The following is a 72,089-nucleotide window of genomic DNA, read 5'->3' on the forward strand; positions in this document are numbered from 1 at the left end:
ATCCAGAATTTGCACAGCATTAGAGGGGATCCAGGATTTACACAGCATTAGAGGGGTGTCCAGGATTTACACAGCAGTAGAGAGGATCCAGGATTTACACAGCATTAGAGGGGGATCCAGGACTTATACAGCATTAGAGAGGATCCAGGATTTACACAGCAGTAGAGAGGATCCAGGATTTACACAGCATTAGTGAGGATCCAGGATTTACACAGCATTAGATTGGATCCAGGAATTACACAGCAGTAGAGAGGATCCAGGATTTACACAGCATTAGAGAGGATCCAGGATTTACACAGCAGCAGAGATGATCCAGAATTTGCACAGCATTAGAGGGGATCCAGGATTTACACAGCATTAGAGGGGTGTCCAGGATTTACACAGCAGTAGAGAGGATCCAGGATTTACACAGCATTAGAGGGGTGTCCAGGATTTACACAGCAGCAGAGATGATCCAGAATTTGCACAGCATTAGAGGGGATCCAGGATTTACACAGCATTAGAGGGGTGTCCAGGATTTACACAGCAGTAGAGAGGATCCAGGATTTACACAGCATTAGAGGGGGATCCAGGACTTATACAGCATTAGAGAGGATCCAGGATTTACACAGCATTAGATTGGATCCAGGAATTACACAGCAGTAGAGAGGATCCAGGATTTACACAGCATTAGAGAGGATCCAGGATTTACACAGCAGCAGAGATGATCCAGAATTTGCACAGCATTAGAGGGGATCCAGGATTTACACAGCATTAGAGGGGTGTCCAGGATTTACACAGCAGTAGAGAGGATCCAGGATTTACACAGCATTAGAGGGGTGTCCAGGATTTACACAGCAGTAGAGAGGATCCAGGATTTACACAGCATTAGAGAGGATCCAGGATTTACACAGCATTTGAGAGGATCCAGGATTTACACAGCATTGGAGGGGGGTCCTGGATTTACACAGCAGTAGAGAGGATCCAGGATTTACACAGCATTAGAGAGGATCCAGGATTTACACAGCATTAGAGGGGGGTCCAGGATTTACACAGCATTAGAGAGGATCCAGGATTTACACAGCATTAGAGGGGTGTCCAGGATTTACACAGCATTAGAGGGGTGTCCAGGATTTACACAGCAGTAGAGAGGATCCAGGATTTACACAGCATTAGAGAGGATCCAGGATTTACACAGCATTAGAGGGGTGTCCAGGATTTACACAGCATTAGAGGGGATCCAGGATTTACACAGCATTAGAGAGGATCCAGGATTTACACAGCATTAGAGGGGTGTCCAGGATTTACACAGCATTAGAGAGGATCCAGGATTTAGCATTAGAGGGGGGTCCAGGATTTACACAGCATTAGAGAGGATCCAGGATTTACACAGCATTAGAGGGGGTCCAGGATTTACACAGCATTAGAGAGGATCCAGGATTTAGCATTAGAGGGGGGTCCAGGATTTACACAGCATTAGAGAGGATCCAGGATTTACACAGCATTAGAGGGGGTCCAGGATTTACACTGCAGTAGAGAGGATCCAGGATTTACACAGCATTATAGCGGATACAGGATTTACAGAGCATTAGAGGGGTGTCCAGGATTTACACAGCAGTACAGAGGATTCAGGATTTACACAGCATCAGAGAGGATCCAGGATTTACACAGCATTAGAGAGGATCCAGGATTTACAGAGCATTAGAGGGGTGTCCAGGATTTACACAGCAGCAGAGAGGGTCCAGGATTTGCACAGCATTAGAGAGGATCCAGGATTTACACAGCATTAGAGAGGATCCAGGATTTACACAGCATTAGAGAGGATCCAGGATTTACACAGCAGTAGAGAGGATCCAGGATTTACACAGCATTAGAGAGGATCCAGGATTTACACAGCATTAGAGTGGGGTCCAGGATTTACAGAGCATTAGAGAGGATCCAGGATTTACACAGCATTAGAGGGGTGTCCAGGATTTACACAGCATTAGAGGGGTGTCCAGGATTTACACAGCAGTAGAGAGGATCCAGAATTTATACAGCATTAGAGGGGATCCAGGATTTACACAGCATTAGAGAGGATCCAGGATTTACACAGCATTGGAGCGGGGTCCAGGATTTACAGAGCATTAGAGAGGATCCAGGATTTACACAGCATTAGAGGGGGGTCCAGGATTTACACAGCATTAGAGAGGATCCAGGATTTACACAGTATTAGAGAGGATCCAGGATTTACACAGCATTAGAGCGGGGTCCAGGATTTACAGAGCATTAGGGAGGATCCAGGATTTACACAGCATTAGAGGGGTGTCCAGGATTTACACAGCATTAAAGGGGTGTCCAGGATTTACACAGCATTAGTGAGGATCCAGGATTTACACAGCAGGAGAGCAGATCCAGGATTTACACAGCATTAGAGGGGATCCAGGATTTACACAGCATTACAGAGGATCCAGGATTTACACAGCATTGGAGAGGATCCAGGATTTACACAGCATTAGAGGGGATCCAGGATTTACACAGCATTCGAGAGGATCCAGGATTTACACAGCATTAGAGGGGTGTCCAGGATTTACACAGCAGCAGAGATGATCCAGAATTTGCACAGCATTAGAGGGGATCCAGGATTTACACAGCATTAGAGGGGTGTCCAGGATTTACACAGCAGTAGAGAGGATCCAGGATTTACACAGCATTAGAGGGGGATCCAGGACTTATACAGCATTAGAGAGGATCCAGGATTTACACAGCATTAGATTGGATCCAGGAATTACACAGCAGTAGAGAGGATCCAGGATTTACACAGCATTAGAGAGGATCCAGGATTTACACAGCATTTGAGAGGATCCAGGATTTACACAGCATTGGAGGGGGGTCCTGGATTTACACAGCAGTAGAGAGGATCCAGGATTTACACAGCATTAGAGAGGATCCAGGATTTACACAGCATTAGAGGGGGGTCCAGGATTTACACAGCATTAGAGAGGATCCAGGATTTACACAGCATTAGAGGGGTGTCCAGGATTTACACAGCATTAGAGGGGTGTCCAGGATTTACACAGCAGTAGAGAGGATCCAGGATTTACACAGCATTAGAGAGGATCCAGGATTTACACAGCATTAGAGGGGTGTCCAGGATTTACACAGCATTAGAGGGGATCCAGGATTTACACAGCATTAGAGAGGATCCAGGATTTACACAGCATTAGAGGGGTGTCCAGGATTTACACAGCATTAGAGAGGATCCAGGATTTAGCATTAGAGGGGGGTCCAGGATTTACACAGCATTAGAGAGGATCCAGGATTTACACAGCATTAGAGGGGGTCCAGGATTTACACAGCATTAGAGAGGATCCAGGATTTAGCATTAGAGGGGGGTCCAGGATTTACACAGCATTAGAGAGGATCCAGGATTTACACAGCATTAGAGGGGGTCCAGGATTTACACTGCAGTAGAGAGGATCCAGGATTTACACAGCATTATAGCGGATACAGGATTTACAGAGCATTAGAGGGGTGTCCAGGATTTACACAGCAGTACAGAGGATTCAGGATTTACACAGCATCAGAGAGGATCCAGGATTTACACAGCATTAGAGAGGATCCAGGATTTACAGAGCATTAGAGGGGTGTCCAGGATTTACACAGCAGCAGAGAGGGTCCAGGATTTGCACAGCATTAGAGAGGATCCAGGATTTACACAGCATTAGAGAGGATCCAGGATTTACACAGCATTAGAGAGGATCCAGGATTTACACAGCAGTAGAGAGGATCCAGGATTTACACAGCATTAGAGAGGATCCAGGATTTACACAGCATTAGAGTGGGGTCCAGGATTTACAGAGCATTAGAGAGGATCCAGGATTTACACAGCATTAGAGGGGTGTCCAGGATTTACACAGCATTAGAGGGGTGTCCAGGATTTACACAGCAGTAGAGAGGATCCAGAATTTATACAGCATTAGAGGGGATCCAGGATTTACACAGCATTAGAGAGGATCCAGGATTTACACAGCATTGGAGCGGGGTCCAGGATTTACAGAGCATTAGAGAGGATCCAGGATTTACACAGCATTAGAGGGGGGTCCAGGATTTACACAGCATTAGAGAGGATCCAGGATTTACACAGTATTAGAGAGGATCCAGGATTTACACAGCATTAGAGCGGGGTCCAGGATTTACAGAGCATTAGGGAGGATCCAGGATTTACACAGCATTAGAGGGGTGTCCAGGATTTACACAGCATTAAAGGGGTGTCCAGGATTTACACAGCATTAGTGAGGATCCAGGATTTACACAGCAGGAGAGCAGATCCAGGATTTACACAGCATTAGAGGGGATCCAGGATTTACACAGCATTACAGAGGATCCAGGATTTACACAGCATTGGAGAGGATCCAGGATTTACACAGCATTAGAGGGGATCCAGGATTTACACAGCATTCGAGAGGATCCAGGATTTACACAGCATTAGAGGGGTGTCCAGGATTTACACAGCAGCAGAGATGATCCAGAATTTGCACAGCATTAGAGGGGATCCAGGATTTACACAGCATTAGAGGGGTGTCCAGGATTTACACAGCAGTAGAGAGGATCCAGGATTTACACAGCATTAGAGGGGGATCCAGGACTTATACAGCATTAGAGAGGATCCAGGATTTACACAGCATTAGATTGGATCCAGGAATTACACAGCAGTAGAGAGGATCCAGGATTTACACAGCATTAGAGAGGATCCAGGATTTACACAGCAGCAGAGATGATCCAGAATTTGCACAGCATTAGAGGGGATCCAGGATTTACACAGCATTAGAGGGGTGTCCAGGATTTACACAGCAGTAGAGAGGATCCAGGATTTACACAGCATTAGAGGGGTGTCCAGGATTTACACAGCATTTGAGAGGATCCAGGATTTACACAGCATTGGAGGGGGGTCCTGGATTTACACAGCAGTAGAGAGGATCCAGGATTTACACAGCATTAGAGAGGATCCAGGATTTACACAGCATTAGAGGGGGGTCCAGGATTTACACAGCATTAGAGAGGATCCAGGATTTACACAGCATTAGAGGGGTGTCCAGGATTTACACAGCATTAGAGGGGTGTCCAGGATTTACACAGCAGTAGAGAGGATCCAGGATTTACACAGCATTAGAGAGGATCCAGGATTTACACAGCATTAGAGGGGTGTCCACGATTTACACAGCATTAGAGGGGATCCAGGATTTACACAGCATTAGAGAGGATCCAGGATTTACACAGCATTAGAGGGGTGTCCAGGATTTACACAGCATTAGAGAGGATCCAGGATTTAGCATTAGAGGGGGGTCCAGGATTTACACAGCATTAGAGAGGATCCAGGATTTACACAGCATTAGAGGGGGTCCAGGATTTACACTGCAGTAGAGAGGATCCAGGATTTACACAGCATTATAGCGGATACAGGATTTACAGAGCATTAGAGGGGTGTCCAGGATTTACACAGCAGTACAGAGGATTCAGGATTTACACAGCATCAGAGAGGATCCAGGATTTACACAGCATTAGAGAGGATCCAGGATTTACAGAGCATTAGAGGGGTGTCCAGGATTTACACAGCAGCAGAGAGGGTCCAGGATTTGCACAGCATTAGAGAGGATCCAGGATTTACACAGCATTAGAGAGGATCCAGGATTTACACAGCATTAGAGAGGATCCAGGATTTACACAGCAGTAGAGAGGATCCAGGATTTACACAGCATTAGAGAGGATCCAGGATTTACACAGCATTAGAGTGGGGTCCAGGATTTACAGAGCATTAGAGAGGATCCAGGATTTACACAGCATTAGAGGGGTGTCCAGGATTTACACAGCATTAGAGGGGTGTCCAGGATTTACACAGCAGTAGAGAGGATCCAGAATTTATACAGCATTAGAGGGGATCCAGGATTTACACAGCATTAGAGAGGATCCAGGATTTACACAGCATTGGAGCGGGGTCCAGGATTTACAGAGCATTAGAGAGGATCCAGGATTTACACAGCATTAGAGGGGGGTCCAGGATTTACACAGCATTAGAGAGGATCCAGGATTTACACAGTATTAGAGAGGATCCAGGATTTACACAGCATTAGAGCGGGGTCCAGGATTTACAGAGCATTAGGGAGGATCCAGGATTTACACAGCATTAGAGGGGTGTCCAGGATTTACACAGCATTAAAGGGGTGTCCAGGATTTACACAGCATTAGTGAGGATCCAGGATTTACACAGCAGGAGAGCAGATCCAGGATTTACACAGCATTAGAGGGGATCCAGGATTTACACAGCATTACAGAGGATCCAGGATTTACACAGCATTGGAGAGGATCCAGGATTTACACAGCATTAGAGGGGATCCAGGATTTACACAGCATTCGAGAGGATCCAGGATTTACAGCATTAGAGGGGATCCAGGACTTATACAGCATTAGAGATGATCCAGGATTTACACAGCATTAGATTGGATCCAGGAATTACACAGCAGTAGAGAGGATCCAGGATTTACACAGCATTAGAGAGGATCCAGGATTTACACAGCAGTAGAGATGATCCAGAATTTGCACAGCATTAGAGGATCCAGGATTTACACAGCAGGAGAGAGGATCCAGGATTTACACAGCATTGGAGACGATCCAGGATTTACACAGCAGTAGAGAGGATCCAGGATTTACTCAGCATTAGAGGGGTGTCCAGGATTTACACAGCATTAGAGGGGATCCAGGATTTACACAGCATTAGAGGGGTGTCCAGGATTTACACAGCATTAGAGAGGATCCAGGATTTACACAGCATTAGAGGGGTGTCCAGGATTTACACAGCATTAGAGGGGTTTCCAGGATTTACACAGCAGTAGAGAGGATCCAGGATTTACACAGCATTAGAGAGGATCCAGGATTTACACAGCATTAGATGGGTGTCCACGATTTACAAAGCATTAGAGGGGATCCAGGATTTACACAGCATTAGAGAGGATCCAGGATTTACACAGCATTAGAGGGGTGTCCAGGATTTACAAAGCATTAGAGAGGATCCAGGATTCAGAATTAGAGGGGGGGCCAGGATATACACAGCATTTGAGAGGATCCAGGATTTACACAGCATTAGAGGGGGGTCCAGGATTTACACAGCATTAGAGGGGTGTCCAGGATTTACACAGCATTAGAGGGGTGTCCAGGATTTACACAGCATTAGAGGGGTGTCCAGGATTTACACAGCATTAGAGGGGTGTCCAGGATTTACACAGCAGTAGAGAGGATCCAGGATTTACACAGCATTAGAGAGGATCCAGGATTTACACAGCATTGGAGGGGTGTCCACGATTTACACAGCATTAGAGGGGATCCAGGATTTACACAGCATTAGAGAGGATCCAGGATTTACACAGCATTAGAGGGGTGTCCAGGATTTACACAGCATTAGAGAGGATCCAGGATTTAGCATTAGAGGGGGGTCCAGGATTTACACAGCATTAGAGAGGATCCAGGATTTACACAGCATTAGAGGGGGGGTCCAGGATTTACACAGCATTAGAGAGGATCCAGGATTTACACAGCAGTACAGAGGATTCAGGATTTACACAGCATCAGTGAGGATCCAGGATTTACACAGCATTAGAGAGGATCCAGGATTTACAGAGCATTAGAGGGGTGTCCAGGATTTACACAGCAGCAGAGAGGGTCCAGGATTTGCACAGCATTAGAGAGGATCCAGGATTTACACAGCATTAGAGAGGATCCAGGATTTACACAGCATTAGAGAGGATCCAGGATTTACACAGCAGTAGAGAGGATCCAGGATTTACACAGCATTAGAAAGGATCCAGGATTTACTCAGCATTAGAGTGGATCCAGGATTTACACAGCATTAGAGGGGTGTCCAGGATTTACACAGCATTGGAGAGCATCCAGGATTTACACAGCAGTAGAGAGGATCCAGAATTTATACAGCATTAGAGGGGATCCAGGATTTACACAGCATTAGAGAGGATCCAGGATTTACACAGCATTGGAGAGCATCCAGGATTTACACAGCATTACAGAGGATCCAGGATTTACACAGCATTAGAGCGGGGTCCAGGATTTACACAGTATTAGAGAGGATCCAGGATTTACACAGTATTAGAGAGGATCCAGGATTTACACAGCATTAGAGCGGGGTCCAGGATTTACAGAGCATTAGGGAGGATCCAGGATTTACACAGCATTAGAGGGGGGTCCAGGATTTACACAGCATTAGAGAGGATCCAGGATTTACACAGTATTAGAGAGGATCCAGGATTTACACAGCATTAGAGCGGGGTCCAGGATTTACAGAGCATTAGGGAGGATCCAGGATTTACACAGCATTAGAGGGGTGTCCAGGATTTACACAGCATTAAAGGGGTGTCCAGGATTTACACAGCAGTAGAGAGGATCCAGGATTTACACAGCATTAGTGAGGATCCAGGATTTACACAGCAGGAGAGCAGATCCAGGATTTACACAGCATTAGAGGGGATCCAGGATTTACACAGCATTACAGAGGATCCAGGATTTACACAGCATTGGAGAGGATCCAGGATTTACACAGCATTAGAGGGGATCCAGGATTTACACAGCATTCGAGAGGATCCAGGATTTACAGCATTAGAGGGGATCCAGGACTTATACAGCATTAGAGAGGATCCAGGATTTACACAGCATTAGATTGGATCCAGGATTTACACAGCAGTAGAGAGGATCCAGTATTTACACAGCATTAGAGAGGATCCAGGATTTACACAGCAGTAGAGATGATCCAGAATTTGCACAGCATTAGAGGATCCAGGATTTACACAGCAGGAGAGAGGATCCAGGATTTACACAGCATTGGAGAGGATCCAGGATTTACACAGCAGTAGAGAGGATCCAGGATTTACACAGCATTAGAGGGGTGTCCAGGATTTACACAGCAGTAGAGGGGGTTCCAGGATTTACTCAGCATTAGAGGGGTGTCCAGGATTTACACAGCATTAGAGAGGATCCAGGATTTACACAGTATTAGAGGGGATCCAGGATTTACACAGCATTAGAGGGGTGTCCAGGATTTACACAGCATTAGAGAGGATCCAGGATTTACACAGCATTAGAGGGGTGTCCAGGATTTACACAGCATTAGAGGGGTTTCCAGGATTTACACAGCAGTAGAGAGGATCCAGGATTTACACAGCATTAGAGAGGATCCAGGATTTACACAGCATTAGATGGGTGTCCACGATTTACAAAGCATTAGAGGGGATCCAGGATTTACACAGCATTAGAGAGGATCCAGGATTTACACAGCATTAGAGGGGTGTCCAGGATTTACACAGCATTAGAGAGGATCCAGGATTCAGCATTAGAGGGGGGGCCAGGATATACACAGCATTTGAGAGGATCCAGGATTTACACAGCATTAGAGGGGGGTCCAGGATTTACAGTGCAGTAGAGAGGATCCAGGATTTACACAGCATTAGAGAGGATCCAGGATTTACACAGCATTAGAGAGGGTCCTGGATTTACACGGCATTAGAGGGGATACAGGATTTACAGAGCATTAGAGGGGTGTCCAGGATTTACACAGCAGTAGAGAGGATTCAGGATTTACACAGCATCAGAGAGGATCCAGGATTTACACTACATTAGAGAGGATCCAGGATTTATGCAGCAATAGAGGGGTGTCCAGGATTTACACAGCAGCAGAGAGGGTCCAGGATTTTCACAGCATTAGAGAGGATCCAGGATTTACACAGCATTAGAGAGGATCCAGGATTTACACAGCATTAGAGAGGATCCAGGATTTACACAGCAGTAGAGAGGATCCAGGATTTACACAGCATTAGAGAGGATCCAGGATTTACACAGCATTAGAGTGGGGTCCAGGATTTACAGAGCATTAGAGGGGGGTCCAGGATTTACAGAGCATTAGAGAGGATCCAGGAGTTACACAGCAGTCGAGAGGGGGGTCCAGGATTTACAGAGCATTAGAGAGGATCCAGGATTTACACAGCATAAGAGAGGATCCAGGATTTACACAGCATTAGAGCGGGGTCCAGGATTTACAGAGCATTAGGGAGGATCCAGGATTTACACAGCATTCGAGGGGTGTCCAGGATTTACACAGCATTCGAGGGGTGTCCAGGATTTACACAGCATTAGAGGGGTGTCCAGGATTTACACAGCATTAGAGAGGATCCAGGATTTACACAGCATTAGAGTGGGGTCCAGGATTTACAGAGCATTAGAGGGGTGTCCAGGATTTACACAGCATTAGAGGGGATCCAGGATTTACACAGCATTACAGAGGATCCAGGATTTACACAGCATTAGAGGGGATCCAGGATTTACACAGCATTCGAGAGGATCCAGGATTTACAGCATTAGAGGGGATCCAGGACTTATACAGCATTAGAGAGGATCCAGGATTTGCACAGCATTAGATTGGATCCAGGATTTACACAGCAGTAGAGAGGATCCAGGATTTACACAGCATTAGAGAGGATCCAGGATTTACACAGCAGTAGAGATGATCCAGAATTTACACAGCAGTAGAGAGGATCCAGGATTTACACAGCATTAGAGAGGATCCAGGATTTACACAGCATTGGACAGGATCCAGGAATTACACAGCATTAGAGGATCCAGGATTTACACAGCAGTAGAGAGGATCCAGGATTTACACAGCATTGGAGAGGATCCAGGATTTGCACCGCAGTAGAGAGGATCCAGAATTTACACAGCATTAGAGAGGATCCAGGATTTACACAGCATTAGAGGATCCAGGATTTACACAGCAGTAGAAAGGATCCAGGATTTACACAGCATTAGAGAGGATCCAGGATTTACACAGCAGTAGAGAGGATCCAGAATTTACACCGCATTAGAGAGGATCCAGGATTTACACAGCATTGGAGGGATGTCCAGGATGTACACCGCATTAGAGGGGTGTCCAGGATTTACACAGCAGTAGAGGGGGGTCCAGGATTTACTCAGCATTAGAGGGGTGTCCAGGATTTACACAGCATTGGAGAGGATCCAGGATTTACACAGCATTAGAGGGGTGTCCAGGCTTCACACAGCAGTCGAGAGGATCCAGGATTTACACAGCATTAGAGGTGATCCAGGATTTACACAGCATTAGAGGGGTGTCCAGGATTTACACAGCAGTAGAGAGGATCCAGGATTTACACAGCATTACAGGGGTGTCCAGGATTTACACAACAGTAGAGAGGATCCAGGATTTCCACAGCATTAGAGAGGATCCAGGATTTACACAGCATTAGAGAGGATCCAGGATTTACGCAGCATTAGAGAGGATCCAGGATTTACACAGCATTCGAGGGGATCCAGGATTTACACAGCATTAGAGGGGTGTCCAGGATTTACACAGCATTGGAGAGGATCCAGGATTTAGCATTAGAGGGGGGTCCAGGATTTACACAGCATTAGAGAGGATCCAGGATTTACACAGCATTAGAGGGGGGTCCAGGATTTACACAGCAGTAGAGTGGTGTCCTGGATTTACACAGCAGTAGTGAGGATCCAGGATTTACACAGCATTAGAGAGGATCCAGGATTTACACAGCATTAGAGAGGGTGCAGGATTGACACAGCATTAGAGAGGATCCAGGATTTACACAGCATTAGAGAGGATCCAGGATTTACACAGCATTAGAGAGGATGCAGGATTTACACAGCATTAGAGAGGATCCAGGACTTACACAGCATTAGAGGGGGGTCCAGGATTTACACAGCAGGAGAGGGGTGACCAGGATTTACACAGCAGTCATGAGGATCCAGGATTTACACAGCATTAGAGAGGATCCAGGATTTACACAGCATTAGTGTGGATGCAGGATTTGCACAGCATTGGAGAGGAGCCAGGATTTACACAGCATTAGTGAGGATCCAGGATTTACACAGCATTAGAGGGGTGTCCAGGATTTACACAGCAGTGGTGAGGATCCAGGATTTACACAGCAGTAGAGAGGATCCAGGATTTGCACAGCATTGGAGAGGATGCAGGATTTCCACAGCATTAGAGAGGATCCAGGATTTACACAGCATTAGAGAGGATGCAGGATTTACACAGCATTAGAGAGGATCCAGGATTTACACAGCATTATAGAGGATCCAGGATTTGCACAGCATTAGAGGGGGGTCCAGGATTTACACAGCATTAGAGGGGATCCAGGATTTACACAGCATTAGAGGGGTGTCCAGGATTTACACAGCAGTAGAGAGGATCCAGGATTTGCACAGCATTAGAGGGGTGTCCAGGATTTACACAGCATTGGAGAGGATGCAGGATTTCCACAGCATTAGAGAGGATCCAGGATTTACACAGCATTAGAGAGGATGCAGGATTTACACAGCATTAGAGGGGTGTCCAGGATTTACACAGCATTAGAGAGGATCCAGGATTTACACAGCATTAGAGGGGTGTCCAGGATTTACACAGCATTAGAGGGGTTTCCAGGATTTACACTGCAGTAGAGAGGATCCAGGATTTACACAGCATTAGAGAGGATCCAGGATTTACACAGCATTAGATGGGTGTCCACGATTTACAAAGCATTAGAGGGGATCCAGGATTTACACAGCATTAGAGAGGATCCAGGATTTACACAGCATTAGAGGGGTGTCCAGGATTTACACAGCATTAGAGAGGATCCAGGATTCAGCATTAGAGGGGGGGCCAGGATATACACAGCATTTGAGAGGATCCAGGATTTACACAGCATTAGAGGGGGGTCCAGGATTTACAGTGCAGTAGAGAGGATCCAGGATTTACACAGCATTAGATGGGTGTCCACGATTTACAAAGCATTAGAGGGGATCCAGGATTTACACAGCATTAGAGAGGATCCAGGATTTACAGAGCATTAGAGGGGTGTCCAGGATTTACACAGCAGCAGAGAGGGTCCAGGATTTGCACAGCATTAGAGAGGATCCAGGATTTACACAGCATTAGAGAGGATCCAGGATTTACACAGCATTAGAGAGGATCCAGGATTTACACAGCATTAGATGAGGGTCCTGGATTTACACGGCATTAGAGGGGATACAGGATTTACAGAGCATTAGAGGGGTGTCCAGGATTTACACAGCAGTAGAGAGGATTCAGGATTTACACAGCATCAGAGAGGATCCAGGATTTACACTACATTAGAGAGGATCCAGGATTTATGCAGCATTAGAGGGGTGTCCAGGATTTACACAGCAGCAGAGAGGGTCCAGGATTTTCACAGCATTAGAGAGGATCCAGGATTTACACAGCATTAGAGAGGATCCAGGATTTACACAGCATTAGAGAGGATCCAGGATTTACACAGCAGTAGAGAGGATCCAGGATTTACACAGTATTAGAGAGGATCCAGGATTTACACAGCATTAGAGTGGGGTCCAGGATTTACAGAGCATTAGAGGGGGGTCCAGGATTTACAGAGCATTAGAGAGGATCCAGGAGTTACACAGCAGTCGAGAGGGGGGTCCAGGATTTACAGAGCATTAGAGAGGATCCAGGATTTACACAGCATTAGAGAGGATCCAGGATTTACACAGCATTAGAGCGGGGTCCAGGATTTACAGAGCATTAGGGAGGATCCAGGATTTACACAGCATTAGAGGGGTGTCCAGGATTTACACAGCATTAGAGGGGTGTCCAGGATTTACACAGCAGTAGAGAGGATCCAGGATTTACACAGCATTAGTGAGGATCCAGGATTTACACAGCAGGAGAGCAGATCCAGGATTTACACAGCATTAGAGGGGATCCAGGATTTACACAGCATTACAGAGGATCCAGGATTTACACAGCATTGGAGAGGATCCAGGATTTACACAGCATTAGAGGGGATCCAGGATTTACACAGCATTCGAGAGGATCCAGGATTTACAGCATTAGAGGGGATCCAGGACTTATACAGCATTAGAGAGGATCCAGGATTTGCACAGCATTAGATTGGATCCAGGATTTACACAGCAGTAGAGAGGATCCAGGATTTACACAGCATTAGAGAGGATCCAGGATTTACACAGCAGTAGAGATGATCCAGAATTTACACAGCAGTAGAGAGGATCCAGGATTTACACAGCATTAGAGAGGATCCAGGATTTACACAGCATTGGACAGGATCCAGGATTTACACAGCATTAGAGGATCCAGGATTTACACAGCAGTAGAGAGGATCCAGGATTTACACAGCATTGGAGAGGATCCAGGATTTGCACCGCAGTAGAGAGGATCCAGAATTTACACAGCATTAGAGAGGATCCAGGATTTACACAGCATTAGAGGATCCAGGATTTACACAGCAGTAGAAAGGATCCAGGATTTACACAGCATTAGAGAGGATCCAGGATTTACACAGCAGTAGAGAGGATCCAGAATTTACACCGCATTAGAGAGGATCCAGGATTTACACAGCATTGGAGGGATGTCCAGGATGTACACCGCATTAGAGCGGTGTCCAGGATTTACACAGCAGTAGAGGGGGGTCCAGGATTTACTCAGCATTAGAGGGGTGTCCAGGATTTACACAGCATTGGAGAGGATCCAGGATTTCCACAGCATTAGAGGGGTGTCCAGGCTTCACACAGCAGTCGAGAGGATCCAGGATTTACACAGCATTAGAGGTGATCCAGGATTTACACAGCATTAGAGGGGTGTCCAGGATTTACACAGCAGTAGAGAGGATCCAGGATTTACACAGCATTAGAGGGGTGTCCAGGATTTACACAACAGTAGAGAGGATCCAGGATTTCCACAGCATTAGAGAGGATCCAGGATTTACACAGCATTAGAGAGGATCCAGGATTTACGCAGCATTAGAGAGGATCCAGGATTTACACAGCATTAGAGGGGATCCAGGATTTACACAGCATTAGAGGGGTGTCCAGGATTTACACAGCATTGGAGAGGATCCAGGATTTAGCATTAGAGGGGGGTCCAGGATTTACACAGCATTAGAGAGGATCCAGGATTTACACAGCATTAGAGGGGGGTCCAGGATTTACACAGCAGTAGAGTGGTGTCCTGGATTTACACAGCAGTAGTGAGGATCCAGGATTTACACAGCATTAGAGAGGATCCAGGATTTACACAGCATTAGAGAGGGTGCAGGATTGACACAGCATTAGAGAGGATCCAGGATTTACACAGCATTAGAGAGGATCCAGGATTTACACAGCATTAGAGAGGATGCAGGATTTACACAGCATTAGAGAGGATCCAGGACTTACACAGCATTAGAGGGGGGTCCAGGATTTACACAGCAGGAGAGGGGTGACCAGGATTTACACAGCAGTCATGAGGATCCAGGATTTACACAGCATTAGAGAGGATCCAGGATTTACACAGCATTAGTGTGGATGCAGGATTTGCACAGCATTGGAGAGGAGCCAGGATTTACACAGCATTAGTGAGGATCCAGGATTTACACAGCATTAGAGGGGTGTCCAGGATTTACACAGCAGTGGTGAGGATCCAGGATTTACACAGCAGTAGAGAGGATCCAGGATTTACACAGCATTGGAGAGGATGCAGGATTTCCACAGCATTAGAGAGGATCCAGGATTTACACAGCATTAGAGAGGATGCAGGATTTACACAGCATTAGAGAGGATCCAGGATTTACACAGCATTATAGAGGATCCAGGATTTGCACAGCATTAGAGGGGGGTCCAGGATTTACACAGCATTAGAGGGGATCCAGGATTTACACAGCATTACAGGGGTGTCCAGGATTTACACAGCAGTAGAGAGGATCCAGGATTTGCACAGCATTAGAGGGGTGTCCAGGATTTACACAGCATTGGAGAGGATGCATGATTTCCACAGCATTAGAGAGGATCCAGGATTTACACAGCATTAGAGAGGATGCAGGATTTACACAGCATTAGAGGGGTGTCCAGGATTTACACAGCATTAGAGAGGATCCAGGATTTACACAGCATTAGAGGGGTGTCCAGGATTTACACAGCATTAGAGGGGTTTCCAGGATTTACACAGCAGTAGAGAGGATCCAGGATTTACACAGCATTGGAGAGGATCCAGGATTTACACAGCATTAGATGGGTGTCCACGATTTACAAAGCATTAGAGGGGATCCAGGATTTACACAGCATTAGAGAGGATCCAGGATTTACACAGCATTAGAGGGGTGTCCAGGATTTACACAGCATTAGAGAGGATCCAGGATTCAGCATTAGAGGGGGGGCCAGGATATACACAGCATTTGAGAGGATCCAGGATTTACACAGCATTAGATGGGTGTCCACGATTTACAAAGCATTAGAGGGGATCCAGGATTTACACAGCATTAGAGAGGATCCAGGATTTACAGAGCATTAGAGGGGTGTCCAGGATTTACACAGCAGCAGAGAGGGTCCAGGATTTGCACAGCATTAGAGAGGATCCAGGATTTACACAGCATTAGAGAGGATCCAGGATTTACACAGCAGTAGAGAGGATCCAGGATTTACACAGCATTAGAGAGGATCCAGGATTTACACAGCATTAGAGTGGGGTCCAGGATTTACAGAGCATTAGAGAGGATCCAGGATTTACACAGCATTAGAGGGGTGTCCAGGATTTACACAGCATTAGAGGGGTGTCCAGGATTTACACAGCAGTAGAGAGGATCCAGAATTTATACAGCATTAGAGGGGATCCAGGATTTACACAGCATTAGAGAGGATCCAGGATTTACACAGCATTAGAGTGGGGTCCAGGATTTACAGAGCATTAGAGAGGATCCAGGATTTACACAGCATTAGAGGGGTGTCCAGGATTTACACAGCATTAGAGGGGTGTCCAGGATTTACACAGCAGTAGAGAGGATCCAGAATTTATACAGCATTAGAGGGGATCCAGGATTTACACAGCATTACAGAGGATCCAGTATTTACACAGCATTAGAGCGGGGTCCAGGATTTACAGAGCATTAGAGGGGGGTCCAGGATTTACACAGCATTAGAGAGGATCCAGGATTTACACAGTATTAGAGAGGATCCAGGATTTACACAGCATTAGAGGGGGGTCCAGGATTTACACAGCATTAGAGAGGATCCAGGATTTACACAGCATTAGAGAGGATCCAGGATTTACACAGTATTAGAGAGGATCCAGGATTTACACAGCATTAGAGGGGGGTCCAGGATTTACACAGCATTAGAGAGGATCCAGGATTTACACAGTATTAGAGAGGATCCAGGATTTACACAGCATTAGAGCGGGGTCCAGGATTTACAGAGCATTAGGGAGGATCCAGGATTTACACAGCATTAGAGGGGTGTCCAGGATTTACACAGCATTAAAGTGGTGTCCAGGATTTACACAGCAGTAGAGAGGATCCAGGATTTACACAGCATTAGTGAGGATCCAGGATTTACACAGCAGGAGAGCAGATCCAGGATTTACACAGCATTAGAGGGGATCCAGGATTTACACAGCATTACAGAGGATCCAGGATTTACACAGCATTGGAGAGGATCCAGGATTTACACAGCATTAGAGGGGATCCAGGATTTACACAGCATTACAGAGGATCCAGGATTTACACAGCATTAGAGGGGATCCAGGATTTATACAGCATTAGAGAGGATCCAGGATTTACACAGCATTAGATTGGATCCAGGAATTACACAGCAGTAGAGAGGATCCAGGATTTACACAGCATTAGAGAGGATCCAGGATTTACACAGCAGTAGAGATGATCCAGAATTTGCACAGCATTAGAGGATCCAGGATTTACACAGCAGGAGAGAGGATCCAGGATTTACACAGCATTGGAGAGGATCCAGGATTTACACAGCAGTAGAGAGGATCCAGGATTTACACAGCATTAGAGAGGATCCAGGATTTACACAGCAGTAGAGGGGGTTCCAGGATTTACTCAGCATTAGAGGGGTGTTCAGGATTTATACAGCATTAGAGAGGATCCAGGATTTACACAGCATTAGATTGGATCCAGGAATTACACAGCAGTAGAGAGGATCCAGGATTTACACAGCATTAGAGAGGATCCAGGATTTACACAGCAGTAGAGATGATCCAGAATTTGCACAGCATTAGAGGATCCAGGATTTACACAGCAGGAGAGAGGATCCAGGATTTACACAGCATTGGAGAGGATCCAGGATTTACACAGCAGTAGAGAGGATCCAGGATTTACACAGCATTAGAGAGGATCCAGGATTTACACAGCAGTAGAGGGGGTTCCAGGATTTACTCAGCATTAGAGGGGTGTTCAGGATTTACACAGCATTAGAGAGGATCCAGGATTTACACAGTATTAGAGGGGATCCAGGATTTACACAGCATTAGAGGGGTGTCCAGGATTTACACAGCATTAGAGAGGATCCAGGATTTACACAGCATTAGAGGGGTGTCCAGGATTTACACAGCATTAGAGGGTTTTCCAGGATTTACACAGCAGTAGAGAGGATCCAGGATTTACACAGCATTAGAGAGGATCCAGGATTTACACAGCATTAGATGGGTGTCCACGATTTACAAAGCATTAGAGGGGATCCAGGATTTACACAGCATTAGAGAGGATCCAGGATTTACACAGCATTAGAGGGGTGTCCAGGATTTACAAAGCATTAGAGAGGATCCAGGATTCAGAATTAGAGGGGGGGCCAGGATATACACAGCATTTGAGAGGATCCAGGATTTACACAGCATTAGAGGGGGGTCCAGGATTTACAGTGCAGTAGAGAGGATCCAGGATTTACACAGCATTATAGCGGATCCAGGATTTACACAGCATTAGAGGGGTGTCCAGGATTTACACAGCATTAGAGGGGTGTCCAGGATTTACACAGCAGTAGAGAGGATCCAGGATTTACACAGCATTGGAGGGGTGTCCACGATTTACACAGCATTAGAGGGGATCCAGGATTTACACAGCATTAGAGAGGATCCAGGATTTACACAGCATTAGAGGGGTGTCCAGGATTTACACAGCATTAGAGAGGATCCAGGATTTAGCATTAGAGGGGGGTCCAGGATTTACACAGCATTAGAGAGGATCCAGGATTTACACAGCATTAGAGGGGGGTCCAGGATTTACACAGCATTAGAGAGGATCCAGGATTTACACAGCATTATAGCGGATACAGGATTTACAGAGCATTAGAGGGGTGTCCAGGATTTACACAGCAGTACAGAGGATTCAGGATTTACACAGCATCAGTGAGGATCCAGGATTTACACAGCATTAGAGAGGATCCAGGATTTACAGAGCATTAGAGGGGTGTCCAGGATTTACACAGCAGCAGAGAGGGTCCAGGATTTGCACAGCATTAGAGAGGATCCAGGATTTACACAGCATTAGAGAGGATCCAGGATTTACACAGCATTAGAGAGGATCCAGGATTTACACAGCAGTAGAGAGGATCCAGGATTTACACAGCATTAGAGAGGATCCAGGATTTACTCAGCATTAGAGTGGGGTCCAGGATTTACAGAGCATTAGAGAGGATCCAGGATTTACACAGCATTAGAGGGGTGTCCAGGATTTACACAGCAGTAGAGAGGATCCAGAATTTATACAGCATTAGAGGGGATCCAGGATTTACACAGCATTAGAGAGGATCCAGGATTTACACAGCATTGGAGAGCATCCAGGATTTACACAGCATTAGAGAGGATCCAGGATTTACACAGCATTGGAGAGCATCCAGGATTTACACAGCATTAGAGCGGGGTCCAGGATTTACACAGCATTAGAGCGGGGTCCAGGATTTACACAGTATTAGAGAGGATCCAGGATTTACACAGCATTAGAGCGGGGTCCAGGATTTACAGATCATTAGGGAGGATCCAGGATTTACACAGCATTACAGAGGATCCAGGATTTACACAGCATTAGAGGGGGGTCCAGGATTTACACAGCATTAGAGAGGATCCAGGATTTACACAGTATTAGAGAGGATCCAGGATTTACACAGCATTAGAGGGGGGTCCAGGATTTACACAGCATTAGAGAGGATCCAGGATTTACACAGTATTAGAGAGGATCCAGGATTTACACAGCATTAGAGCGGGGTCCAGGATTTACAGATCATTAGGGAGGATCCAGGATTTACACAGCATTAGAGGGGTGTCCAGGATTTACACAGCAGTAGAGAGGATCCAGGATTTACACAGCATTAGAGGGGATCCAGGATTTACACAGCACTACAGAGGATCCAGGATTTACACAGCATTGGAGAGGATCCAGGATTTACACAGCATTAGAGGGGATCCAGGATTTACACAGCATTCGAGAGGATCCAGGATTTACAGCATTAGAGGGGATCCAGGACTTATACAGCATTAGAGAGGATCCAGGATTTACACAGCATTAGATTGGATCCAGGATTTACACAGCAGTAGAGAGGATCCAGGATTTACACAGCATTAGAGAGGATCCAGGATTTACACAGCAGTAGAGATGATCCAGAATTTGCACAGCATTAGAGGATCCAGGATTTACACAGCAGGAGAGAGGATCCAGGATTTACACAGCATTGGAGAGGATCCAGGATTTACACAGCAGTAGAGAGGATCCAGGATTTACACAGCATTAGAGGGGTGTCCAGGATTTACACAGCAGTAGAGGGGGTTCCAGGATTTACTCAGCATTAGAGGGGTGTCCAGGATTTACACAGCATTAGAGAGGATCCAGGATTTACACAGTATTAGAGGGGATCCAGGATTTACACAGCATTAGAGGGGTGTCCAGGATTTACACAGCATTAGAGGGGTGTCCAGGATTTACACAGCATTAGAGAGGATCCAGGATTTACACAGCATTAGAGGGGTGTCCAGGATTTACACAGCATTAGAGGGGTTTCCAGGATTTACACAGCAGTAGAGAGGATCCAGGATTTACACAGCATTAGAGAGGATCCAGGATTTACACAGCATTAGATGGGTGTCCACGATTTACAAAGCATTAGAGGGGATCCAGGATTTACACAGCATTAGAGAGGATCCAGGATTTACACAGCATTAGAGGGGTGTCCAGGATTTACACAGCATTAGAGAGGATCCAGGATTCAGCATTAGAGGGGGGGCCAGGATATACACAGCATTTGAGAGGATCCAGGATTTACACAGCATTAGAGGGGGGTCCAGGATTTACAGTGCAGTAGAGAGGATCCAGGATTTACACAGCATTATAGCGGATCCAGGATTTACACAGCGTTAGAGGGGATCCAGGATTTACACAGCATTAGAGAGGATCCAGGATTTACACAGCATTAGAGAGGGTCCTGGATTTACACGGCATTAGAGAGGATACAGGATTTACAGAGCATTAGAGGGGTGTCCAGGATTTACACAGCAGTAGAGAGGATTCAGGATTTACACAGCATCAGAGAGGATCCAGGATTTACTCTACATTAGAGAGGATCCAGGATTTATGCAGCATTAGAGGGGTGTCCAGGATTTACACAGCAGCAGAGAGGGTCCAGGATTTTCACAGCATTAGAGAGGATCCAGGATTTACACAGCATTAGAGAGGATCCAGGATTTACACAGCATTAGAGAGGATCCAGGATTTACACAGCATTAGAGAGGATCCAGGATTTACACAGCATTCGAGTGGGGTCCAGGATTTACAGAGCATTAGAGGGGGGTCCAGGATTTACAGAGCATTAGAGAGGATCCAGGAGTTACACAGCAGTCGAGAGGGGGGTCCAGGATTTACAGAGCATTAGAGAGGATCCAGGATTTACACAGCATTAGAGAGGATCCAGGATTTACACAGCATTAGAGCGGGGTCCAGGATTAACAGAGCATTAGGGAGGATCCAGGATTTACACAGCATTAGAGGGGTGTCCAGGATTTACACAGCATTAGAGGGGTGTCCAGGATTTACACAGCAGTAGAGAGGATCCAGGATTTACACAGCATTAGTGAGGATCCAGGATTTACACAGCAGGAGAGCAGATCCAGGATTTACACAGCATTAGAGGGGATCCAGGATTTACACAGCATTACAGAGGATCCAGGATTTACACAGCATTGGAGAGGATCCAGGATTTACACAGCATTAGAGGGGATCCAGGATTTACACAGCATTCGAGAGGATCCAGGATTTACAGCATTAGAGGGGATCCAGGACTTATACAGCATTAGAGAGGATCCAGGATTTGCACAGCATTAGATTGGATCCAGGATTTACACAGCAGTAGAGAGGATCCAGGATTTACACAGCATTAGAGAGGATCCAGAATTTACACAGCAGTAGAGAGGATCCAGGATTTACACAGCATTAGAGAGGATCCAGGATTTACACAGCATTGGACAGGATCCAGGATTTACACAGCATTAGAGGATCCAGGATTTACACAGCAGTAGAGAGGATCCAGGATTTACACAGCATTGGAGAGGATCCAGGATTTGCAGCGCAGTAGAGAGGATCCAGAATTTACACAGCATTAGAGAGGATCCAGGATTTACACAGCATTAGAGGATCCAGGATTTACACAGCAGTAGAAAGGATCCAGGATTTACACAGCATTAGAGAGGATCCAGGATTTACACAGCAGTAGAGAGGATCCAGAATTTACACCGCATTAGAGAGGATCCAGGATTTACACAGCATTGGAGGGATGTCCAGGATGTACACCGCATTAGAGGGGTGTCCAGGATTTACACAGCAGTAGAGGGGGGTCCAGGATTTACTCAGCATTAGAGGGGTGTCCAGGATTTACACAGCATTGGAGAGGATCCAGGATTTACACAGCATTAGAGGGGTGTCCAGGCTTCACACAGCAGTCGAGAGGATCCAGGATTTACACAGCATTAGAGGTGATCCAGGATTTACACAGCATTAGAGGGGTGTCCAGGATTTACACAGCAGTAGAGAGGATCCAGGATTTACACAGCATTAGAGGGGTGTCCAGGATTTACACAACAGTAGAGAGGATCCAGGATTTACACAGCATTAGAGAGGATCCAGGATTTACACAGCATTAGAGAGGATCCAGGATTTACACAGCATTAGAGGGGATCCAGGATTTACACAGCATTAGAGGGGTGTCCAGGATTTACACAGCATTGGAGAGGATCCAGGATTTAGCATTAGAGGGGGGTCCAGGATTTACACAGCATTAGAGAGGATCCAGGATTTACACAGCATTAGAGGGGGGTCCAGGATTTACACAGCAGTAGAGTGGTGTCCTGGATTTACACAGCAGTAGTGAGGATCCAGGATTTACACAGCATTAGAGAGGATGCAGGATTTACACAGCATTAGAGAGGGTGCAGTATTGACACAGCATTAGAGAGGATCCAGGATTTACACAGCATTAGAGAGGATCCAGGATTTACACAGCATTAGAGAGGATGCAGGATTTACACAGCATTAGAGAGGATCCAGGACTTACACAGCATTAGAGGGGGGTCCAGGATTTACACAGCAGGAGAGGGGTGACCAGGATTTACACAGCAGTCATGAGGATCCAGGATTTACACAGCATTAGAGAGGATCCAGGATTTACACAGCATTAGTGCGGATGCAGGATTTGCACAGCATTGGAGAGGAGCCAGGATTTACACAGCATTAGTGAGGATCCAGGATTTACACAGCATTAGTGAGGATCCAGGATTTACACAGCAGCAGAGAGGGTCCAGGATTTTCACAGCATTAGAGAGGATCCAGGATTTACACAGCATTAGAGAGGATCCAGGATTTACACAGCAGTAGAGAGGATCCAGGATTTACACAGCATTAGAGAGGATCCAGGATTTACACAGCATTCGAGTGGGGTCCAGGATTTACAGAGCATTAGAGGGGGGTCCAGGATTTACAGAGCATTAGAGAGGATCCAGGAGTTACACAGCAGTCGAGAGGGGGGTCCAGGATTTACAGAGCATTAGAGAGGATCCAGGATTTACACAGCATTAGAGAGGATCCAGGATTTACACAGCATTAGAGCGGGGTCCAGGATTTACAGAGCATTAGGGAGGATCCAGGATTTACACAGCATCAGAGAGGATCCAGGATTTACTCTACATTAGAGAGGATCCAGGATTTATGCAGCATTAGAGGGGTGTCCAGGATTTACACAGCAGCAGAGAGGGTCCAGGATTTTCACAGCATTAGAGAGGATCCAGGATTTACACAGCATTAGAGAGGATCCAGGATTTACACAGCATTAGAGAGGATCCAGGATTTACACAGCAGTAGAGAGGATCCAGGATTTACACAGCATTAGAGAGGATCCAGGATTTACACAGCATTCGAGTGGGGTCCAGGATTTACAGAGCATTAGAGGGGGGTCCAGGATTTACAGAGCATTAGAGAGGATCCAGGAGTTACACAGCAGTCGAGAGGGGGGTCCAGGATTTACAGAGCATTAGAGAGGATCCAGGATTTACACAGCATTAGAGAGGATCCAGGATTTACACAGCATTAGAGCGGGGTCCAGGATTTACAGAGCATTAGGGAGGATCCAGGATTTACACAGCATTAGAGGGGTGTCCAGGATTTACACAGCATTAGAGGGGTGTCCAGGATTTACACAGCAGTAGAGAGGATCCAGGATTTACACAGCATTAGTGAGGATCCAGGATTTACACAGCAGGAGAGCAGATCCAGGATTTACACAGCATTAGAGGGGATCCAGGATTTACACAGCATTACAGAGGATCCAGGATTTACACAGCATTGGAGAGGATCCAGGATTTACACAGCATTAGAGGGGATCCAGGACTTATACAGCATTAGAGAGGATCCAGGATTTGCACAGCATTAGATTGGATCCAGGATTTACACAGCAGTAGAGAGGATCCAGGATTTACACAGCATTAGAGAGGATCCAGAATTTACACAGCAGTAGAGAGGATCCAGGATTTACACAGCATTAGAGAGGATCCAGGATTTACACAGCATTGGACAGGATCCAGGATTTACACAGCATTAGAGGATCCAGGATTTACACAGCAGTAGAGAGGATCCAGGATTTACACAGCATTGGAGAGGATCCAGGATTTGCACCGCAGTAGAGAGGATCCAGAATTTACACAGCATTAGAGAGGATCCAGGATTTACACAGCATTAGAGGATCCAGGATTTACACAGCAGTAGAAAGGATCCAGGATTTACACAGCATTAGAGAGGATCCAGGATTTACACAGCAGTAGAGAGGATCCAGAATTTACACCGCATTAGAGAGGATCCAGGATTTACACAGCATTGGAGGGATGTCCAGGATGTACACCGCATTAGAGGGGTGTCCAGGATTTACACAGCAGTAGAGGGGGGTCCAGGATTTACTCAGCATTAGAGGGGTGTCCAGGATTTACACAGCATTGGAGAGGATCCAGGATTTACACAGCATTAGAGGGGTGTCCAGGCTTCACACAGCAGTCGAGAGGATCCAGGATTTACACAGCATTAGAGGTGATCCAGGATTTACACAGCATTAGAGGGGTGTCCAGGATTTACACAGCAGTAGAGAGGATCCAGGATTTACACAGCATTAGAGGGGTGTCCAGGATTTACACAACAGTAGAGAGGATCCAGGATTTCCACAGCATTAGAGAGGATCCAGGATTTACACAGCATTAGAGAGGATCCAGGATTTACACAGCATTAGAGGGGATCCAGGATTTACACAGCATTAGAGGGGTGTCCAGGATTTACACAGCATTGGAGAGGATCCAGGATTTAGCATTAGAGGGGGGTCCAGGATTTACACAGCATTAGAGAGGATCCAGGATTTACACAGCATTAGAGGGGGGTCCAGGATTTACACAGCAGTAGAGTGGTGTCCTGGATTTACACAGCAGTAGTGAGGATCCAGGATTTACACAGCATTAGAGAGGATCCAGGATTTACACAGCATTAGAGAGGGTGCAGGATTGACACAGCATTAGAGAGGATCCAGGATTTACACAGCATTAGAGAGGATCCAGGATTTACACAGCATTAGAGAGGATGCAGGATTTACACAGCATTAGAGAGGATCCAGGACTTACACAGCATTAGAGGGGGGTCCAGGATTTACACAGCAGGAGAGGGGTGACCAGGATTTACACAGCAGTCATGAGGATCCAGGATTTACACAGCATTAGAGAGGATCCAGGATTTACACAGCATTAGTGCGGATGCAGGATTTGCACAGCATTGGAGAGGAGCCAGGATTTACACAGCATTAGTGAGGATCCAGGATTTACACAGCATTAGAGGGGTGTCCAGGATTTACACAGCAGTGGTGAGGATCCAGGATTTACACAGCAGTAGAGAGGATCCAGGATTTACACAGCATTGGAGAGGATGCAGGATTTCCACAGCATTAGAGAGGATCCAGGATTTACACAGCATTAGAGAGGATGCAGGATTTACACAGCATTAGAGAGGATCCAGGATTTACACAGCATTATAGAGGATCCAGGATTTGCACAGCATTAGAGGGGGGTCCAGGATTTACACAGCATTAGAGGGGATCCAGGATTTACACAGCATTAGAGGGGTGTCCAGGATTTACACAGCAGTAGAGAGGATCCAGGATTTGCACAGCATTAGAGGGGTGTCCAGGATTTACACAGCATTGGAGAGGATGCAGGATTTCCACAGCATTAGAGAGGATCCAGGATTTACACAGCATTAGAGAGGATGCAGGATTTACACAGCATTAGAGGGGTGTCCAGGATTTACACAGCATTAGAGAGGATCCAGGATTTACACAGCATTAGAGGGGTGTCCAGGATTTACACAGCATTAGAGGGGTTTCCAGGATTTACACAGCAGTAGAGAGGATCCAGGATTTACACAGCATTAGAGAGGATCCAGGATTTACACAGCATTAGATGGGTGTCCACGATTTACAAAGCATTAGAGGGGATCCAGGATTTACACAGCATTAGAGAGGATCCAGGATTTACACAGCATTAGAGGGGTGTCCAGGATTTACACAGCATTAGAGAGGATCCAGGATTCAGCATTAGAGGGGGGGCCAGGATATACACAGCATTTGAGAGGATCCAGGATTTACACAGCATTAGAGGGGGGTCCAGGATTTACAGTGCAGTAGAGAGGATCCAGGATTTACACAGCATTATAGCGGATCCAGGATTTACACAGCGTTAGAGGGGATCCAGGATTTACACAGCATTAGAGAGGATCCAGGATTTACACAGCATTAGAGAGGGTCCTGGATTTACACGGCATTAGAGGGGATACAGGATTTACAGAGCATTAGAGGGGTGTCCAGGATTTACACAGCAGTAGAGAGGATTCAGGATTTACACAGCATCAGAGAGGATCCAGGATTTACACTACATTAGAGAGGATCCAGGATTTATGCAGCATTAGAGGGGTGTCCAGGATTTACACAGCAGCAGAGAGGGTCCAGGATTTTCACAGCATTAGAGAGGATCCAGGATTTACACAGCATTAGAGAGGATCCAGGATTTACACAGCATTAGAGAGGATCCAGGATTTACACAGCAGTAGAGAGGATCCAGGATTTACACAGCATTAGAGAGGATCCAGGATTTACACAGCATTAGAGTGGGGTCCAGGATTTACAGAGCATTAGAGGGGGGTCCAGGATTTACAGAGCATTAGAGAGGATCCAGGAGTTACACAGCAGTCGAGAGGGGGGTCCAGGATTTACAGAGCATTAGAGAGGATCCAGGATTTACACAGCATTAGAGAGGATCCAGGATTTACACAGCATTAGAGCGGGGTCCAGGATTTACAGAGCATTAGGGAGGATCCAGGATTTACACAGCATTAGAGGGGTGTCCAGGATTTACACAGCATTAGAGGGGTGTCCAGGATTTACACAGCAGTAGAGAGGATCCAGGATTTACACAGCATTAGTGAGGATCCAGGATTTACACAGCAGGAGAGCAGATCCAGGATTGACACAGCATTAGAGGGGATCCAGGATTTACACAGCATTACAGAGGATCCAGGATTTACACAGCATTGGAGAGGATCCAGGATTTACACAGCATTAGAGGGGATCCAGGATTTACACAGCATTCGAGAGGATCCAGGATTTACAGCATTAGAGGGGATCCAGGACTTATACAGCATTAGAGAGGATCCAGGATTTGCACAGCATTAGATTGGATCCAGGATTTACACAGCAGTAGAGAGGATCCAGGATTTACACAGCATTAGAGAGGATCCAGGATTTACACAGCAATAGAGATGATCCAGAATTTACACAGCAGTAGAGAGGATCCAGGATTTACACAGCATTAGAGAGGATCCAGGATTTACACAGCATTGGACAGGATCCAGGATTTACACAGCATTAGAGGATCGAGGATTTACACAGCAGTAGAGAGGATCCAGGATTTACACAGCATTGGAGAGGATCCAGGATTTGCACCGCAGTAGAGAGGATCCAGAATTTACACAGCATTAGAGAGGATCCAGGATTTACACAGCATTAGAGGATCCAGGATTTACACAGCAGTAGAAAGGATCCAGGATTTACACAGCATTAGAGAGGATCCAGGATTTACACAGCAGTAGAGAGGATCCAGAATTTACATCGCATTAGAGAGGATCCAGGATTTACACAGCATTGGAGGGATGTCCAGGATGTACACCGCATTAGAGGGGTGTCCAGGATTTACACAGCAGTAGAGGGGGGTCCAGGATTTACTCAGCATTAGAGGGGTGTCCAGGATTTACACAGCATTGGAGAGGATCCAGGATTTACACAGCATTAGAGGGGTGTCCAGGATTTACACAGCAGTAGAGAGGATCCAGGATTTACACAGCATTAGAGGGGTGTCCAGGATTTACACAACAGTAGAGAGGATCCAGGATTTCCACAGCATTAGAGAGGATCCAGGATTTACACAGCATTAGAGAGGATCCAGGATTTACGCAGCATTAGAGAGGATCCAGGATTTACACAGCATTAGAGGGGATCCAGGATTTACACAGCATTAGAGGGGTGTCCAGGATTTACACAGCATTGGAGAGGATCCAGGATTTAGCATTAGAGGGGGGTCCAGGATTTACACAGCATTGGAGAGGATCCAGGATTTACACAGCATTTGAGGGGGGTCCAGGATTTACACAGCAGTAGAGTGGTGTCCCGGATTTACACAGCAGTAGTGAGGATCCAGGATTTACACAGCATTAGAGAGGATCCAGGATTTACACAGCATTAGAGAGGATCCAGGATTTACACAGCATTAGAGAGGATGCAGGATTTACACAGCATTAGAGAGGATCCAGGACTTACACAGCATTAGAGGGGGGTCCAGGATTTACACAGCAGGAGAGGGGTGACCAGGATTTACACAGCAGTCATGAGGATCCAGGATTTACACAGCATTAGAGAGGATCCAGGATTTACACAGCATTAGTGTGGATGCAGGATTTGCACAGCATTGGAGAGGTGCCAGGATTTACACAGCATTAGTGAGGATCCAGGATTTACACAGCATTGGAGAGGATGCAGGATTTCCACAGCATTAGAGAGGATCCAGGATTTACACAGCATTAGAGAGGATGCAGGATTTACACAGCATTAGAGAGGATCCAGGATTTACACAGCATTAGAGAGGATGCAGGATTTACACAGCATTAGAGAGGATCCAGGATTTACACAGCATTATAGAGGATCCAGGATTTGCACAGCATTCGAGGGGGGTCCAGGATTTACACAGCATTAGAGGGGATCCAGGATTTACACAGCATTAGAGGGGTGTCCAGGATTTACACAGCAGTAGAGAGGATCCAGGATTTGCACAGCATTAGAGGGGTGTCCAGGATTTACACAGCATTGGAGAGGATGCAGGATTTCCACAGCATTAGAGAGGATCCAGGATTTACACAGCATTAGAGAGGATGCAGGATTTACACAGCATTAGAGAGGATCCAGGATTTACTCAGCATTATAGAGGATCCAGGATTTGCACAGCATTAGAGGGGGGTCCAGGATTTACACAGCATTAGAGGGGATCCAGGATTTACACAGCATTAGAGGGGTGTCCAGGATTTACACAGCAGTAGAGAGGATCCAGGATTTACACAGCATTAGAGGGGTGTCCAGGATTTACACAGCATTAGAGAGGATCCAGGATTTACACAGCATTAGAGGGGTGTCCAGGATTTACACAGCATTTGAGAGGATCCAGGATTTACACAGCATTATAGGGGGGTCCAGGATTTACACACCATTAGAGAGGATCCAGGATTTACACAGCATTAGAGAAGATCCAGGATTTACACAGCATTAGAGGGGGGTCCAGGATTTACACAGCATTAGAGAGGATCCAGGATTTACACAGCATTAGAGAGGATCCAGGATTTACACATAATTAGAGGGGGGTCCAGGTTTTACAGAGCAGTAGAGAGGATCCAGGATTTACACAGCATTAGAGGGGTGTCCAGGATTTACACAGCAGTAGAGAGGATCCAGGATTTACACAGCATTAGAGAGGATCCAGGATTTACACAGCATTAGAGGGGTGTCCAGGATTTACACAGTATTAGAGAGGATCCAGGATTTACACAGCAGTAGAGGGGATCCAGGATTTACACAGCAGTAGAGGGGGGTCCAGGATTTACACAGCAGTAGAGGGGGGTCCAGCATTTTCACAGCAGTGGAGGGGGGTCCAGGATTTACACAGCAGTAGAGGAGATCCAGGATTTACACAGCATTCGAGGGGATCCAGGATTTATACAGCATTAGAGGGGAGTCCAGTATTTACACAGCATTGGAGGGGGATCCAGGATTTACACAGCATTAGAGGGGATCCAGGATTTACACAGCAGTTGAGGGGATCCAGGATTTACACAGCAGTAGAGGATATCCAGGATTTACACAGCAGTAGAGGGGGATCCAGGATTTACACAGCAGTGGATGGGATCCAGGATTTACACAGCAGTCGGGGGGATCCAGGATTTACACAGTGGAGGGGATCCAGGATTTAAGCAGCAGTCGAGGTTGGTTCCAAGATTTAAACAGCAGTTGAGGGGATCCAGGATTTAAACAGCAGTGGAGGAGATCCAGGATTTACACAGCAGTGGAGGGGGGTTCCAAGATTTAAACAGCAGTAGAGGAGATCCAGGATTTCCACAGCAGTAGAGGGGGGTTCCAAGATTTAAACAGCAGTAGAGGAGATCCAGGATTTAAACAGCATTAGAGGGGGGTTCCAAGATTTAAACAGCAGTAGAGGGGATCCAGGATTTAAACAGCAGTAGAGGGGTGTTCCAAGATTTAAACAGCAGCAGAGGGGATCCAGGATTTAGACAGCAGTAGAGGGGGGTTCCAAGATTTAAACAGCAGTAGAGGAGATCCAGGATTTACACAGCATTAGAGGTGGGGGGGTTCCAGGATTTACACAGCAGTAGTGGAGGGGAGGGGTTACAGGATTTACACTGCAGTAGTGGAGGGGAGGGGTTACAGGATTTACACTGCAGTTGTGTGGGGGGAGAGGTTAGAGGATTTACACTGCAGTAGTAGTGTTGGGGGGAGTGTGTCCAGAATTTACACTGCAGTAGTAAAAGGGATCCAGGTTTTACAGAGTAGTAGAGGGATCAAGCAACACTTCAGAGGAACTGCATCAGTGAAAGGCAGCAATGTGAGCATGGATGGAAGTACTTAAAAAATGGCGCCAGTACCTACCCTTTTGTCATTTTTTTTTATCGTTCATGGAACAGGGCATCGCTGTCTAGGACAGCATTTATTGCCCATTCCTAATTGCCTTTGAGAAGGTGGTGGTAAGCCACCATCTGGAACCGCAGTAGTCATTGGGGTGTAGCTACACCCACAGTGCTGTTAGGAAGGGAGTTCCAGGAATTTTACCCAGCAACAGTGAAGGAACAGCAATATAGTTCCAAGTCAGGTTGATGTGTAGCTTGGAGGGGAACTTACAGGTGGTGGTGTTCCCAGGCATCTGCTGTCATTGTCCTTCTAGGTGGTAGAGGTCGCGAGTTTGAAAGGTGCTGTCAAAGGAGCTTTGGTGAGTTGCTGCAGTGCATCTTGTAGATGATACACACTGCTGCCACTGTGCATCGGTGATGGAGGGAGGGACTGTTGAAGGTGGTGCCAATCAAGTGAGCTGCTTTGTCCTGGATGGCGTCGAGCTTCTTGAGTGGTTTTGGAGCTTCACCCGTCCAGGCAAGTGAACAGTATTCCATCACACTCCTGACTTGTGCTGGTGGTCATGGTGGACAGGCTTTGGGGAGTCAGGTGGTGAGTTACTCATCGCAGAAGTCCCAGCCTCTGACCTGTTCTTGTAACCATTGTATTTATATGGCTACTCCGGTTCAGTTTCTGGTCAATGGTAACCTCCAGGATGTTGATAGTGGGGGATTCATTGACCGCAATGCCATTGAATGTAAAGGGGAGATGGTTAGATTCTCTCTTGTTGGGGATAGTCTTTGCCTGGAGCGCATGTTACTTACCTGGACATTGCCCAGTTCTTGCTGCATTTCTACATGGGCTGCTTCAGTAACTGAGGAGTCGTGAATGATGCTGAACATTGTGCAATCATCAGTGAACATCCCCACTTCTGACCTTATGATTGAAAGAAGGTCATTGATGAAGCAGCTGAAGATGGTTGCGCCCAGGGCACCACCCTGAGGAATTCCTGCAGTGATGTCCTGGGACTGAGATGATTGACCTCCAACAACTACAATCATAACCATCTTCCTTTGCGCTAGGTATGGCTCCAACCGGCGGAGAGTTTTCTCCCAATTCCCATTGACTCCAGTTTTACTGGGACTCCTTGAAGCCATACTTGCTCAAATACTGCCTTGATGTCAAGGGCAGTCACTCTCACCTCAGCTCTTAAGTTCAGCTCTTTTGTTCATGTTTGGACCAAGGCTATAATGAGGTCAGGAGCTGAGTGGCCCTGGCAGAACCCAAACTGAGCATCACTGAGAAGGTTATTGCTAAGCAAGTGCTGCTTGATGGCACTGTTGATGACACCTTCCTTCGCTTTACTGATGATCAAGAGTAGACAGATAGGGTGGTAATTGGCCAGATTGGATTTGTCCTGCTTTTTGTGTACAGGACATAATCGGGCAATTTTCCACATTGCCGGGTAGATTCCAGTGTTGTAGCTGTACTGGAACAGCTTGGCTAGGGGCACAACAAGATCTGGAGCACAGGTCTTCAGTACTATTGCCGGAATGTTGTCAGAGCTCATAGCCTTTGCAGTATCCAGTGCCTTCAGCCATTTCTTGATATCATGTGCAGTGAATCGAATTGGCTGAAGACAGGCATCTGTGATGTTGGGGACTTCAGGAGGAGGCCGATATGGGTCATCCACTTGGCGCTTCTGGCTGAAGATTGTCGCAAATACTTCAGCCTTGTCTTTTGGACTGATGTGCTGGACTCCCAGATCATTGAGGATGGGGATATTTGTGGAGCCATTTCCTCCAATTAGTTAAAAGCAAAATACTGCGGATGCTGGAAATCTGAAACAAAAACAAGAAATGCTGGAATCACTCAGCAGGTCTGGCAGCATCTGTGGAAAGAGAAGCAGAGTTAACGTTTCGGGTCAGTGACCCTTCTTCGGAACCTTCAGTTCATGAGCTTAAAGAGTGTGAGTGACTGAGTACAATTCTGCTGCTGCCAATGGCCCACAGTACCTCATGGATGCCCAATTTTGCATTGCTCGATCTGTTTGAAATTATCCCATTTAGCACAGTGGTAGAGGCACACATGATGGAGAGTATCATCAGTGTGAAGACCGGACTTTTTCTCCACAAGGACTGTGCGGTGGACACTCCTACCAATTCTATCATGGACAGATGCATCTGCGACAGGCAGATTGGTGATGACAAGGTCAAGTATGTTTTTCCCTCTTGTTGGTTTCCTCATCACCTGCCGCAGACCCAGTCTAGCAGCTACGTCCTTCAGGACTCATATAAACATAGAAAATAGGAGCAGGAGTAGGCCATTCAGCCCTTCGAGCCTACTCTGCCATTCATTATGATCATGGCTGATCATCCAACTCAGTAGCCTGTTCCGGCTTTCGCCCCATACCCTTCGATCCCTTTAGACCCAAAAGCTATATCTAACTCCTTCTTGAAAACATACAATGTTTTGGCCTCAACTGCTTTCTGTGGTAGCGAATTCCACAGGCTCATCACTCTCTGGGTGAAGAAATTTCTCCTCATCTCAGACCTGAAAGGTTTACCCCATATCCTTAGACTATGACCCCTGGTTCTGGACTCTCCCACCATTGGGAACATCCTTCCTGCATCTACCCTGTCAATTCCTGTTAGAATTGTATAGGTTTCTATGAGATCCCCCCTCACTCTTCTGAGCTCCAGTTAATATAATCCTAACTGACTCAATCTCTCCTCATACGTCAGTCCCACCATCCCAGGAATCAGTCTGGCAAACCTTCGCTGCACACCCTCTATAGGAAGAACGTCCTTCCTCAAATAAGGAGACCAAAACTGCACACAATATTCCAGGTGTGGCCTCACCAAGGCCCTGTATAATTGCAGCAAGACATCCCTGCTCTTGTACTCGAATCCTCTCGCTCTGAAGGGCAACATACCACTTGCCCTTTTTACCGCCTGTTGCACCTGCATGCTTACCTTCAGCGACTGGTGTCCGAGAACACCCAGGTCTCGCTGCATATTCCCCTCTCTCAGTTTTTAGCCGTACAGATAATAATCTGCCCTCCTCTTTTTGCTACCAAAGTGGATAACCTCACATTTATCCAGATTATACTGCATCTGCCATACATTTGCCCACTCACTCAACTTGTACAAATCACCCTGAAGCCTCTCTGCATCCTCCTCACAACTCACCCTCCCACCCAGTTTTGTGTCATCTGCAAATTTGGCGATATTAAATTTATTTCCCTCATCTAAATCATTAATATATATTGTGAATAGCTGGGATCCTAGCACTGATCTCTGTGGTACCCCTTTAGTCACTGCCTGCCATTCGAAAAAAGACCCATTTATCTCCACTCTTTGTTTCCTGCTTGCCAACCAATTTTTTATCCATCGCAATACACTACCCCCAATCCCATGCGCTTTAAGTTTACATGCTAATCTCTAATGTGGGACTTTGTCGAAAGCCTTCTTAAAATCCAAATAAACCGCATCCATTGGCTCCCCCTCATCAACTCTGTTAGTTACATCCTCAAAGAATTCTAGTAGATTTGTCAAGCATGATTTCGCTTTCATAAATCCATGCTGACTCTGACCGATTCTACCACTGTTCTCTTAGTACTCTGCTATAAAATCTTTGATAATGGACTCGAGAATTTTCCCCACTACCGACATCAGGCTGACTGGTCTATAATTCCCTGCTTTCTCTCTACCTCCCTTTTTAAATAGTGGGGTTGCATTAGCTACCCTCCAATCTGTAGGAACTGTTCCAGAGTCTATAGAATCTTGGAAGATGACCACCAATGCATCCACTATTTCTAGGGCCACTTCCTTAAGTACTCTGGGATGCATACCATCAGGCCCTGGGGATTTATCAGTCTTCAATCCCATCAATTTTCCCAATACCATTTCTCTACTAATACTGATTTCCTTCAGTTCCTCTCTCTTACTAAGCCCTGTGTTTCCCAATATCAAGAATTCACTCCAAGAATTCCTCCTCTCTGGTATTGTGACTAATTTGATTTTCCCAATCTACATACAGTTTAAGTCGCCCATAATTACAGATGTTCCTTTATCGTATGCGTCTCTAATTTCCTGTTTAATGCCATTCCCAACATCACCACTACAGTTTGGGGGTCTATAGACAACCCCCACTAACGTTTTTTGCCCCTTAGTGTTTCTCAGCTCTACCCATACAGATTCCACATCGTCAGAGTTAATATCTTTCCTCACTATTGCATTAATTTCCTAATTAACCAGCAATGCAACTCCACCGCCTTTTGCTTTTTGTCTGTCCTTCCTCGGCCAGCTCAGTCTGGAGTGGTGCTACTGAGCCACTCTTGGTGATGGACATTGAAGTCCCCCACCCGCTGAGTACATTCTGTGCCCTTGTTACCCTCACTGCTTCCTCCAAGTACTGTTCAACATGAAGATGTACTGATTCATCAGCTGATATGGGGGGGTGGTGGGTGGTGGAGGGGTGCAGTAGGTGGTAATCAGCAGGAGGTTTCCTTGCCCACATTTGACCTGATGCTATGAGACTTCGTAGGATCTGGAGTCGATGTTGAGGACTCCCAAGGCAACTCCCTCCCAACTGTATACCACTGTGCCGCCACCTCTGCTGGGTCTGTCCTGCCTGTGGGATAGGTCATACCCGGGGATGGTGATGGCGGTATCTGGGGCATTGTCTGTAAGATATGATTTCGTGAGTGTGACTACGTCAGGCTGTTGGTTGACTAGTCTGTGGGACAGCTCTCCCAACTTTGCCACAAGCCCCCAGATTTTAGTAAGGAGGACTTTGCATGGTCGACAAGGCTGGGTTTGCCATTGTCATTTCTGGTGCCTAGGTCGATGCCGGGTGGTCCATCCAGTTTCATTCCTTATTGACTTTGTAGCAGTTTGAGTCAACTGAGTGGCTTGCTAGGCCATTGCAGAGGACAGTTAAGAGTCAACCACATTACTGTGGGTCTGGAGTCACATGTAGGCCAGATTGGGTAAGGACAGCAGATTTCCTCCCCTAAAGGACATGGGTGAACCAGATGGGTTTTTACGACAATCAACAATGGTTTCAAGGCCATCATTAGACTAGCTTTTAATTCCAGATTTATTGATTGAATCCAAATTCCACCTTCTGCCATGATGGGATTTGAACCCATGTCCCCAGAGCAATACCCGGGTCTCTGGGTTACTAGTCCAGTGAAAATACCACTATGCCACTACCTCCCCTGGCGCTGTCATTGCCATTGATGCCTCGTAGCCCACTCCCATCTTGCAATAGGACTAGCCCCACACCTCAGCCACATATGTGGCATGTAGCAATAACACCTGCTTCCGTTGCTGCTGCCAGGACCTGCGACGGGCTGACAAAAGTCAGTCCGATAGGTGCGCTTTCTGATATTGCAATTTTGTTTGAAGCAATAAAAAGAAGTAGCATGTGGGCATCGGTAGCATAGTGGTAATGTAACTGGACTAATAATCCAGAGGTCTAGGCTCATGTCCTGGGGCCATGGGTTCAAATCCCACCATGGCAGCTGGTGGAATTTAAAATCAATTAATAAATTAGATTAATTAATTTTGAGTGGCACAGTGGTTAGCACCGCAGCCTCACAGCTCCAGCGACCCGGGTTCAATTCCGGGAACTGCCTGTGTGGAGTTTGCAAGTTCTCCCTGTGTCTGCGTGGGTTTCCTCCGGGTGCTCCTGTTTCCTCCCACATGCCAAAGACTTGCAGGTTGATAGGTAAATTGGCCATTAGAAATTGCCCCTAGTATAGGTAGGTGGTAGGGAAAATATAGGGACAGGTGGGGATGTGGTAGGAATATGGGATTAGTGTAGGATTAGTATAAATGGGTGGTTGATGGTCGGCACAGACTCGGTGGGCCGAAGGGCCTGTTTCAGTGCTGTATCTCTAAACTAAACTAAACATCCTAAGCACCGGTAACAATGATCCTTTACCATTTCTTGAGCAGCTAACCAGCAATTTATCCTGGAGTAAATGCTAAATCTCTGTTCAGTGACCTAACAACAATTGTGAATATCTTAATATAACAATAATACCCTCCATTTGTGTTTTAAATTCTGTCACCTTTTAATATATGTTCCTTATTTATACAATCAGCTGTAATTTTAGAATACAAGACATGTTGGCCATCATTTCAGTGATGATTGACAATTTAAGGACATTTAGAAGCAAATCCATAGGGAGTGTTAATGAAAAACTGTTTATTCACATTATCAGACTAATACTATTATCAAATCTTATTTTTGTTCCACATCTAGAACAGACAGCATCCCCAGTTCACTATTCTATACTCACAACAACTTTTTCATTTGCATTAGCAACTGGAGGAAATCCACCCACTTGAAAAGACTGGAAAATCTGTGCCATGCAGTGTGGGATTGTTCTTAATAATCCCAAGAATTTATACATGAAGCGAGAGCAGCAGCATTGCTTGAGGTGGTTAAGACAAATCTTGTGGTGAATGATCTTTTAATAGTGCGACAAATGTGTTGAAGTCTGCACTTCTCAAATTTTACAAATACATAAACAGTACTGAGGAAATGGTGAAGGTGGAACACTCTCAGGTAATTAATGGAGCCAAAGATTTTGAAAATAGAAACAGAGCATGGCGATAATCTAGTGACTGGAAGCATATGGTTCTTGAGTGAGAGAAAACTGGTAAGGTGCTGATGATAGCTTCTTCCCATTGGTAAGTGTCGGAGGGAGTTGTTTGTGGGATAACCATGAGAGAAGACAGGAAGACAGAAATTGGAGGAGAGGACAGAGTGGAAATTTAAATATACGTTGAAGTCACTGAGATTGAGATGTCACTCTGCAAACATTAAATCACATAAATAGAATGATATTTCCAGAAGAAAATCATAGTGCTTCAGCAGAATTAGACAAGAATTTTTGTCCACATCTTAGCATCTTAAGTCTTACATACAAAACTGAAGGTCATTCTTCAATGTTAATCAGGTATCTATTAAGCCAGTTGTATTCAGTTTCTCATTATAAAGACAACCTTCAAACTCCAGTTAAAAAATAAAATACTGTGGATGCTGGAAATCTGAACAGAAAATGCTGGAAACACCCAGTAGGTCAGGGAGCATCTGTGGAGAGAAAAGCAGAGTTAACGTTTCAGGTCGCTGACTTTTCATCACAACTGGCATAGGTTAGAAACATACTAGGTTTTGAGTAAGTAAAATGGGGAGGTTGGGGGGCGGGGGCTGGGGGGGTGAGGGAAGAAGAACGAAGGGGAAGGTCTGTGATAGGGTGGAGGACAGAGAGATTAAATGACAAAAGGTTTCATTGTACAAGACAGAAAAGATATGTCTGGATAAGATGTAGATGGTTGAATAGCAGCCATCTGAACACAAAGTTAAGGGATTAAGAAAGAAACAAGGGTTGGTGGGATCCAGCAAAAAAAAGGAAAAATAAATTGGCGCAGAGGTTATGATCTAAAATTGTTGAACTTAATGTTGAGCTCAGAAGGCTGTAAAGTGCCCAGTCGAAATATGTGGTGCTGTTCCTCGAGCTTACGTTGAGCTTCATTGGCACACTGTAACAGGCCAAGAACAGAACGGTTAGAGAGGGAAGCAGATTAGAACAAGTGAGGGGATTAGAGAAATTGAGACGGCCGATGTCACGCCAGCAGTTTTCAATGAAAAGATCATACGAGGTTAAGAGGCCAGAGGGAAGGGGTCCAACCCTATCACAGACCTTCCCTTTTGTTCTTCCCTCTCACCTCCATTTCACTTGCTAAAAACCTATTACATTTCTAACCTATGTGAGTTCTGATGCAAGGTCATCAACCTGAAACGTTAACTCTACTTTTCTCTTCACAGATGCTGCCTGACCGCTGAGTATTTCCAGCATTTTTTGTTTGTGCTTCAAGCTCCAGTTCTTTGTTCTGTTAGGTGTCAACTGTAGCTTAGTGGTAGCAACCTTGCCACTGAATCGGAAGGCTGTAGGCTTAAGTCACATTTCAGAGAATTGAGCACAACACATACGCCAATACTCTCGTTTAGGACTGAGGGAGTACTGCCCTGTAGGAGGTAGCTTCGTTCTGATGAGACGTTAAACCGAGACCTCAACTGCTTTCTTGGTGGAGGTAAAAGATCCTATGGCACACTTTGAAGAAGAGCAGTTGAGACCTCCCAGTATCCTGGCCAATATTTATCCCTCAACTACATCACTATACAGATTATTTGGTCATTATGATATTACCGTCCGTGGGACCTTGCTGTGTGCAATGTGAAACTACATTTCAAAAATGCTTAATTGGCTATAATTGGACATCTTAAGGTCATGAGAGCTGCTATATAAATGCAAGTCTTTCTATTCTTTTATTCCCTAGGATAGTTTAATTTTAACAATATTATTTCTTTGTTGTATTTGGTATTCACCTTCTACTGACATTTCTTCATTCTGTTTCTTTTTCTAAATATAACCCCACTCTCTTTACCTTCTCCATTTTAATTGCAGTGTAAATATTCCACAGTTGCATTAGGGAAGCTGTGCTCAAATTTTCTAAATCTTGATGCAGTTTAAAAGGAAGAGGAGCTATGGTCCTAGGATCCTAACAGTCTTCATTTTTTCTTTGACAGGACACATTATGACATCAGTATCTAAAAGAGGGATTTTACGCATCCTGTTAATTTTCAAAATTTTGGGCTGTTTTTTAGCCTTCTTGTTTCTGTATGTCAAACCATCTAACTCCTGGATTTATGGTCCCATGAAAGATGACACACCAGCTCTGAGCATGACAAACCTCTCTGTGACAGGGGTTCAAAAGAATGAAACTATTGTGCTCATTTGGTTGTGGCCTTTTGGTCAGACATTTGAGCTCAATTCTTGTGAATCTAAGTTCAACATCCACGACTGTCATTTAACTGCAGATAGGAACCTGTATAACAAATCCCACGCTATCCTTATCCATCACAGGGACATTCGTGGTGACTTGTCCAACCTGCCCAAACAGCCTCGGCCAGTTTTTCAGAAATGGGTTTGGATGAATATGGAGTCACCTACCCACAGTCCAAAAAACACTGGGCTCAACAAACTCTTCAACCTGACCTTGACATACCGGCGGGATTCAGATATCCAAGTGCCTTATGGATCTCTGACAATGAACAAAGTTCCATTAGCTTTTGAATTGCCTAGTAAAAGCAATCTAGTGTGTTGGGTTGTAAGCCACTGGAACTCCAATCATGCTAGAGTGAAGTATTACAATGAACTTTACAAATACGTTAAAATTAACACTTACGGTCGAGCCTTCAAGAAATACCTGAGCAATAAAGAATTAATCCCTACAATATCTAATTGTAAGTTCAACCTTGCCTTTGAGAACTCAATACATAAAGATTACATAACTGAAAAACTCTACAATGCTTTGCTTGCGGGCACTGTGCCTGTGGTCCTGGGGCCATCTAGAGAAAACTATGAAAATTACATTCCAGCCGATTCTTTCATTCATGTGGATGATTTCCCCTCAGCTAAAGAGCTTGCAGATTACCTGCACATGCTGGATGATAAGGAAGACTTGTACATGCGCTACTTCAAATGGAGGAAATACTACACAGTGAGAAAGACTCATTTCTCACATGAACATGCGTGCAACGTTTGTGAGAATATAAAACGACATCAAGAATACAGATCTTTTTCCAGTTTAGAGAAATGGTTTTGGGTTTGAATCTAAAACAAGTCTCCAGTAAATATCATGGATCATCAGCAGTAGCTATGGAATTCAATTGACCTTTTACTCCAAAAGAAAATATTTTAGATTCATTCATTTGTTTAACCAAAAAAAACTACAAGCTTAAATTAGTTATGTGTGAATTCATCATGCCTTTCACAATGGGCCAAAATTTATGTTTGAGATGCCGTTCCCACTGTTGGGACCAGAAACGGATACGAGGCACATTGGGGGATGGAGCAACTGGTCGCACGTGATTCAGCGGCAGCTGTCCAATTAAACTTAACGAATCATTCAACTTGACCAATTGTGTGGTTGGAGTCGGGCCCGGAGATGGGGCGTGGAGTGTCAGGTGATGCCTCGGCATTTGTTGGCGCTATGTTAAAGGGCTGCCAGCCTTACATTCAACTCTGTTTTGTTAAGGCCTGGGAGAGCAAGAGGTGATTACAGAAACCAAAGGGATGACTGAGAGGAGCCCCCGGTTGTCTTTATGCTTCCCTGATACCTCCCTCCAGTTGCTTTTGCAGATTGCAAGGGACAGGAGGGACATTTTGTTCCTGAGGGACAGGAGGAGGAGACCTGACAGCCAAACCAAGCAGGCCTGGCTCCAGATCGTAGAGCAGATCAGTAGCCATGGGATCATACCACGAACATGAATCCTGTGCCACAGATGGCCCAAGGACCCCATCCAAGCTCCGAAAGTGAGAACCTCTTCATGCCTTCATCCTCTTGAGTCTTGCATCTAGCAAAACAGGGGGGCCCATTGGGAGGAGAGGGATTAACCCCCCAGACATGGGCAAGGAGGTCAGGGGATGCAAGCTGATTGACTGTGGCATGGGGAAGTGGCCCTGAAAGGAGACCCCCTGTCATAGCAGAACCTCACGACATCCCTGGAAAGGGCCCACTTGCAGGAGGCATCTGTATGACCCCATCAGTGGCAGCTGGACTGCCACCAGCCTATATCTTGGGATGGGTCCCACTGGGGGGCCAACAGCTTCTTTGCCTCTGTCTGCAGGAGAAGATTGCACACAATCGCAGAGAGCAGGTCAAGGTGGGGGGTGGGTGGGCTTCCCATTCTCCATGTACTAATTCTGATGAAGGAGGAGTGCATGGAGCTGGCTGGACCTCAGGATGGCTGGAGCATTACAGACAGAGAGGCAGGGGCACCTTCCGAAGGCAGTGAGTTAAGGTCGCCATGGGGCACAAGGCTACATCTGCAGCATTGGAGCTGCTCATCAGGTATCTGGTGCCTACAGGAGTCTGCAATGCAGGGTTTGTGCTATGCTGGGAGGGGAGGCCTCTGTCCCTTAAATGTCTCTGTTCTCTCATGCAAGTCAAGCAGGGTCTTCTCAAAGAGCCTCTAAGGCTACGGGAGAGGCTGCAACCTCTGAGGGGAAGGAAGGATCTTCAGAAGGTCCATCATCACGTTATACTTCTGCATCCTCCACCAGCGCAGAAACCCGCACCTCAGTGGGTTGGCGCTCAACCTGGTGAGCACAGCACTGATGACTCTGAGCAGCTGACAGAAGCTATGACAGCCCAGGCCTCTGACAGTTGGAGGACTGTGGGACACCAGTCCATGCTGAGCCCCAGGCTCATGACATGCCTCTGGTGTCACCAGCTTCATGGGAAATACTGAAGCTGCAGTGAGAGGTCAGGCAACATCTGGCAGACATGCCAGAGGCAATGCAAGCCCAAGCACAGATGATGGAGGAATTTATCCAGGCTTTGGCTGCTGCACTATCTCTGGTGCATGAATGGCATCCTCCATTGAGAGATTGGTGGTTCTGATGGAGAGACACATCCAGCAGAGCACACAGTGCCTGCAGGATATTTGTGCAGACCTGCATACCCTCATCTTGACCATGTGCTCAAGACAGCAGTTGTAAAGTAAGAGGGAAACGCGGATCCTGGAGTCTCCACCAGTCCCTCTACCCTCTCAGATCTGCAGGGAGGCAGAAATCTTTCTTGCTCGGGGGAAGGAGCAGCAGCCTCCCACATCTGGGTGCTTCTTTCAGGGTGCTCCTGCTGCGGGCAGCTGCTCCTCAGCCCCTCTGCCAATGTCGCCAGATCCTCCTTCATCCCTGACAACAGAGGGTGGTGCTGCTTCATTGGAGGAGGCCCTCAGCAGGCTGAGGCTCTCTAGGCCTAAGATATCCAGAGGACAGTCACAAAGGTCATCCCTGTCAAGTGGAAGCGGGTCAGCAGCCTGTCTCCACCTCAGCTGACTGTATAAGGGGAGCACCTCGCAGGAGTTCACATAAGAAAATAAACGTGCACCTAGAATCACCGGGTTCTCATGTATGATTTCTCTTTTTATTCATTTGTGAGATGTGGGCAACTTTGGCTAGGCCAGCATTTATTGCCCATCCCTTTTGCCCTTGAGAAAGTGGTAGCAAGCTGACTTCTTGATCCACTGCAGTCCATCTTCCCTCTCCGCCTCCTCATCATCCGAGCAGGCAGCACGATCCTCGCTTTCCTCGTTGCTCATCAGCTCCCCACTCTGCATCGATAGGTTGTGCAGTGCACAGGAGAGCACCAGAATAGGTGAGACCATCACCGGGGTGTAGGTGCACCATAATGTGCTGTTAGGAAGGGAGTTCCAGGATTTTGACTCGGCGACAGTGAAGGAACAGCGATATAGTTCCACGTCAGGTTGGTGTGTGGCTTGGAGGGGAACTTGCAGGTGGTGGTGTTCCCATGCATCTGCTGCCCTTGTCCTTCAAGGTGGTAGAGGTCACAGGTTTGGAAGGTGATGTCCAAGGAGCCTTGGTGACTTGCTGCAGTGCATCTTGTAGATGGTACACACTGCCATTCAGTGGTGAAGGGTGTGAATGTTAAAGGTGGTGGATGAGGTGCCAGTCAAGTGGGCTGCTTTGTTCTGGATGGTGTCAAGCTTCCTGATTGTTGTTGTAGCTGCACTCATCCAGGCAATTGGAGAGTATTGGTTAGATAGGGTGGATAGTGAGAGTCTTTTTCCTCGGATGAGGATGGCAAACACGAGGGGACATAGCTTTAAGTTGAGGGGTGAAAGATATAGGACAGATGTCAGAGGTAGTTTCTTTACGCAGAGAGTAGTAGGGGCGTGGAACGCCCTGCCTGCAACAGTAGTAGACTCGCCAACTTTAAGGGCATTTAAGTGGTCATTGGATAGACATATGGATGTAAATGAAATAGTGTAGGTCAGATGATCGGCGCAACATCGAGGGCCGAAGGGCCTGTACTGCGCTGTAATATTCTAATTCTAATGGTGGACCGGCTTTGGGGAGTCAGGAAGTAAGTTATTTGCCACAGAATTCCCAGCCTCTGACCTGCTCTTGGAGCCACAGTATTTTTGTGACTGGTCCAGTTCAGTTTCTGGTCAATGGTAAACCCCAGAATGCTGATAGTGAGGGATTCAGTGATGGCAATGTCATTGAATGTCAAAGGTAGATGGTGAGATTCTTTCTTGTTTGAGATGGTCATTGCCTGGCACTTGTGTGGCATGAATGTTACTTGTGTCTTTCACATGCAAAGGGTAGGGTCTGTTGAGAATGTGAATAAATCATTTATGTTCAGCATATACTACCTTCCTTTCTCTTCCTTCAGGCCTCTGGCCCTTTGCTGCAACCCTGCATCTATGAAGATACTGCAGGTAGAACAGCATGCTGTGAAGGGTCAGTTCTGTAGCCTGGTCAGCTCCGCGCTGTGCGAATAATCAACGAGTGAGTGCAGCCTTAATGAAAGAAGGCAACAACATGGCTGCATAAAGGTAATGTCTTTATTGGTCAAGCTACAACTGGCAGTAGGATGAAAGGAAATAAGAACGTACAAGGACATCGCGAGCTTCCCTTGCATGTATCTCATGGCCACTCTTCTGCTGTCGCCGGGGTCCTTCATCTGGTGCGTCTTGCCCATCATCTCCCTCAGGATCCTCATCGTCCGAGGAGGCAGCACAATCCTCGCTTTTCTCGTTGCTCATTTGCTCCCCCCTCTGCAGCGCCAGCTTGTGCAGTGCACAGCAGAACACCACAATAGGTGAGACCTTCACCGGGGCATATTAAAGGGCTGCACTGGACTGATGTTGGCACCTGAATCTTATCTTAAGCAGACCAATGCCTGCTCGATAGTTGTTCCCATTGTGCTGTGTCAGCTGTTGTATCTTTCCTCTGCATCTGTGTGTAGGTTCCTCACAGGCGTCAGTAGCCACATCCTTAGTAGGTAGCCCTTGTCTCCAAGGATCCATTCCTGATGGCATGCAGGAGGCTGGAAAATTTCTGGCACAAGGGACTGCCTCAAGATGTCGAGATCGTGGCAACTTCCCCGAAAGCGTGCACAAACATGCAGGATCTGTTTACAGTGGTTGCAGACATTGAGGGAGTGGAAGCCCTTCCTGTTTGAAGGCCACTGGCTGGTGTTCAGGAGCCTTGATGGCCACACGCATGCAGTCGATGGCTTCCTGCACCTGGGGGAATCCAGTGATGGGCCCTGAAACCAATGGGCCTCAGCCTGAGAGTTGGGATCTGTGCGGAAATGCACATAGTTGCTGAAAAGGGCATTGCTGACTCCCTTGATGCACTGATGGGCTGCTGTGAGTTACCACGTGTGCCCAGTGGAATGATCCAGAGGCATAGAGGTTCAGTGCCACAGTGACCTTCAAGGCCACTGACATTGCATTCCCACCAAGTTCCCAGGGCACAGTTCATCCTGCATCGTAGCCCACAGGTCAGTGACAGCCTCCCTGGACAGATTCTTCATTGGCACTGTCTCAGACATCTTCAGGTAGTTGAGCTTCGACCTGTAGATGCTGTCTGGAGGGTACCTCCTTCTGCATCGGGGAGCCTCTTCTCTTTCCCCTCTGTTCCCTTCTCCACCATCTGGAGGCTGCTTAGCATTCAGAGGCCATTGTGGTGTTGCTGGAGGTACCTGACCCTCCCTCCCACCCTGCTGTACCTCATCTTCGACGGGGTCCCCAAAGACTAATGAATAAGACCCATAATAGTTGGCCTCTCCCAGAATGTAAGTCCTTCCCTGCCAGCGGCCCCCCACTTCTTGCCTCCACTTATGAGCTTTGCCAAGGTGTCACTTGCCTTTAGGCACCCTTGCAAAGGCCCCTCCACTGCTCAGACAACCTTCCCCTCACTCCTCACACAATGCGCAATGAACTCCATTCATAATCCTGCCTGGCCCTCGATGGCTGCCCTCCCACTGGCCTCCCCTAGAAGACAGCCATGCTCTACAAGAAGGCCCACATCTGAAGCCCCATGAAACTTGTGCACCATTTGTAAAATGCAAACCCAAGCATAAAATCACTTTCAATTGGTCTCTCAACTATCTTAATTACCTGCCTGCCGTGTCACTGTCGGAACTCCTCCCTCCGTCTTTGGCACCATTGATAAAATCGGATGGGATGTCACAATGTTGGACTTCCTGTCCGACATGTCCCATCCTGATTTTATGTCCCCCATGCTTCCTTTCCTGTCCCCAACGTTCCCACAAAATTGAGCCGTTTATAACTTTTAAAGATGTGATAACTGCATAATGGAATTTACTCTCTTTAAATTAAATGGGGGAGCAAAGGTTCCTTTCTCCCTAAAAGCGAGTAATATGGACAAATAATTTAGATTTTCTTAGCAATACATGGAAATATATATAAATAAATGTATATTGACCACAAAATAAAACTTTAGCTACTGTGCAATTTGATGAATACATCACAGGTTGAATCCATAAATTGTACTTACACCTCCTACTGTTTTGTAGGTCACCAACGCTTTTATGATGCTGTAAGCAATAATATTAAGTTTTACAGTAATAATTATTCTCTTTAGGTAATGGCTTTATAAATACTACCTTGCACTGTTTCCATATTTTTGTATTTCTGTTCTTTGGTTACATTTGGCTACTTTTTTCTGTATAATGTTAAAATATTTTTTTTTTCTAAGCTCTGGTTTATAGTGAAATCTTAGTAAAAAAATATTTTCTTCAATTTTCCACACACTGGAATATCTACCCCATATTAATATATTACATCTAGACCATACCAGGTTCTGTACTCATGGTATGGAATTGATGTTATAATGAGCTGTGTGAACAAGTAAGGAGGATGATTCTTGGAGCAGTCATGGCTTCATGATGCAATATTGTGAAATGGTTTGGTGCCCTTTTGGCTGTTGAAACCACTCGTTGCAAAAGGTATTTCCTGAACTCTGCCTCTACTCTCTTTCGACCATATTTTCTCCTTCAACCACAAAACAGGTGAAAAGTCTTTTATTATTGTTATAATTTACAATTTGCTCACAAAAAACTTAAGGACAGCAGTTTTAAAATGTGCACGTTCAGAGTTTGCAATATTTGTTAGTGGAACAATCTAGATAATTCAAAGTCTTTTTTGTATAAGAATTTTCCAATAATTTCAGGGAAGAAATGTAAATAACATGCAAAAAAATGAAATTTAATGCAAAAAGTGTTTAATTAACCAACTTTGAACTGAGAAGTTTAGGTTGCAATGAAAAAATAGGAAATAATTACAATAAAATAGTAACCATAGTATTTTCATACATTGATTAAAGATATTTGCTAAAATTTCAGTAAGGAAGTAACAAGAATCATATGATTAAAACAAAGAATATTTTACTTTAAAAAAATGATGGAAATGGAATATTTTTCTAATAATGAAGGTGCATTGTGTTTCATAAGTTTTATTTCAACTTTGTTGTTCAAATTAATTTGCATTCAACGATTTCCCATCATTCTACATTGTTGTGGCATTTGCAATCTCCCAGTAGCTGTATTTTATTTTTATTGTTTAACAATAGTTTATCCTATGTTTATTGCACCTCTGCTTTGTCCCAGTGTGGAAAAAATGTGACAGCTTTTAAATCTAAGTCTAAAAACAATTGCACTCACTTTTTATAGGAAAATGATGGGTTTTAATTGCATTATGGGAGTATAGTTTCATCTTCACCACCTGGGCAATAATCTGGCGGAATGGATCTCTGAACCCTTTATAGAAACTGTTCTCGATTTTCATTCTACTGATTTCTAAAGAGAGCGGATAGTCTGCTGCACCAGATTACCAGCCAGCCAGTCCAGACACAAATCTACTCCATGTGATGATCAATTTCTCAATACTATTTGAAGTTAAGTTCATTCCTGAGATTATACTGAAAATACAAGCGACTTTATCATCTCAACATTTACAACATGGAGAACAGAAGTCAAAGTGAATTGGTTCTATTATTATTCTGTCACATGCATGGAGATATTTTCAACAGTTTTTGTTTATTAAGCTCACAACTCTTGGTGTAAAATGACAAAAAATAAAATGTAAATCATTAATTTTATTCCTCGGCTGTGGAATGTTGCATGAATTCTTCAATAAGAACTGTACCAAAACAAATAAGCTATTTCAGCTATTTTTTGCAAATGTTCACAAACACATTTGTGAGGGGCAGGAATCATCAGCTCACTAAATAATCTGTTAACACTTTCCCCTGTACCCTTTGTACCCACATCTGTTCCGTCCATCTCCTGGCCCAGATTGACTCTCCCCACTTAACTCCTGACCTGTCAGCCACCTCACCGAGCTCCCAATGCTTGTCAACATTGCAAAAGGTTCTCTTTGCTTAGACACAGTCCCTTTCTCTTTTAAAATCAGCATCATCACTGCTCATAAAGCGAACTCTCGATCCATCCATACTCTCCAACTATTATCCCATTTGAGCCATCTTTAGTCTCTGCAGGCTGGATTTTTCCAAGCCCTCATCATCGGGCTGCATGGCGGGGGGCCTGGACCATGGTTCCATCAGCAGTCCACCACAGAGGCCGACGCCGGGAGGGCCCAGCCCGATGCTCCTAGTGGCAGCGAGGCTTCATGGCGGCCACACCTCCAGCCCCCCGCTGCTGAGCGACGGGACATGGATTGAAATATTTAAATTAATGACATGCATAAGTTTAAATCAACTTTCCTTGAATCTTGCAGGCCCATTGCAATCATCGGCATGGCGACCGGCAAATCCATATCTGGGTAAAGCTGGCATGTCACTGGTAGGGTGGGGTGGAGAGGAGTTAATATTTTCAGTTTGGGTGGGGGGGGGAGGGGGAACAGGGTCAATTGTCAATGCTGCAAAGTCCTCCTTACGAACATAGAACATAGAACATTACAGCGCAGTACAGGCCCTTCAGCCCTCGATGTTGCGCTGACCTGTGAAACCATCTGACCTACACGATTCCATTTTCATCCATATGTCTATCCAATGACCACTTAAATGCCCTTAAAGTTGGCGAGTCTACTACTGTTGCAGGCAGGGCGTTCCACGCCCCTACTACTCTCTGTGTAAAGAAACTACCTCTGACATCTGTCCTATATCTATCACCCTTCAACTTAAAGCTATTTCCCCTCATGTTTGCCATCACCATCCGAGGAAAAAGGCTCTCACTATCCACCCTGTCCAACCCTCTGATTATCTTATATGTCTCTATTAAGTCACCTCTTCTCCTCCTTCTCTCTAACGAAAACAACCTCAGGTCCCTCAGCCTTTCCTCGTAAGACCTTCCATCCATACCAGGCAACATCCTAGTAAATCTCCTCTGCACCTTTTCCAAAGCTTCCACATCCTTCCTGTAATGCGGTGACCAGAACTGCACGCAATACTCCAGGTGCGGCCGCACCAGAGTTCTGTACAGCTGCAGCATGACCTCGTGGCTCCGAAACTCGATCCCCCTACTAATAAAAGCTAACACACCATATGCCATCTTAACAGCTCTATTAACCTGGGTGGCAACTTTCAGGGATTTATGTACCTGGACACCAAGATCTCTCTGCTCATCTACACTACCAAGAATCTTCCCATTAGCCCAGTATTCTGCAATCCTGTTACTCCTTCCGAAGTGAATCACCTCACACTTTTCCGCATTAAACTCCATTTGCCATCTCTCAGCCCAGCTCTGCAGCCTATCTATGTCCCTCTGTAACCTACAACATCCTTCGGCACTATCCACAACTCCACCGACCTTCGTGTCATCCGCAAATTTACTAACCCACCCTTCTACACCCTCATCCAGGTCATTTATAAAAATGACAAACAGCAGTGGCCCCAAAACAGATCCTTGCGGTACACCACTAGAAACTATACTCCAGGATGAACATTTACCATCAACCACCACCCTCTGTCTTCTTTCAGCTAGCCAATTTCTGATCCAAAGCACTAATTCACCTTCAATCCCATACTTCTGTATTTTCTGCAATAGCCTACCGTGGGGAACTTTATCAAACGCCTTACTGAAATCCATATAGACCACATCCACGGCTTTACCCTCATCCACCTGTTTGGTCACCTTGTCAAAAAACTCAATAAGGTTTGTGAGGCACGACCTACCCTTCACAAAACCGTGCTGACTATCTCTAATGAACTTATTCTTTTCAAGATGATTATAAATCCTATCTCTTATAACCTTTTCCAACATTTTACCCACAACCGAAGTAAGGCTCACAGGTCTATAATTACCAGGGCTGTCTCTACTCCCCTTCTTGAACAAGGGGACAACATTTGCTATCCTCCAGTCTTCCGGCACTATTCCTGTCGACAATGACGACATAAAAATCAAGGACAAAGGCTCTGCAATCCCCTCCCTGGCTTCCCAGAGAATCCTAGGATAAATCCCATCTGGCCCAGGGGACTTATCTATTTTCACACTTTCCAAAATTGATAACACCTCCTCCTTGTGAACCTCAATCCCATCTAGCCTAGTAGTCTGTATCTCAGTATTCTCCTCGACAACATTTTCTTTCTCCACTGTAAATACTGACGAAAAATATTCATTTAACACTTCCCCTATCTCCTCCGATTCCACACACAACTTCCCACTACCATCCTTGATTGGCCCGAACCTATCTCTAGTCATTCTTTTATTCCTGATATACCTATAGAAAGCCTTAGGGTTTTCTTTGATCCTATCCGCCAATGACTTCTCGTGTCCTCTCCTTGCTCTTCTTATCTCTCCCTTTAGATCCTTCCTGGCTAGCTTGTAACTCTCAAGCGCCCTAACTGAGCCTTCACGTCTCATCCTAACATAAGCCTTCTTCTTCCTCTTGACAAGCTCTTCAACTTCTTTAGTAAACCACGGCTCCCTCGCTCGACAACTTCCTCCCTGCCTGACAGGTACATACTTATCAAGGACACGCAGTAGCTGCTCCTTGAATAAGCTCCACATTTCGATTGTGCCAATCCCCTGCAGTTTCCTTCCCCATCCTACGCATCCTAAATCTTGCCTAATCGCATCATAATTTCCTTTCCCCCAGCTATAATTCTTGCCCTGCTGTATATGCCTGTCCCTGCCCATCGCTAAGGTAAACCTAACCGAATTGTGATCACTATCACCAAAGTGCTCACCTACATCTAAATCTAACACCTGGCCGGGTTCATTACCCAGTACCAAATCCAATGTGGCATCGCCCCTGGTTGGCCTGTCTACATACTGTGTCAGAAAACCCTCCTGCACACACTGGACAAAAACAGACCCATCTAAAGTACTCGAACTATAGTATTTCCAGTCAATATTTGGAAAGTTAAAGTCCACCATAACCACTACCCTGTTACTCTCGCTCCTGTCAAGAATCATCTTTGCTATCCTTTCCTCTACATCTCTGGAACTATTTGGAGGTCTATAGAAAACTCCCAACAGGGTGACCTCTCCTCTCCTGTTTCTAACCTCGGCCCATACTACCTCAGTAGACGAGTCCTCAAACGTCCTTTCTGCCGCTGTAATACTTTCCTTGATTAACAATGCCACACCCCCCCACCTCTTTTACCATCTTCTCTGTTCTTAGTGAAACATCTAAATCCCGGAACCCGCAACATCCATTCCTGTCCCTGCTCTACCCATGTCTCTGAAATGGCCACAACATCGAGATCCCAGGTACCAACCCATGCTGCAAGCTCACCCACCTTATTCCGGATGCTCCTGGCATTGAAGTGGACACATTTTAAACCAAGCTCTTGCTTGCCAGTGCCCTCTTGCGTCCTTATAACCTTATCCCTGACCTCACTACTCTCAACATCCTGCACACTGGAACTACAATTTAGGTTCCCATCCCCCTGCTGAATTAGTTTAAACACCCCCGAAGAGCACTAGCAAATCTCCCCCCCAGGATATTGGTACCCCTCTGGTTCAGGTGAAGACCATCCTGTTTGTAGAGGTCCCACCTACCCCAGAAAGAGCCCCAATTATCCAGGAAACCAAAACCCTCCCTCCTACACCATCCCTGCAGCCACGTGTTCAACTCCTCTCTCTCCCTATTCCTCACTTCGCTAGCACGTGGCACGGACAACAACCCAGAGATGACAACTCTGTTTGTTCTCGCTCTAAGCTTCCACCCTAGCTCCCTGAATTTCTGCCTTAAATCCCCATCTGTCTTCCTACCAATTTCGTTGGTGCCTATGTGTACCACGACTTGGGGCTGCTCCCCCTCCCCCTTGAGGATCCCAAAAACACGATCCGAGACATCACGTACCCTGGCACCTGGGAGGCAACACACCAACCGTGAGTATCTCTCGTTCCCACAAAACCTCCTATCTGTTCCCCTAACTATGGAGTCCCCAATGACTAATGCTCTGCTCCTCTTACCCCTTCCCTTCTGAGCAACAGGGACAGACTCTGTGCCAGAGACCTGTATCCCATTGCCTACCCCTGGTAAGTCATTTCCCCAAACAGTATCCAAAACGGTATACCTGTCGTTGAGGGAAACGGCCACAGGGGATCCCTGCACTGCCTGCTGGTTCCCTCTCCTTCCCCTGACGGTAACCCATCTACCTTCTTCTTTTACCTGAGGTGTGACTGCCTCCCGATAACTCCTCTCAATAATTCCCTCTGCCTCCCGAGTGATCCGAAGTTCCTCCAGCTCCAGCTCCAGTTCCCTAACACGGTCCTCGAGGAGCTGGAGATGGGTGCACTTCCCGCAGATGCAGTCAGCAGGGACACCCTTGGCGACCCTTACCTCCCACATTCTGCAGGAGGAACATTCAACTGCCTTAACCTCCATTCCCACTATTCTAAATTCCCAAGTTTTTAACCAATCACACGATAAAACAAGAAGAGAAATAGAAAAAGCCTTACCTTACCTACACACAACCGAGTCCTTTTTTTTTGGTAAGAGGAGGAGGGCAGGTGGGAGACACTACATGAGTAGTGTCTCGGGTTCAGAAACAGCCCAAATATATAGGTTTCTACTTACCCAGCAGTCCCTGCTCCACCGAAACTCCCGATGAAATTGACTTCCCAGCTGTTCACTCCTTGCTCGCAATGCCTGTGCTCCTGGCAATCTGGGGGCTTGTGCCAAAGTTAGGAGAGCTGTCCCACAGACTAGTCAAGCAACAGCCTGACATAGTCATACCCACCGAATCATACCTTACAGACAATGTCCCAGATTCTGCCATCACCATCCCCGAATATGTCCTGTCCCACCGGCAGGACAGACCCACCAGAGGTGGTGGCACAGTGGTATACAGTCGGGAGGGAGTTGCCGTGGGAGTCCTCAACATCGACTCCGGACCCCATGAGGTCTCAAGGCATCAGGTCAAACATGGGCAAGGTAACCTCCTACTGATTACCACCTACCGCCCTCCCTCAGATGACTCAGTACTCCGCCATGTTTACCACCACTTGGAGGAAGCACTGAGGGTGGCAAGGGCACAAAATGTACTCTGGGTGGGGGACTTCAATGTTCATCACCAAGAGTGGCTCGGTAGCACCACTACTGACCGAGCTGGCCAAGTCCTAAAGGACATAGCTGCTAGATTGGGTCTGCAGCAGGTGGTGAGGGAACCAACACAAGGGAAAAACATACTTGACCTCGTCCTCACCAATCTGCCTGCCGCAGATGGTTCTGTCCATGACAGTATTGGTAGGAGTGACCACCGCACAGTCCTTGTGGAGACGAAGTCCCGCCTTCACATTGACGATACCTTCCATCGTGTTGTGTGGCACTACCACCGTGCTAAATGGGATAGATTTCTAACAGATCTAGCAAAGCAAAACTGGGCATCCATGAGGCGCTGTGAGCCATCAGCAGCAGCAGAATTGTACTCAACCACAATCTGTGACCTCATGGCCCGGCATATCCCCTATTCTACCATTACCTTCAATCCAGCAGACCAACCCTGGTTCAATGAAGAGTGCAGGAGGGCATGCCAGGAGCAGCACCAGGCATACCTCAAAATGAGGTGTCAACCTGGTGAAGTAAAACACAGGACTATCTGCGTGCCAAAGTGCGTAATCAGCATGCGATAGACAGAGCTAAGCGATCCCATAACCGACGGATCAGATCTAAGCTCTGCAGTCCTGCCACATCCAGCCGTGAATGGTAGTGGACAATTAAACAACTAACTGGAGGAGGTGGCTCCACAAATATCCCCATCCTCAACGATGGGGGAGCCCAGCACATCAGTGCGAAAGATAAGGCTGAAGCATTTGCAACAATCTTCAGCCAGAAGTGCCGAGTTGATGATCCATCTCGGCCTCCTCCTGAAGTCCCCAGCATCACAGATGCCAGATGTCAGCCAATTCGATTCACTCCGCGTGATATCAAGAAACAACTGAAGGCACTGGATATTGCAAAAGCTATGGGCCCTGACAATATTCCGGCAATAGTACTGAAGACCTGTGCTCCAGAACTTGCCGCGCCCCTAGCCAAGCTGTTCCAGTACAGCTACAACACTGGCATCTACCCTGCAATGTGGAAAATTGCCCAGGTATGTCCTGTACACAAAAAGCAGGACAAGTCCAACCCGGTCAATTACCGTCCCATCAGCCTACTCTCTATCATCAGTAAAGTGATGGAAGGTGTCATCAACAGTGCCATCAAGCGGCACTTGCTTAGCAATCACCTGCTCAGTGACGCTCAGTTTGGGTTCTGCCAGGGCCACTCAGCTCCTGACCTCATTACAGCCTTGGTTCAAACATGAACAAAAGGGCTGAACTCAAGAGGTGAGGTGAGAGTGACTGCCCTTGACATCAAGGCAGCATTTGACCGAGTATGGAATCAAGGATCCCTAGCAAAACTGAGGTCAATGGGAATCAGGGGGAAAACCCTCCGCTGGCTGGAGTCATACCTAGCGCAAAGGAAGATGGTTGTGGTTGTTGGAGGTCAATCATCTGAGCTCCTGGACATCACTGCAGGAGTTCCTCAGGTTAGTGTCCTAGGCCCAACCATCTTCAGCTGTTTCATCAACGATCTACCTTCAATCATAAGGTCAGAAGTGGGGATGTTCGCTGATGATTGCACAATGTTCAGCATCATTAGTGACTCCTCAGATACTGAAGCAGTCCGAGTAGAAATGCAGCAAGACCTGGACAATATCCAGGCTTGGGCTGATAAATGGCAAGTAACATTCGCTCCACACAAGTGCCAGGCAATGACCATCTCCAACAAGAGAGAATCTAACCATCTCCCCTTGACATTCAACGGCATTACCATCGCTGAATCCCCCACTATCAACATCCTAGAGGCCACCATTGACCAGGAACTGAACTGGAATAGCCACATAAATACCGTGGCTACAAGAGCAGGTCAGAGGCTGGGAATCCTGAGGCAAGTAACTCATCTCCTGACTCCCCAACGCCTGTCCACCATCTACAAGGCACAAGTCAGGAGTGTGATGGAATACTCTCCACTTGCCTGGATGGGTGCTGCTCCAACAACACTCAAGAAGCTCGACACCATCCAGGACAAATCAGCCCGCTTGATTGGCACCCCATCTACAAACATTCATTCCCTCCACCACCGACGCACAGTGGCAGCAGTGTGTACCATCTACCAGAACCACTGCAGCAACGCACCAAGGCTCCTTAGACAGCACCTTCCAAACCTGCGACCTCTACCAACTAGAAGGACAAGGGCAGCAAATGCATGGGAACATCATCACCTGCAAGTTCCCCTACAAGTCACACACCATCCTGACTTGGAACTATATCGCCGTTCCTTCACTGTCGCTGGGTCAAAATCCTGCAACTCCCTTCCTAACAGCACTGTGGGTGTACCTACCCCACATGGACTGCAGCGGTTCAAGAAGGCAGCTCACCACCACCTTCTCAAGGGCAATTAGGGATGGGCAATAAATTCTGGCCTAGCCAGCGATGCCCACATCCCTGAATTAATAAAAAAAAAACTACGTGTAATGGGCGTAGGGGATGGTGGGAAAGGAGTGAATTTTAAATTTTGTGCAGTCTGGGGGCAGGGAACCACAGATTTAAAAGTTAAATTTTTTTTTGGTGGGGTTAAGGGCAAATAGTTAATGTAATTGTTATTGGGGGGGTGGGAAAGGGGTATTAGAAATTTATTTGATAAATTTTGGGGGTTGTATCTTTAAAAATTTAAATTGAGCAGCAGGGCTGGCTGCCCTTGAAAAAGGTGGCAGCACCTGTACACAGGCAGCCGACCCATTGCCAGAGGTGGACAGCCCACCCCCTCCATGAGATTGAGGGGGGCAGGCCGCTCCGGCTATTTAAATCAGTTGCCGTACAGGGGATCGCGGCAGCTCTTTGGTGTGCAGCCTACATGTGTGGGCCACCATTTTTCTAGCTCACCACCAAGATTGCCAGCAGGTTCTTAAAATCCAGCCCTGCATCTTATCTAAGGTTCTCAAGTTTTTCAGTTCCTTCCAGCTATTCTATGTGTCTGTTATTCCAAAACAAAATTTGAACACTTTCACTCTGGTTTCTGCTCCTGGTCACATTCCAAGACCACTTTGGACAAAATCACAAATGTCAGTGGGAGAGATTTTCAGTTTGGGCCCAAAAAGAGCATAAAGTCAACAATATGCCCACCCAAAGCCAGAGTTGGGTACTAACCTCATTTAAATTACACCAGCGACCTGTAAATGGGCATTTGTTTCAGACTCCAGAAAATTGGCCTGTTTCTGCACAGAGCTGGTCAACGTGGTGTCCATATCAAGTTGCGCACTCAGTCCTGCTTGTGCATCATTCCTGTCCTTGCTGACCTACAATGAATGGTTCTTTATTACCCACAGCATTAATTTAAAATTCTTATCTGCATCTTCAAATCCTTACGACATGACCTCAGCCTGGGCTCGATTTTCAATCCAGGGTTGGGGACCTGACGCCCGGCTGATGCAACCCCCCAACCTATGGATTCAAAATCCCACAAGAGCCCCCAATTTTGTTATAATCTCAGTCGAGACCAATATCTTTTTTTAAAAGAAATTCAAATTCGCAGTTATTAATGAAAAGAATTATGCCACAAGATATCACGCTTTAAACAAAACCTTTGCTGCTCAAGAGTTAAACAAAGCAAGCACTATTACCTCAATATGATAATTTGTAATCACTTACACTTTAAACCCAACACCTCAGTAGAACACTCCCCATTTGACTTTTATTTCCACCCAAGAGTTGCCCTATACTTTAAAGGATCTTGAGCTGCCTTCATTTCTCCTAGGACCAATTCAAGGCATACCACAGCTCTCAGGAATTCACTTTGGCTCTCCCTAGGGTTACAGCTATCCTCTGAGGTATGAGGTCTCTTGGAATTCCTCCACCAGCATCCAGCAAGGCAAACCCCACCACAGTCCTTCAATACCTCATAATAGTGGACTTCCCAGATCAAACATCAGCCTCATTGGCACTCTTGCATAGTGACTTTGAATCAGAAAGCACCCTGGCTCACAGAATCACAGAATAATACAGTGCAGAAGAGGCCCTTCGGCCCATCGAGTCTGCACCGATGCATTACAACACCCGTTAGTCCTTTGCTACAGCGGCTTCCAAATACCAACTGAACTTTTTGTGAGCAATCACGGAGATAAAACACTGGACCAAAAGGCATCTCCCTGCATAGTCTATCTCCATAGCAATGTGGTACAATTGAGATGTCCCAGATAGAAAATTAAACTAATTTAACTTCTAGCTTCAAAACAAAACCTTTGGCCAGAATTTTACATTGGTTGGGACCAGCCAAAATGTCGGGAGCAAATCTTACTCCACCGGGCCTGAGAGCGAAACTATGATTTTATGTGGCCCAGGCCCTTAATTGCATCGGGCAGGACCTCTGCCCCACTGAGACAGAATGTCCCGTCTCCAAGAGCTGCCAGCCAATCTGTGGGCTGGCAGCTTACAGTCCCAGCAGTGCCACGAGGATTGGTGGCCACTGCTGGGACTGCAGCCAGGGAGAGGAGCAAAAGAGACGTAAGCCCCAGAAAAGTGGTAGGTTTGTGGGGCCATGCCGGGACAATCGGCCGCACCCCAGCAAGGCAAGTGAGGGGGGGGGGGGGTGGGCGTCGGCTGAAGGGTGGAATATAGTTTCAGTGGGGGTGATTGGGTGGTGGGGAGGCCCTCCATGGGGCACAGGATGCCCAATCAGGAGGCACTCCTCTAGCCCACAAGCAGGCTGCCAGGTTTTACTGAGCACTCTCCTGGGGGTCCTGAGCCACCCGCCCGCTGCTGGTAGTATACCAGCAGCAGCAGGTGGAGGCCCTTAAGGGCCTTAATTGGCCTGAAGGGGGCAGGCCGCGTCTCGCTGTTGTCGCCCCTCGTAAAATTGCAGCAGGGGTGGAAAGGTGATGGGAACGGTACCCCATTCTGCCTCCCACTCAATTTTACACCACCCACTACCCCCCACCCCCAGCCACCGGCTCCAGCCCACTTCTGTGGGGTGGGGGTGCGGGGTGTAAAATTCCGGCCTTTGATCCAGAGCGTACATGAATAATTTAAACCTCTGCAGTCCCTGCAGACTTTCTGGCTCCATTAAGAAGCTACCCATTATTTAGTGTTGTCACACTTCTAACTCCGACCTCTGTAAATCAATGTGGGCCACCCTTTGATTTGTAATTACCCTGGGTAGTCTGGCAACTTCTGAATTCCAGAGTTTCAATTAACTTCCATTTACAAAGTTAATTTCCCCAAAACTACCAGTGCCCTCTAAAAATATTAATATTAACCATGAAACTAGATGATCGTAACAATGGAAAGAAAAAGAACATTGTGGAGAGCAGAACAATCTGGATATTGTTGAGTAAATTTAATCCACTATGGCATCTTTAACTTTTTTTCTCTACTCGTCTCTAAAAAGGTGCCTTTTGTTTGCCAGATTGAAAGACTGTAACAAAAGATAACATAATGCTCCTGATTATTGTACAAAAAAAATTCAGGCAACCAGAAATCCTTGCTAGCTGGCAATTGTGTTCTGCAAGGAAACTTTTGCCTGACATCAACGGAGGACAGGCAGTTGATGTCTGATGGAAACATTGTTGTCCTGGCCGATGTACATAGAGCAATTTTGTAGTTAAAACTTTATCTTCGGGGGGAAAAAAGCCTGGTCTTGAATAATTTGGAACACCAAAAGGATGAAACAATTTATTTCCTCTATAGCTACCATCTCCGTTATAAATACTTTTGTTGCAGGAGGTTTTACCTTTATTCGCATGTATGGAGAGTATCGAATACCCCAATAAACCTTCTGAAAAATTTATCACGTTCTTTGCAGACGTTCTGGTGTGAAATTCAACTCATAAGTTTGAGATGAATTGAACCTGGTTTCATCGATGAATTACCATAGGGCTGATATTAACTTAGTCCAGCTGGTGGAGCAAGGCTGAAGCAGCCCTAAAATTTGAGTGCTGCAGTAACTACCCTGTTCCTACTCCAGTCCGGTCTGTCACCATTTTGTCTGGGGTGACCTTCATAAGGGCATCACAGCCACCGACCTGAAGCTGGTGAAAGCCTCATTTAAATATAAAGATTGGGTCCTGTGATTGATATAGGACTCCAATTGCAATTTTGAGGTTCTAATGTGCGATGAGTGACATCACCAGAGGTCCTTAGAGCCCAGGAAATATCTTTTTTTTTGTGGAGTCAGGAGGAGCTGGAGTGTCCATTCAAGGGCCCCTCCCTCAGGGATCACCTCCCTCCTTCCGAGTCTGTGACGACCAATCAGCTGGGAGCTGGCTAATTTCTTGCCCTTCTGGAACTGGCAAGCTGCAGCGAGGTGCCAGGCTAAAGTGCTACAGGCTATCACTGGCAAGAACATGCAGAAAAGGGCGCATGTGACAGTCTTTAGTGACAGTTAAAATCGGCTCTCACGCTAACATAATGCACCAACTAGTGGTCCAAGTTAAGTTTGTCACAGATTGCGGACTTCAAAAGAATTAGGGTTGCAATATAACCTATTCATTGCGAAAAGATGGAAAATCCAGCCAAATTTAATGAGCAGAATTTCACCGTCACCCAGATGGCTGCCTGCTGAACAGAGGCTGCATGGAGTTGGCAACGGCTTCCTTGCGGAGGATTGGAGGTGGGGGGGGGGGGGGGGGTGGGCGGCGGGCGCCATAGGAGCTGGAGCCTTCATGGTGTAGGGAGTGGGCCACCGGCATCAAATTACACAGCCTCCTTAGATGAACTCAATTGGATCCACGAAAAGAAAGTATGTCACTAAATTTGTTTTCAATTGCATCACCATAAAAATAAAACAAGGATGAGGTTCTTAACATCTCGTTATAAACAACTATTCACACAGGCCTTGAAATTGATCTGTAGAATAACTGTAGAATAAACAAAGAATTTGTATGACATTCCCTTTCTCTGTACTTTTTATTTGAGGTAAGATTAATGCATTAATGCCCCTCTCCCCCCACCCCCAAAAAAATGGCAGTGGAAGGAAGCTCACATGATGTAGTTCTGAAGTCACAGTGATGTGGATTTTTTTTTTTTACTGTGGTGCGATACATTTTATTTGCCAATGGAATCTTGGGGTCTAATTTTAAGTCTCTGCAAGTTGGTGGATTTTGAATGTTTGAGAAGGGGAGATATGAAAGCTGCCTCCAAATTAATTGTGAGCACTTTGTCTCTGATGTAAAACCACCAAGACTGGGGATCATTTTTTCCTGGGATTGATAAAATAAATTGATATGAGTTGCTATTTCAAGCACTCAAGAGGGGGAAATTTACCTGAAATTTAAGGGGTTTAATCACATTATCAACAAAAAAAATAGACTAATAAAAACAGTCAAAGTGGTTCCTGAGTATCAAGGAAAAAAGTTTTGAGGGGGAAATAAAATTAAACATTGCCAAAAACCCATCCAACAATACTGATATTTGAAATAAAAACAAGAAATGCTGGAAATACTCAGCAGGTCTGGCAGTATCTGTGGAGACAGAAGCAGAGTTAACGTTTTGGGTCAGTGACCCTTCTTCAGAACTGGCAAATATTAGAAATGTAAAAGGTTATAAGCAAGAAAAGCGGGGTGGGGCAAGAGATAACAAAGGAGAAGGTGTTGATAGGACAAGGTCACAGAATAGCTGACCAGAAGGTTATGGAGCAAAGGCAAACAATATGTTAATGGTGTGTTGAAAGACAAAGCATTAGTACAGATAGGATGTTAACGGACTGAAAATTGAACAGCCACAAGTACAAACATGAAAAAAGTGGGTAAGCAAACTGAACAAACTAAGATGAAATAAAATAAATAAACACAAAAAAAAATTTTTAAAAGGAAAAATAAAAAAATAAATAAAAATAAAAGTAAAATGGGGGGCCCATCATGCTCGGAAATTATTGAACTCAATGTTCAGTCCGGCAGGCTGTAGTGTGCCTAATCGGTAAATGAGATGCTGTTCCTCGAGCTTGCATTGATGTTCACTGGAACATTGCAGCAATCCCAGGGCAGAGATGTGAGTATGAGAGCTGGGGGGGCGGGTGTTGAAATGGCAAGCAACCAGAAGCTCGGGGTCCTGCTTGCGGACTGAGCGGAGGTGTTCCGCAAAGCGGTCACCCAGTCTGCGTTTGGTCTCCCCAGTGTAGAGGACACTACATTGTGAGCAGCGAATACAGTATACTACATTGAAAGAAGTACAAGTAAATCGCTGCTTCACCTGAAAGGAGAGTTTGGGGCCCGGGATAGTGAGGAGAGAGGAGATAAATGGGCAGGTATTACACCTCCTGCAATTGCAGGGGAAGGTGCCATGGGAAGGGGACGAGGTGGTGGGGGTAATGGAGGAGTGGACCAGGGTGCCACGGAGGGAACTATCCTTCGGAATGCTGACAGGGAAGGGGGGGGGGGGAAAATGCATTTGGTAGTGGCATCACGCCGGAGGTGGCAGAAATGGCGGAGGATGATCCTTTGGATTTGGAGGCTGATGGGGTGGAAAGTGAGGACAAGGGGAACTCTGTCGCGGTTCTGGGAGGGAGAGGAAGGGGTGAGGGTAGATGTGCAGGAAATGAGCCGGACACGGTTGAGCACCCTGTCAACCACAGTGGGGGGGAATCCTCAGTTGAGGAAAAAGGAGGTCATATCAGAAGCACCGTCATGGAAGGTAGCATCATCAGAGCAGATGCGTCAGAGATGGAGAAACGGGGAGAATGGAATGGTGTCCTTACAGGAGGTAGGGTGTGAAGAAGTGTAGTCCAGGTAGCTGTAGGAGTCGGTGGGCTTATAATGGATATTAGTAGACAGCCTATCCCCAGAGATAGAGATAGAGAAGTCGAGGAAGGGAAAGGAAGTGTCGGAGATGGACCATATAAAGGTGAGAGAAGGGTGGAAATTAGAAGCAAAGTTGATAAAGTTTTCCAGTTCTGGGCAGGAGCAGGAAACGGCACCGATACAGTCATCAATGTACCGGAAAAAGGATTGGGGAGGGGGCCTGAGTAGGACTGGAACAAGGAATGTTCGACATATCCCATTAAAAGACAGGCATAACTAGGACCCATGCGGGTACCCATAGCAACATTGATATTTGGATTTGGGGAAGTTTTCAAATGATAACATTTTTGGGAAATAAAAGACCATCTAAAATAAAGAACAGACAAACAAACTGTGTTAATAACTGGGACCATGCAGCAATGTCTGATTTCTGTTTTAAAAATGTATTAGGAACATTTTATTGGGCTCATGAAACAGATAGAATGTCAATTAATGGTGTACCCCACCTAAGATAGAAGATAGAGACAGAAAAAACACATCACCAAGTGGGAATTGGAATAACTTACCTGGACTTAATTCAGGGGAATATATCAATCTGGTATATATTCCAGTGAGAGTCAAGAAAGTGTAGTTCAGAATTGTCAATTGATAGCTTTCTCTTGGAGATATTTGAATCCTTGGCCTTGAATTTTTTAAGAAAACAACATTTGAAAGTTTGGCTACTCCCCAAGGTAGTGGGACCATCCAGGGGGAGATAAGCAAAGACCTCGAGACAGACACCCTCCTAATGATCACCTGAAAGTCCAAGAATGGATTGGATCAGTTGGCATGTGTGGCATATTAGAAGGTGTAGGTGTGCAGATGTGATTTGTTTAACTAACCTGCAGAAATGCATGGTGATATGCACTAAGGAATGGGTATAAACCATGCTCAATTACTTGATAACAACACGACAGGAAATGGTTAATATGACCAAAAGAGTGAGACAAGATTTAAAATCATCAAGCCATTGATACATACTCTGCAGAGAAACTGACTTTCAAATAATCAGGATAAAATTAAACACACTGGGTAACGGTCAGAAGGAGTAAAATTCAAGTTCAGAGGGATATAGAGTTTGAATTTGGACAATTGAAGGCTAAGAAGAAATTATACTTAGCAAGATCTATCCACAAGATGGATACAGGGAAAGGGAGAGCTGGAGAATCTTTTCAGTCCATGTGTGATCCAATTCTTGCATTATATGCAGTTAGTTGCTAATAATTTAAATATTATTGAGTGAGGTGATCTGCAGGTGGGGAATGCCAATCCAAGTCGATAGTAATCAGGGACCGCATTTGACAAACCAAATCTTTACTGATCTACAATGGATAACGGGTATTTAATGCAAATCCCATATTTTTCACCACCCACAGTCATCTGGAGTTGTGGAAAGGCAAAACTGAACTCTGAAAACTATGTTAAACAACTTCTGTCCAGATCATCTCACTCATGGGCTAGAGAAAGAGAGTGGGAAAGTACAACAATGAGATGTGGGATGAGGAAAGAAGACCTTGCCCGAAGATAACTGAAGGCTCAAGAATGGTTTAGAAGTAAAACATACCCATAGGAGCCTGTACAATAACGTTGAAAAAGCAATAAGCAGATGAGGAGAGCACCAATGGTAGTAATTAGTTTACAATACTAGTCAACACCCCTGGGAAAGAATGGCCTCAGCAGCCCTGATAATTACTCAGTGTCAGATCCTAATAGCTCCAATTCCAATGTTGTGTTTTCTGAGGTGCTTGACATGCTATTTGAACCAATAACCTGGAAATTGCAAGGCTAACGAAAGGTCAAAAGTGAGAGGTCGAATGAACTTTCTCCCTCTCAAAGTGGGGAGTCTGTTAGAAATTAGCAATATGCTTTGTGTATAAAATCAGCTTGAAATAGGTAAAAGAATAGGTTACTGCTATAAGTTTTGTTTTATTGGAAACTGCTTAAGGTTTAATTTCTCTACAAACAAAGCTAGTGGAATGATTATTTGTAAGTGATGACAGCTGTACCTAGCTCAAAGAGGGGCCAGGGTGCAATAGTGGGAGAGCAAATGGGTAGATACTTAAAACAAATAACCATACTAAAAGCTATGTTAGGCTTTTCATTTAACCTTTCTTAATTAGGATGCTTGCTGGAATGTAAGTTAGTTAATATGTAGGAATAGGAGTTACTTTAGTGAATCACTATGGTTAACAGGCTGATAAGAAATAAGGACAGCTGGACTGAATGGCCATTATGAACACAAGAACTCATGAAATAGGATCAGAAATTGACCATATGGCCCATCAAGCCTGCTCTGCCATTCAATACAATCATGGATGATCTTAAGCAGCAGCTCCACACTCGCCCACTCGCCATATCCCTTGATTCCCCGAGATACCAAAAATCTGTCTGTCTCAGCCTTAAATGTATTCAACAATGACGCATCCACAACCCTCTGGGATAGAAAATTCCAAAGATTCACAACCCTTTGAGTGAAGTAATTTCTCTTCATCTCACTCCTAAATGATCGTCCCCTTATCCTGAGACTGTGCCCCCATGTTTTAGACTCCCCGACCAGCGGAAACAATCTCTTAGTGTCTACCCTACCCAGCCCCTTCAATATCTTGTATGTTTCAATGAGATCGCTTCTCATTCTTCCAAACTCCAGAGAATATGGGCCCAATTTACTCAGCCTCTCACCATTGGACAACCTCCTTATCGCAGGGACCAATTTAGTGAACCGTCATGTCCAGTGCAAGAATATCCTTTGTTAATTGTGGAGACCAAAACTGCACACAATTGTAGCAACAATTCTTTATTACTGTACTCCAATCCCTTGCAATAAAGTCCAATATACCATTTACCTTCTTAATTGTTTGCTGTGCCTGCATGCTAACTTTCTGTTTTCAGTGTACAAGCACATCCAAGTCTCTTTGAACATCAACACTTACAAGTTTCACACCTTTTAAAAATATTCTGCTTTTCTATTCTCATAACTAAAGTGAGTAACTTCACATTTCCCTGCATTATACTCCATCTGCCACCTTATTGCACACTCACTTAACCTGTCTATATTTCTTTGCTTTGCAGCCTCTCTATGTGCTCTGCACAGATTACATTTTACACCTACCTCTGTATCATCAGCAAACCTAGGTACATTACTCTCTGTCTTTTCATCTAAGTCATTAATATAGATTGTAAATAGCTGAGGCCCCACCACTGCCAACTTGATTATGCCCCATTTATGTCCACTCTCAGCTTCCTGAACAGTTCATTAACAGGCCTTATGAACAACTTTAGGTGTAAATAAATGATAATAGAACAGATACTGTTTTGACTGAGATGGGAGGAGTGCACTGTCTTTTCTAGTTCCACTTCTCCGTAGGTCACAGCATGTATTTAAATATTTACCTAGTTCCAATAGGGGCAATCATAGACTCTACTCTATCCCAGAATAAAATACACCAACCAGGTTTATTTAATCAACAACAAAATTATCAGTTTATTATAAAACAAGACTTAACCAGTAACGAAGCAAAACACAGAGTGAAATATGAGAGTTCCCTTTTAACCTTAGCCCACAGACACACACACACACACACAGGTTAACTGAAAAATCGGAGATTTTCTCTTTAGAGCTGTTTTACAAAAAAAGGACAAAAAAGAATACTTTGGACAAATACTTGCTAATTCTTGAAGAAAAAAAAGAGAAGATATGGAAGGATCTCAGTTGCCCCTTTTTGGTTTCCCAAATACGTGTGCACAGCTGCCACTGAGATCTTTCTAGAACAGTTCTTTCCAGGCAATGTTGAGGATCAATTTGGCAGGCTTTCCCGGAGAAATATGGCCACAGGGGTTTCTGGCCGGCTTTTCAGGAGAAATGCAGCTTCAATTTCTCTATTTCTTACACTTGATTCTCAGGAAGTTCTCAAAGAGATGGAAGAGGATGCTGATGGTAACTGCTCTCTTGGTTGGTTTTCTCCAACTGCCTTCAAAACACTTCACACCCCAATTCACTGTACAAAGTGAAACCAAAAACAATATCTCGAGAGTCAAGCCTCCTGACCTCTATAAATCTTGACCTATCACGTCTCCATAAACATCACCCCCAAGTCAAAAAGCCCATTGCTGGGTATTTATCTGAAGACAGGTAACTTCCAATAAATGTTGTTTTTAAACAAGACCTCTCAGTGTCCTTTCAATGACCCCAGTGAAAAAACATTAATGGAATCCTTTTTCAGTTTTCCCAAACAAAACAATGTCCATAATTCTAAAATACGAGCCCTCAAAAAAATACTTTACAAAAAATATGGAAGCACCGTCATAACAATAAAGATAATGAAACTTCTGAGAGTTAGTTTGATGTCCGGAGATGGAATGTTTCTTGGGAGGATTGAAATGATCAAGGAGAATAGCTTGAGATGAGATAAGGAAAGGATGATGTAAAGGCTTGATTGAGCAAAAACAGAAGGTATGCGCGAAGGTTCAAAAAGTTAGTGTCAAGTGCAATACATTAAATGCGGGCTTCTACCCCATAGTTTAGACAAAGAACTCAACATTTTATTGGGTATTTTGTAATAAACTAAATGTTTCCGAGCAATAAGGCCCTGTCAATAATCCATCCAGATCCACCCCTTAAAAAGGCTATAAAGTAAGAGACTACGGAAGGCCTCAGCGCAATAGACGGTGCAGAGAAACACCTAAATGTAGATCCAGGCTAACACTCTTGGCTAGTCTGAGAAGTCCTGAAGACGTGAAGCACTGAGAAGAGTTGAGGAAAAAGAAGAGAAAAAACTGTTTGTGCATGCCGGCCTCCTGCCCAACCTGGACTGCTTGTCACCATCACATGTTTATGCTGTATAACTAGTGTGTTATATTCCATCTGAAACTCGGATTAAACTCATATATTCACCTGTCAGGCACATCCCCCACCTGCCAAGACTGAGGCACACATTATTTCGCCACATGAACATTAAAACTTAAAAATTGTAAGCCCCTGACTGGAAAGACATTTACATAATACCAGACTGTGTGGAAACAAAGGGAACCAGTCCCTGTCCCATACACAGAAGAGACCTGGTCTAACTAGTTGGTCACATGACCACCTCCTGGCCAACTAGGAGAGTTTTAAACTGGAAAAGCAGATTTTAAAATCAGAAAGCCATGTGCTCATGGACTGAGAATATCTCCTCTCCTGTTTGCCCTCATGTCGCTGTCACCAGCTTCGGAAACCATTGAAGATACATAAATCAAAGAGAGAAAAAGTCTTCTACGTGAACAAGGTTTAAAAGGAACACTGGGCCCCAACGAAACGCAAGACCATATCTTCAATCAAGGACTACAGAAAGCTTGAAGCACAGTAACAAGAGATTGCCTCAAACTGCTCTACTTATCTTTTCTTCTGCTCTTTTCTGTCCCTATTTTCATATGTGTATTGCGTGTGCATGCTAGCGTGGGCATGTCAAATATCTGTAGGCGTTAAGCATATTATAGTTCAAGTTTTAAGGTTTAATGAATTTCAACTTTCTTCTTTAAACCAAAGAAAGCCTGTTTGTGCTCATTTCTTTGCCTTATAATTGGAAAGTTGTGAAAAAGGATTCACAAAGGGGGAGCTCAAAACACTGTGTGTTTAAAATTAAACCCTGTTGTACTAAGACCAGGTGAAGATAGTAACAGGCCCCTAGACAGATTTCTTGCCTGATCGTAACACACCATATTGGTTGCAGTTGATCCTGATTGATTAGATAACTTAAAATATCAACAAATCGGAAAAATTGAAATTACGACAAATTTCACCCTCTTACCAAAGGTCAGTCTTACATTCTGAAAGAAAATGCCAAAAATATGGGCCTCTATGAGAGACAGACGGAGCTAGCCACAGCACAAATCACTTCAAATGCGAGCATATTCAAACATATTTACCATTTGTGAGTAACTTTAAAGAGATAGTGAGCTGAATTGACTAACATTTATTAAATATTAAATATCTACATACAATAGGCCTTAACATTAATGGTAATGTGAAAATAACACACACCCTGCATGAAAGATTGCAGCAAAAGATCTAATTGTAGAAAACCTGTGGAAGCCAAGTTCATATGAGCATACATACAAATTAGGAGCAGGAGTAGGTCATTCAGCCCCTCTAGCCTTCTCTACCATTTGATAAGATCTGATCTGAATGTGGCCTCAATTCCACTTTCCTGCCTACACTACCCCTCCCATAACACTTGATTCCCTTGTCTACTAAGAATCTATCTAACTCAGTCTTGAATATATTCAATGATCAAGTCTCTACTGCTCTCTGAGGAAGTGAATTCCACAGACTAACAACCCTTGAAGAGATAAGATTTCTCCTCATCTCTGTCTTAAATGGGAGAACCCTTATTTTTAAATTGTGATCCCTAGTTCTAGCCTTGCCCAAAAGTAGAAATATCCTTCCAGCATCCACCCTGTCTAGTGCCCTCAGGATCTTAAATAAAAACAGAAAGTACTGGAAATACTCAGCAGGTCTGGCAGCATCTGTGGAGACGGAAATAGAATTAACATTTCAGGTCTGTGACATTTCATCAGAACTGTCAAAGGTTATAAATGTAATAGGCTTTGAGCAAGTGAGGGGGGTGGGTGCGGGTAGTGGAGGGGGCAGGGAAGAAGAACAAAAGGGAAGGTGTGTGATAAAAACAGAAAGTGCTTGAAATACTCAACAGGTCTGGCAGCAACTGTGGAGAGAGAAGCAGAGTTAACAGAAAGGTTATAATGGTGGCATTTTCTCACCCTGTGACAATGTAAAAGTAATCCTGGCTTCTTTTCTCTACCGCAAGCCATCTTCTTAAACCCCTCTCCCCTGTCTCCTCCACCCTCACCTCCAACGACAAGCGTGAGGAGTTCATGAACACAGGGACAAACTTCCTCTAAGATTCCTTCCTGCCTTAGCCCTGAACTTGGCTCCTCTACTTTCTAATCTACCTCCCCTCACACTTTGAGCTCATCTTTGAGGCCACTCCCTGCTCTCTTGGTCCTATTTCCACAGACCACCCCAACTTTTGGATGAGTTCAGTTTTCAGAAGGTGCCAATATGGGGGTCAGCCAGGAGAGCATTGCAATAGATGAGTGAAGAGCGAACAAAGGCATGGATGAGGGTTTCAGCAAAAACATCTATTATTCCGGATAAATTTAAAACATGTAGAACTGTGTCAATACCCAAATCTGAAGACCCTGCTGTTCTTAAGAGTATTGACAATTGGAGGCCAATTACAATTGGTTCCATTTTACTGTGATTGTTTACTAAAATTATAGCTAAATGGTTAACAAATGTGATTTTTATTAATCCTAGACAAAAAGCATTTGTTGTTGGAACATCAGGATGTAATGAGAATATTACAATTCTCCAAAGTTGTCTAAAAGGTGCTAACAAAGCTAGAAAACAGGAGTAGAGATGATCAATGTTATGATGGTGAAATTAGGCATCCTTGGTGATAGAGAAGAGATGGGGTTGGAGCTCAGCTCAAGGTCAAATAGGACGCCAAAGTTGAGAACAAGCTGGTTCAACTCAGACAGTGACCAGGGAGAAGGATGAAGTTGGTGGCAAGGACAGAAGACAATGGCTTTGGTCTTTCCATTATTTAATTGATGGAAGTTTCTGCTCATCCAATACAGGACAAACAACCTATTAAGTGTTACAACCAGGTGAGAAAGATATCTAGGGGTCTTTTACTGTCTTCACCTGGCCTTATTGTAACAGGGTTTAATTTTTAAACACACTGTGTTTTGAGCTCCCCCTAGGTGAATCCTTGTTCATTGCTTTCCAATTATAAGGCAAAGAAATGAGCACAAACAGGCCCTCTTAAGTTTAAAGAAGAAATGTGAAATTTATTAAAACTTAAACTCTAATTCAGTTAACGCCTACGGATACACGCTGCGCCCCACACTAGCATGCATACGCAATACGCACGTGCAAATAGAGACAGAAAAGAGAAGATAAATAAAGTGGAGAGGTTTGAGGCAATATCAGAAAGAGTTTCTTGTTACTTTGCTTCAAGCTCACTGTCGTCCTTTTGTGGGTAGTTCTTGCTTGTAGGTGATTTTTGCTTTTCGTTGGGGCCCAGTATTCTTCTTAAACCTTGTTCACTGTAGGAGACTTTTCTCTCTTGGGGTTCAAATGTCTTCAATGGTTTCTGAAGCTGGTGAGGAGTGAGATGAGAGCAGACAGCTTGCTGAGTTCAAATTCTCTGTGGCAAGTTCAAATTCAAAAAGCTCCAACAGTCAGTTAGCCATGTGACTAAACTGGTTTGACCACATCTGTTTGTGTATTCGGCCATCTTAGCAGTTAACCCGGAATACTAGCCTCTCCACCTTCAATGTCTGATAATCAAAAGTCCATTGTGGATTAAATTGGAGCAGGGAGTGGCCCCTTTGTCAGTTCCAAGTACTGTCTGTTGCTATGCAAATGTCTTTCTAGTCAGGGGCTTGGTAACCCCTTGTAATAGGCCTTCTTTTCTTCCCAGGAACAATTTTAAAATGTAATGTCCATGTGGCAAAATATCTGTGCCCCATTCTTGGCAGGTAGGGGCCTGCACAACATAAACTACACACCAACTGACATAAAGAGAGCTACACAATGACAAAGAGAAAGCTACACACCACTGCAATGGATTTACAGAGTAATGTTGTGCCTAATCTGCACTTACTCTTAAAGAATCCACAGAAGCTGATTGGTGAAGGTATATCAATATTTTATTCACACACTAAATCATCAATTACAATCTCTCACTAACTTACACAGTATCAAGAATCATCAAAGTACAAGTTCTCACGACTTGCACAGTATATTACCCATCAAGGCACGAGGTGATCAGTCTCAGACTTGCGGCTGTTCTTCTGTTCTCTGAGTCCTTGGCTCAGGGGTATCTTCTCGAGTGTTCTTCCCTGGGGTTCTCATGTCTTCCCTAGTCTCAGTCAGGGGTTAAATCATGTTTTCAAGACCCTCCCCTCTAACTTACTCATAGGAGTCTGGTATAATGACATAATGATAATTCATCATTTGGCTCAGTGAGAACCTGATTCCTTTCTTTACAGTTTCCCATTGTCTACTGTGAGTCTAATCATATCTTGTGTCCATAATGACTCCTTTATCTGGTACGTGCAAGGACACTGAGTCTGCTAGCATCTTTGCTGTTCCCCTTTCTACCCAACCCCCCTATGTTTCAACACACTGTGTATTTATGTGTAACTAGCCCTTTGTTTCAACTAAGTTCTTATATGTTTTTACTGTATGTGTTTTTACTGGGTCTACAGTAAACCTTCAGGGAATCATTACTGACCAGGGATTTGTCCACAGAAACTACAGAATGAGATTCACTAAAAAAAAGGGTGACTGCTGTCAGGTTTGTGGGCCTTGCTTTGT

At 45.4% G+C, this 72,089-nt stretch overlaps 1 protein-coding gene across 1 annotated transcript; it reads left to right on the forward strand.

Annotated features, from left to right (window-relative positions):
- Window positions 1-40,178: 40,178 nt before the first annotated feature.
- On the forward strand, window positions 40,179-41,255 carry LOC137367137 (4-galactosyl-N-acetylglucosaminide 3-alpha-L-fucosyltransferase 9-like). Its single transcript, XM_068028576.1, has one exon. The coding sequence runs from the start codon at window positions 40,179-40,181 to the stop codon at window positions 41,253-41,255; it is 1,077 nt and encodes a 358-aa protein (XP_067884677.1).
- The last annotated feature ends 30,834 nt before the right edge of the window (window positions 41,256-72,089 follow it).

This window comes from Heterodontus francisci, chromosome 3 (assembly GCF_036365525.1).
Source record: "Heterodontus francisci isolate sHetFra1 chromosome 3, sHetFra1.hap1, whole genome shotgun sequence".
Lineage (NCBI taxonomy): Eukaryota > Metazoa > Chordata > Chondrichthyes > Heterodontiformes > Heterodontidae > Heterodontus > Heterodontus francisci.

Coding starts and splice junctions, on each gene's coding strand:
- LOC137367137 (XM_068028576.1), top strand. CDS start 40,179: ATGACATCAGTATCTAAAAGAGGGATTTTACGCATCCTGTTAATTTTC.